Source organism: Pseudophryne corroboree, chromosome 1 (genome assembly GCF_028390025.1).
Source record: "Pseudophryne corroboree isolate aPseCor3 chromosome 1, aPseCor3.hap2, whole genome shotgun sequence".
Classification (NCBI taxonomy): Eukaryota; Metazoa; Chordata; class Amphibia; order Anura; family Myobatrachidae; genus Pseudophryne; species Pseudophryne corroboree.
In genome coordinates this window covers 730,192,120-730,264,208 of record NC_086444.1, presented here as the reverse complement: position 1 = coordinate 730,264,208, position 72,089 = coordinate 730,192,120, and the positions used below count along the sequence as shown (strand labels likewise).

The window sequence follows — 72,089 nt, the reverse complement described above, 5'->3', positions numbered from 1 at the left end:
GAAGGCCATCTTCCCGTTCTCTACTCCTAGCACCAGTGTTCCTCTTCTCCTTTCACCTACCAGCAACTCTGATCCTGTTCCCCCCACCCCCACTTGTTCAGTACAGGTCAATTGTGATTTATTTCCTACTCCTTCCCCAAGCAAATTTTCATTATTTTCTTTTACTAGCCATAAAGCAGGTCACGGACAATCCATCATTTTTAGACCCAAACATACCTACTGTACTGCCCCCCTCCATCGTACTCCAAAAACATACTGCCAACCTAATACTTCACATTGCATGTGTAGCAAGGTATCAACATACGTGCACTGGACGCTGCCTCAACCCACCCCAACAACAATGGAGTATGAAGTTCCATGCAGTCTAGACCCGGAAGTTCGCACATCCCACTGTACCCTTACCTGGTACCTGACGTTCAGGGTCCTTCCCATTTTTATTTCTCGCCTAGCCCTGGCCTCCCCCTTCTAATTCATCCCTTCTTTTCTTCCCTCCCAACTCCGCACTTAGGGGGTCATTCCGAGTTGATCGCTAGCTGCATTTGTTCGCAGCGCATCGATCTGGCTAAAAATCAACAATTCTGCACATGCGTAAGCAGCCCAATGCGCAGGCGCGACGTACTGGCACAACGAACGATGCAGTTTTGCACAGGCTCTAGCAATGCATTTCAGTCGCACTGGTTGCTGCAGAGTGATTGACATGAAGTGGGCGTTTCTGGATGGCAACTGACCGTTTTTAGGGAGTGTTTGAAAAAACACAGGCGTGCCATGGAAAACGCAGGCGTGGCTGGGCAGGTCTGTGACGTCAAATCTGGAACTGAATAGTCTATAGTGATCACAAGCGCTGAGTAGGTTTTGAGCTACTCTGAAACTACCCAAAAAAATTTTGCAGGCGATCTGCGATACAACCGTTCTCACTTCTGCTAAGCTAAAACACACTCCCAGTGGGCGGCGGAATAGCGTCTGCACAGCTGCTAAAAACTGCTAGTGAGCGATCAACTTGGAATGACCCCCTTAATCCTTTCCTTTGCCCTTTCCCCCCACCTTCTTTATCTTAACCATGCACTCTATACTAGATACACCTTATTCTTGTCAGTACCTAAAATTATTCTTTGGAGATGTGATTATTGAGCTTTATTACTACTGATGTTGAACACATTTTCCCTACCCTTTCTCCTTTTTATTGTAATACTTGATGCCCGTCTTGTCTATCTTATTTTGGGGGGAAAAAACAGATTAAAAAAAAAAAGTTTGGAAGCAGTTCTTTCTGTCAAATGAGGTGTTCTTAAATATTGATTGACAGGGTTTCCAACCTTTTGCATATGTCATATTTACTATTTTATTGAATTAGTAAATGTGACGGATGCAGCCATGCCAGCGTCACATTGCGTATACTTTTGCCAGCCTGTTCCTGCATTCAGAATGTAAGTCCAAAATACAGAATATAACTGAGTGTGACCCTCTACGGCCCACTGCCTGCATGCTCAATGGAGATGTGTATCCCCTACTATTAGGACATTAACAGGACAATATATGGTTTAATGCTGAACCTGTCATCTACTATATGTATTTAGGTAATTATCCCTCTTTTTATATGGATGTTCCTCTCAGGGAATACCTTTCTAACCCTGATTTACTCCCTACAAAATGCCTATGACATGTATATGTGCTATTGTATTGTATTGCACTAACGGGTCTAAGGGCTTGTTGTCAGGTGTGTGCCCAGCCAGGAAAGCTGTCTAGGACATCTGGCTGTGTGATAAACAGGAAGTGCAGGGCTGACCCCCCCCCCCCCACTCCCCCCTCTGTCGCAGCCCCCCTTCACAGGAAACAGCAGTCAGCTGAAGGGCTTGTGACACCACAAATGACTACAAGGGGTTAATCGTGTCTCATTTTATTATACCAATGTGAACTAACCCCTTATCAGCATAATTACCTGTCCTTTATTCTAACAGGGCTCTTCTAGACTTAGTGACTCCAAAGCCACAGGGGGTCCCCTGGTGTCCTGGACACTTTGAAATATTAGGATTGAAAACCCAACCAATACCACAGAGAGAATTGTCTCCTAACTCCACCAGCATCAGAGGTTTTAAAACAGGGGTGGGGAACCTCAGGCCCGCGGGCCGTATAAGGCCCGCAAAGCCACTTGATCCGGCCCGGCAAGGCTCACCTAACCGAGGGAGATGCCGGGCGCCCGCTGATATTATTTTACCAGCGGGCGCCCAACTCCTTCTCCTAAGCAGCAGCCGGAGGCAGGAACTCACTCCTGAGCTCCAGCTACCGGCTTTGGCAGTGTGCGGCACTATGGGAGAGACGTCATAACGTCTCTCCCATAGTTCTGAGGAGCGAGCAGGAAGCGGACAGCAGCGGTCAGGAAGCAGGAGCGGGGCTGGTGAGTGTTGTGGTTTTTTTTTTTTTAATGTGTGTGTAAGTGGCGCTACTAGGGGGCATATCTAATGGGGCATAGCTACAGGGGGCATATTTAATGAGGCATAACAACTGACTGGGGCATAACAACTGACTGGGAGCATATCTAATGGGGCATATCTACGGGGGGCATAACTACTTGGGGCAGGCTAATTTTTAAGTTGATAATTTTTGTATGGCCCCCGAATGATTTTAGAAATATCCAAATGGCCCTTGGTAGAAAAAAGGTTCCCCACCCCTGTTTTAAAAGGTCACGCGTAAGGGCTTTTGGAGTCAGTTGAGTGAAGCTCCTGGCTTGTGAGGAGTTTTGGAACGAGGTTGTTGCCAGGAGTCAAGAGATCCTGTCAGCCCGTTTGTCTGTAGACCTGGCTCTGCGGAGAGGGTTCAGTATACGCAGCTAAGCGTTTGCTCCATTGGGAGCTGTCCCAGGTGTGTGGCTTGTGTGCCGGATGACTAGTCAGCACGCCCTACCTTTCGTGGGTAGAGGACCATCTGGCCAAAAGCGGCCGGGATCAGCAAGACAGACATCATCACCCCTTCCAGCAACCAGCATCCGCCCGGAGTCGCCAGATGCAAGTATTCCCTGAGGTGGCTAGTGTCTGTGTAGGGACAGGAGTTTCTTCCTTTTGAGTCATTCTTTCTCTTATATATGATCTTAACTGTAATTGTTATTAATGCTACCTGCAAATAATGTATAAAGTGTGGTTACAGTTTCTCTTACGTCCTAGAGGATGCTGGGGTCCAGATTAGTTCCATGGGGGTATAGACGGGTCCACTAGGAGCCATTGGCACTTTAAGAGTTTGAAAATGTGGGCTGGCTCCTTCCTCTATGCCCCTCCTACCAGACCCAGTTTAGAAAATGTGCCCGGAGGAGCCGGTCACAGCTAGGGGAGCTCTACAGAGCTTCTTTAGTAAAAGTTTATTTTAAAGTTTATTATTTTACAGGGAGGCTGCTGGCAACAGCCTCCCTGCTTCGAGGGACTTAGGGGGGGGAGTAGTGTCCGCCCTGCATGGTCTGAGCCATTATCTCCGCTGACAGGATACTGAGCTCCTGAGGGGATCAAACATTCCCCGCCACAGGGGATCGCTCACCCCGGCAGCATGCCGGCACTCCCTTACAGAGCCAGAAGATGGCGACTCAAGGGTTGGAGGCTGCGATCCGGGAAGGCTCAGCGGCACACAATGTTGGTGCTAATGAGGAGCGTCCTGAGCCAGCAACTTAATACCCTACACTGGTCACAGAAGATAACCGGAGACTGAATCCCCAGGCTAGCGTCAGAATCCTCTGTACTCAGACGCTCACAGGGGACGGAATCCCCCGCCTTGTGACGGAGTCCTCAGGCCAGTATAAAGAATTTGGGCGGGAAGACGCGCCATCTTCATGGAGCGGAGCTTCTCCTCAGAGCAGAGCCAGCAGCATTAAGCGCCATTTTCCTGCCTGCAGTTCCTGTCCACAGACGCTGACATAGCTGTGCCTCCAAGCAACTCCAGCCCTGTGCTGTACCAGGGGGTTGTAGAAGGGGGGGGAAGGCGGTGAATTAGTTCTATGTAACTATTACATTACACGGTGGGTGCTGGTAAGGGGTGTCTCTTGTCTAAAGCAGCGCTGTGTGCGGGTTGGCTCCAATCTCTGTGTCTCTCTTGCCATTCTCAGGGGGTAAACTCTGTTTAGCCTCGTGTGTGTGTGTGTGTGGAGTGTTTGGGGTCTCCAGTTAGCTATGTCCAGGGACTCTGTGTCATATGCAGCAGAGGATATGTCCTCCCAGGATGATCTCATCCCATGTAATCAGAATTGCACTGTTGTAGCGCAGATACCCACAAGGGAGCCTGAGTGGTTATCCTCTATCAAATATATGATTTCTCAGATTTCTACTAGGGTTGCTCAGAATGAATCTGCAACTCAGGTTTTACAGAATTCTATGGCAGTTTGGTCCGGTTCTATTACCTCAGGACCTCCCTTTGTAGGTTCCCATAAACATGCTCTTGCCCTATGCAAGACGACACAGATACCGACTCTGACACGGCAGGTGGTGATGGGGATGTACTCAGGGGGGCCGCACCTGAACAGGTTGAGGAGGCTTACTTCACTGGCAATAAGAAAGCCTCGCTAACCTTCCCTGCGTCCAAAGAATGAAATGCTATTTTTGAAAAAGCATGGGAAAACCCAGAGAAAAAATGTCAGATTCCTAGAAAGGTTCTGGTTGCTTTCCCCTTCCCGGAGGATAGAAAGAAATGGAAAAACCCACCCATAGTGGACCCGTCTGTATCCAGACTCTCGAAAAAGGTGGTTTTACCAGTTCCAGGATCTACCGCCTTAAAGGAACCGGCTGATCGCAAAATTGATACTACGCTCATATCCATATACACGGCTTCAGGGACGATACTACGGCCTACTATTGCCTGTGCATGGATTTCCAAAGCTATAGTAAAGTGGTTAGGCACATTACTTGAGGACTTGGATACAATGGATAAAAGTGACGCTGAATTGTTTTTACGTAACATTCAGGATTCTGCAGGCTTTATGGTGGAATCCATGAAAGACCTGGGTTCAACGGCTGTTGGAATGTCTTTGATGTCTGTCTCAGCTCGTCGAGGACTGTGGCTGCGCCAGTGGTCTGCTGACGTGGAATCCAGGAGAGGTGTGGAGACCCTACCCTACACAGGTCAGGCTCTTTTTGGGGAAGCGTTGGACGCGTGGATCTCCACGGCTACAGCGGGTAAGTCCCCCTTTCTTCCCTCAGCTGCTCCTGCTACGAAGTAACCTTTTTCTTCAACTGCATCACAGTCCTTTCGGGTTACTAAATCGAGAAAGGCCAAACCATCCAACACCTTCTTTAGAGGTGGCCGACCAAAATCCAAGAAACCTGCTGCGGCGGGTTCCCAGGAACAGAAACCTGCTTCAGGTACGCCAATGTCCTCCACAGTGGACAGTGCGGCCTGGAGGTAGGGCCGGTGGAGGCGAGACTCAAACATTTCAGTCACGTCTGGGTGTCGTCCGGCCTGGACCCCTGTGTACTAGATATTGTGTCCCAGGGGTACCGGCTGGAATTTCAAGATCTCCCTCATTGGTTCTTAAAATCAGACTTGTCAGCTTTGCCGGCAGACAGGGCTACCCTACAGGGAGTCATCCAGAAGTCAGTGGAGCACAGGTCATTGTACCAGTCCCTCCACAAATGCAAAACACGGGTTACTATTCGAACCTTTTCGTTGTACCCGAAACCGGATGGTTCGGTCAGGCCCATTCTGAACTTAAAATCACTAAACCCCTTTCTGAGGGAGTTCAAAATGGAGTCTCTAAGGGTGGTGATATCAGGTCTGGAGGAGGGGGAATTCCTGGTATCCCTGGATATCAAGGATGCGTACCTCCACATTACGATTTGGCTGCCACATCAAGCTTATCTACGATTCACACTGTTGGACAGTCATTTTCAGTTCCAGGCCCTGTCATTCGGCCTCCACAGCACGGAGGGTTTTCATCAAGGTGGTGGCGGAAATTATGGTTCTCCGCAGACAGGGGGTGAACATAATTCCATATCTGGATGATCTGCAGATAAAAGGCATCGTCCAAGGAGAAGCTGTTACGATCCATAGCTCTCACGACCCAGCTTCTCAGGGAACATGGATGGATCCTGAATCTTCCAAAATCACATTTGGAACGAACCAGGAGGTTGTCCTTTCTGGGAATGATCCTCGACACGGAGGTGCAGAGGGTGTTCCTTCCAGAGGACAAAGCTTTGGTGATTCAAGCAATGGTCCGGGATGTCCTGAAGCCAGCCCGGATGTCGATTCATCAGTGCATTCGCCGTCTGTGGAAGATGTTGGCCTCTTACGAGGCGCTGCAGTACGGGAGGTTTCATGCTCGGTCCTTCCAACTGGATCTCCTGGGCAAGTGGTCGGGATCCCATCTTCACATGCACCAGAGAATACGTCTGTCGCCAAAGACCAGGATTTCGCTCCTCTGGTGGCTGCAATTACCTCACCTTCTGGAGGGCCGCAGGTTCAGGACTGGATCATTCTAACCATGGATGCAAGTCTCCGGGGCTGTGGTGCGGTCGCTCAAGGGGAAACCTTCCAAGGAAGGTGGTCAAGTCTGGAAGCCGGCCTGCCGATAAACATTCTGAGAAATCAGGCTAATCAAGTGCAGTCGGATAATGTAATGACAGTGGCCTACATAAACCGACAGGGCTTAACAAAGAGCAGAGCTGCAATGTCAGAGGTAACAAAAATCATCCTCTGGCGCTGTCAGCAATCTTCATTCCGGGGAGTAGACAACTGGGAAGCGGACTTTCTCAGCAGACACGACCTCCACCCAGGGGAGTGGGGGTCTCCATCCGGAGGTTTTCAAGGAGGTAACAGATCTTTGGGGAGTACCCCAGATTGACATGATGGCCTCTCGTCTCAACAAGAAGCTTCGGCTGTATTGTTCCAGGTCGAGCGACCCGCAAGCAGTGGCGGTGGACGTCCTAGTGACTCTGTGGGTGTTCCAGTCGGTGTACATGTTTCCTCCACTTCCACTCATTCCAAGAGTTCTCAAAATCATAAGAAGTACAGGAGTTCAGGCAATCCTCATTGCTCTGGACTGGCCAAGAAGGGCTTGGTACACGGATCTTCTGGATCTACTACTGGAAGAGCGGAGGCCTCTTCCTCTTCGGGAGGACCTGCTGCAGCAGGGGCCGTTCGCCTATCAAGACTTACCTCGGCTACGTTTGACGGCATGGAGGTTGAACGCCAGATACTAGCTCGGAAGGGCATTCTGAACAAGGTTATTCCTACCCTGATACAGGCTAGGAAAGGACAAACATCAAAACATTACCATCATATTTGGAGAAAATATGTATCTTGGTGCGAGTCCAAAAGGTTTCCTGCGGTGGAGTTTCAACTGGGACATTTTCTCCTCTTCCTGCAAGCAGGTGTGGATATGTGCCTGAGGTTAGGATCCATAAAAGGTCCAGATATTGGCCCTGTCCATTTTCTTCCAAAAACAGTTGGCTGCCCTCCCTGAGGTTCAGACTTTTTTGAAGGGAGTTCTGCACATCCAGCCTCCCTTTGTGCCACCTACGGCACCCTGGGATCTCAACATGGTGTTGCATTTTCTCCAGTCAGACTGGTTTGAACCTCTACATGAGGCTGAGATCAAGTTTCTCATGTGGAAGGCTGTCACTTTGTTGGCCTTAGCCTCTGCTAGACGTGTGTCGGAGTTGGGGGCTTTGTCATGTAAAAGCCCATACTTGATCTTCCATGAAGATAGAGGTGAACTTCAGACACAGCAGCAGTTTCTTCTGAAGGTTGTTTGTCTATTGTGGTGCCAGTTGCGAGTGACTCCTCAATTTCATCAAAGTACTTAGATGTTGCAAAGGCTCTAAAGATCTAAGTGAAGAGGACTGCTCGTCACAGAAAATCGGACTCTCTATTTGTCCTGTATGATTCCAAGAAAATTGGGTGTCCTGCTTCTAAGCAGACGTTTTCTCGCTGGATCACGTTCACTATCCAGCATGCGTATTCTAAGGCAGGCTTGCCGTATCCTACGTCTGTTAAGGCCCATTCTACTTGTAAGGTGGGTTCTTCTCGGGTGCTGCCCGGGGTGTCTCGGCTTTACAACTCTGCCGAGTGGCTACTTGGTCGGGGTCGAACACGTTCGCAAAGTTCTACAGATTCGATACTTTGGCCTCTGAGGACCTTAAGTTTGGTTAATCAGTTCTGCAGGAGCCTCCGTGCTCTCCGGTTCTGGGAGCTTTGGTACATCCCCATGGTACTAATGTGGACCCCAGCATCCTCTAGGACGTAAGAGAAAATAGGATTTTAATTACCTACTGGTAAATCCTTTTCTCGTAGTCCGTAGAGCAGTGGTCTCCAACCTTAATTGGGGTGTGAGCTACTTTCGGAAAATAAAACCTCTGAAGGAGCTTCCCCCTCCCGCCCAATGCACGTGTGTTCCTGCAAAAGTGGGTGTGGCCTCACAACTACAAGTAATGCACCCCTCCGCGTAGTGCCAGATACACAAATAATGCCCCCCACCAGTGCCAGATACACAAATAATGCCCCCCACCAGTGCCAGATACAATTCCCCCCAGTGCCATTTAAAATGCCCCCCACAGCACAAGATAAACTGCCCCTGCAGTGTCCGATAAAGTGACCCACACAGTGCTAACCCTTGCTGGCTTCTTCTACTGCCACCGGTGCTGCTCCTCCTGTATGAGGTACAGAAGGGGAGGAGAGCGCAGCGTGTGCCTCTCCTGTGAAGTCCGGAGAGCGACTGCGGTGAGAGTGACAGAGTCTCCGGCGGCGGCGGGCTTTTAAAATATGGTGCCGGTAAGTGAGCCAATCAAAACTCGCGGTATGGCAGTCATTCAGGTCCCGCCACTGCCGGTCCATGAGCTCTGATTGGCTGACGGCCGGCACCATATTAAAAATGAAGGGAGGAGGAGTGCCAGTGACTGCCCAAGTTTGTGTGCTCTGTGAGCTACCGGTAGCTCGTGAGCTACGGGTTGGAGATCACTGTCGTAGAGGATGCTTAGCGCCCGCCCAGCTCTTCGTGATCCTGCAGTGGTTATTTAGTTCAGTACTACTTAGTTGTTGGTAAGTACTGTTTTGTTACTTGGTAAGTAATCCTGTTCAGACATTGCTGATGTTTCAAGCTAGTTAGCTTTGATTGCCTTGTATGTGAGCTGGTGTGAATCTCGCCACTATCTGTGTAATCCTTCTCTCGAAGATGTCCGTCTCCTCTGGCACAATTTCTAGACTGGGTCTGGTAGGAGGGGCATAGAGGGAGGATCCAGCCCACACTCACAAACGTTTAAAATGCCAATGGCTCCTAGTGGACCAGTCTATATCCCCATGGTACTAATGGGGACCCCAGCATCCTCTACAGACTACGAGAAAAGGCTTTACCGGTAGGTAATTAAAATCCTATTTTTTCATGTATAATTAGTGTGTATGAAAATAAAGCTGCCATAGTACCTTGCTATTGTGTGCTTACTGGGTTTTCTCAGAACCTGGTAGTGAACCCCGGGGCGCCGTGCGGAGCTGTAAACGCTGACTTTCTCAAGGCGGAGATGAGCGATAGGCCAGAATAACGCACACATGAACCCGGGGTCCTCACAGTAAATACATAATTATTGTGCCTCAAAATGTGCAAATATGTCATGTTTTAGTTTATACTCTGAGAGATTGTATGAAGTATTTTTTACTTAAGGTTTGTACACACGGTGAGATATATCCTTTTGATTTTGACTATATAGTCAAAATCGCAAGGAAAGTTAGTGGAAATCGCAAGATGTTAGGCAGCTTGCACTACCGATTCGATCCCGATGCGTACTCCCGCGGGGTCGGTATCGCAAGGCTAGATAGTACACTAGATAGACAGTGCAATCTTGACTATCTAGTACAAAAAGTATAGTCAAAATTGTCACTTAGTCAAAATCGAAAGCACACAGTCAAAATCGGTGCTTCTGGGCTCTGAGGGAGTTCAAAGGAAATCGCATAGTCAAAATCGGCCAAAGCAAGGATCTCACTGTGTGTATACACCTTTAGAAGTTCAGTGAAACATGTGATTGCACAAAGTGTACACACAGCCTTAGTAATCAAACTGGGTGGTAGGGAAATAATGCACAATTACTGTATTGGTAATTGCTTTAGAATTGTTTTTTTTTGTTTACTTTTAATTAGTATTCATTAAATCACCAATTAAATAATATTTAGTGTAATATAGCTTTTGACATGCCATTTGTCTGGAAAGAACAACTAATGATGACACAATCATCAAAACATTTCAAATGATATGTATGTTTCTTTAAAACATATACAGTGTGTGTGTGTGTGTGTGTGTGTGTGTGTGTAACATGAAGAAGGTGAAACTTAAAAGTTGCCCTTGATAGTAAGCCCAGGTGCCTTCGGAAGGAAGACAGCATGTATGGAAGTCATGGCACTCAGAAATTGCTGCCTTACCCAGTAAAGGATACTGTACACCTGGTGTCCCGTGCATAAACTGTATATATATGTATAATTCAGCAAAAGTTGTTATTAGGAATGGCTATTGACCATCAATGATTCAAAATCATCGACAGAAGATACCAGACGATGAATACTTTTACCATCGATGGGGGAGAGAAGTTTACCGACATCGATGTTATAAAACCACCCGATTGTTTGGGGTTTTTTTTTCTAAAAGATGCTGGAACACGGAGCATAGGCCCGCCCCTAACACCTGTGAAGCCCCGTCCACAGGCTCTGATTGGCCTGCAGCCCAGTAAACAAAAAAGCAGGGATGACCATTGGTGGGTGAAACCATCAATAGTTCCCTTGCAGATAGTTTTACACCATCAAGGTTAACCATTGATGGTTAACCCACCGATGGCCATCCCTAGCTGTTATAGAGAAATAGATGGATGGCATTCACATAAAAGAAAGTTCCTTAGTTACACTGAAGGACAAACGCTGACTTTGTGTCCTGGAGACAGTACTGTACGATTCACCATACTTATTGATGTGAAAAGGTAAAAATACAAACTCAGCGCTAATTGCCAGTGGATTGATCTGATCTTACATACAGACACAGCAACCGTTTTCACAGCAGCTTAGCTGACATTTATCAACAGTAGCCCTACCATTAAAAACTTGCAGTGCAGTAGCCACATTATAAAATGTGGCTTTGGCTGTGAGCATTTACGTATGGGTAGGTCACTGAGTGGCTATCAGCAATACCCAGCTTGAATACACAGGTACACTATGCAGGAGAAGAGACAAATTACAGCAGGAACCAGTGTGGGGAACAGATAGTAAATAATTATGGTTGAAGGAGCATCATATTTAAATTAATGTATTTCATTTTAGGGCTAAGCCCAAAATGTATTAAGCTTTCAAAAGTGATGAAGTGGAGATGGATAAAGAGAGATAAAGTACCAGCCAATCAGCTCCTGTCATTTTTCAAACACAGCCTGTGACATGGCATTTAGGAAGCTGATTTGCTGGTACTTTATCACTCTTTATCCATCTCTACGCTAGCACTTTTTAAGGGGTGCGGTATGTGAGGTCGACCACACTTAGGTCGACAGTGTCTATGTCGACCATTATTGGTCGACAGTAAGTAGGTCGACATGGTTTCTAGGTTGACATGTACTAGGTCGACGTGACAAAAGGTCGACATGAGTTTTTCACTTTTTTATGTCGTTTTCTCCGTACAGTGACTGGGAACCCCAATTAGTGCATCGTTTCGCTCGCCATGCTTCAGGCAAGGTGCCTCGTTCCGTTACCACTGCATTCGGCACAGCTTACCGTTTCCAATTATAGTCCATGTGGATCGTAAAGTATGAAAAAGTTAAAAAAAATTAAAAAAAGAAAGAAAGTGAAAAACTCATGTCGACCTTGTCAAGTCGACCTAGAGTCCCTGTCGACCTAGAAACCATGTTGACCTACTTGCTGTCGACCGAAAGTGGTCGACCTAGACACTGTCGACCTAAGTGTGGTCGACCTAGAGACCGGATGCCCTTTTTAAGGCTTAATACATTTGGGTCTATATTAGGTATAAATCGTGGACAGGGTTCTATAATTTCAGGACATGGCAACATCTACAATAAATGCATTATCACAAACTTTATATGAGCTTAACAAGTCGGAGCCCCAAACCTCTGCTTTAGAAGACAGTCTGAGACACCTTAGTCTTTAACAACTTTTGTCCCAGTAAGTGATGTTATAACATTACAAAACTTAATATTGTACGTTAAAAGCAATCACAATATATTCTGTCCTAACACTTCAACATTGTGGAGCATTCATTCAAATGCACGGACACAAAGCACATATGTTAGTTTAATGTATTACTGGACTTCTTTCATTATGTGTTTTTCTGTGCATTAAAAGGCTCCAGTTATCTTTTAATATTTCTGGGCAGTCTGTGCAGACAAAAGACTTCTCTTCCATGTGAACCTTACTGTGCCTTACAACTGTAGATTTGTGTTTAAATGTTTTCCCACACTCAGCACAGGTATAAGGCCTCTCCACTGAATGGACACGTTGATGTCTAACCAGTGCGGAGTTGCCACTGAAACTTTTTCCACACTCTGAACATGTAAATAATTTCTCATCTGTGTGAATTTTCTTGTGCCTCCCGAGGCTGGCTTCATCTGTGTAACACTTTCCACACTCGGGGCACACACAGGGTCTTTCTTTGGCATGAGTTTTGAGATGCTGTAGAAGTGCGGAACTTTGGGTAAAGCGTTTGCTGCACTCTGTGCAGGCATACGGCCTTTCTCCTGTATGAACCCTCTGGTGAGTTACCAGGTTTGAACTGCTGCTAAAGCTTTTTCCACACATACTGCACATGTATGGCTTCTCTTTTGTGTGAACTCTAAAATGTGCTCGAAGCTGGGTGCTGCAGGAAAAACTCTTCCAGCACACAGTGCAGTGCCATGATTTTTCACCTGTGTGAACTTTCTGATGCTTTACCAGGTTTGAACTGCTGCTAAAACACTTGCCACATTCTCTACAGCAATAGGGCTTTTCACTTGTGTGGATCCTCGTGTGAGTGATAAGATGGGCATTCTGTGTAAAGGTTTTGCCACATTCTAAGCAAGTGTAGGGTTTCACTTCTGCGTGAACTCTCAGGTGCCTAAACAGACTGGAGCTTTGTGTAAAGCATTTTCCGCATTCACTACATATGTAAGGCCTTTCCCCAGTATGCGTTCTTTGATGCACAATGTAGTTTGGCTTTCTGTGAAATTGTTTCCCGCAATGCTCACAAGAAAACTTAGCTTGATCCTTAGTGCAGGTATTTGTTGTGTCAGAGTTCTCATTCACAGCCTTCCCTTTCTGAGAGGGCTTCCTGTGCGGGAACTCATTTGGTGAGTCATTTTCTGTTTTTCTGCACTGTCTTCTCGGTTTGGACTTTACGGTATTGCCTTCTTGGTCATTCTCATTTTCTTCACCACTGGAATTTTCCATGATTAAATTGGGAAGCTAGACATGCGAGAGGTTTAGGTACTGTACCATTCGCTGGGTGATCTGTTAAAAAGTTAATGACATGTTAGCTTAGGAGAAACTAACTGTACACATTATTTGTATCTGGATTGATATCCACATTGGGGGTCATTCCGAGTTGTTCGCTCGCAAGCTGCTTTTAGCAGCTTTGCACACGCTAAGCCGCCGCCTACTGGGAGTGAATCTTAGCTTATCAAAATTGCGAACGAAAGATTAGCAGAATTGCGAATAGACACTTCTTAGCAGTTTCTGAGTAGCTCCAAACTTACTCGGCATCTGCGATCAGTTCAGTGCTTGTCGTTCCTGGTTTGACGTCACAAACACACCCAGCGTTCGCCCAGACACTCCTCCGTTTCTCCAGCCACTCCCGCGTTTTTCCCAGAAACGGTAGCGTTTTTTCACACACTCCCATAAAACGGCCAGTTTCCGCCCAGAAACACCCACTTCCTGTCAATCACACTACGATCACCAGAACGAAGAAAAAAACCTCGTAATGCTGTGAGTAAAATTCCTAACTGCATAGCAAATTTACTTGGCGCAGTCGCAGTGTGGACATTGTGCATGCGCAGTAGCGACTAATCGCTCCGTTGCGAGAAAAAAATAACGAGCGAACAACTCGGAATGACCCCCATTGTCTTACTAGTTTTGCATTCTATAGAAGCTCATTGAAGATAGATGAAGATAGAACACTTGTAATGCAGTAGTAGTAGTAGTAAACAAATTATACCAATACAAATAAAATATACCAATATAAATGATGAATCTTTAGAAACATCAGAAAAAGTCTGAGCTCTGTGCTGTCCAGTGCAGCATCCCTTTTTTGTGTAAAGCAGACCAGTGTCCACCAGTGGCCCCTACAAAATGTTCACAGATGAAAGCTGTTTTAACACCCCCCTATCCAGTGGTAATTTTACTTAGGGGCTTCAACCCACCCAGTAAAAAACTGCCACTCCTTTGAGAACCCAGTAAGTGCAGTGGCTTTCCATTGGATTCGCTATCTGCAAATCACACAACAGACAGGCAGTCCCAGGGGGAATTATTTTCTCCCCATGGGGCTACCAGTCTGGATTGTGATTAGCAGAGAGCACTTCCAATGGGAAGTCACTCTTCTGCCTTTATGCCAGTCTTAATATGCTTGAAGCAGCCCCCAGATGCTATGCAAGTTTAATTTTTTTTATTCTGCATGCCACACTTACAGTGCTACCTAGCCGCCAGGCAGATCCAGTTAAGTCTAGAAGTAGGACGTGCCACTGCCCCTAATCTAAAACACCTTCTGTGATAGCAAGCAGATTGATACAGTGATCTGGCTGTGATCTATTAGTGAAGAGAGGGGCAGAAAGAAACGGCTCTGAGTGATTTGACCTGTCAAAGAAGGGTGGGATACACAGTTGTGTCAGGAACGGCTCTTAATGGATTAACCACTGATGGTCAAAATTGTTGATGACATTTATGCTTAACATCGCAACATGAAACACCCATCGACGGACTTCTCTGCTTTGGGGAATGACAGGTAGTCGACCATTTAAGCAACAGGGCGACCTAGCTGTGTGACCATGGGTGGAGCTAAGTTACTTTTTTTCCCCCCTAAGCGAGGGAGAAAAAAAAAAAAAGATCTCTGACTACATTTTAAAGAATTGTCAGATATCCGCCATTGATGGTAAAACTATCGATCATCATTGGCAAGCTATCGATGGTTATTAACACTCAATGGTAGAAGGCCATCAATAAGCTGTGGTTATTCCAGTCAGTGAAAACAGGTGGGGATATCTCAGCACGGACTCATTCCTGTGGTCCCGTTACCCTAACTAGTTAGCGAAGGATCAATATTTGTGAGGGGATAAAGAGCACATACTGTATATAAAGAGTGAAGAATCGTACATAACGGGACATGATGCCAGTTATGGAGAGAAGGAGTAAGAGACCCACACTATGACGAAAGAAAGAGTCCACACATACATAAGACCCCAGCAGCCAGTAAAGCAGTTGGAAGCTCCATAATAGGGGATGAGGTCAAGGGAGGATGGGGCAGCAGAAGAGCACCAGAGTCAGAGATGCAGAGCTGCTATACAGAGAAACAGAGCTGTGTTAAAGAGATGCACTAAAGACTTACTAATTACCCACACCCACAATAGAGGAATGTGTCAGAGGAAAGATGAGCTGTCTACTTAAGGAGCTCATGCCAGCCAAGCAGTGACAAGGTGTTACACTATTATTAGTAGTAATTATTTATAATATATAATAATTATTTACAATGGGGAGAAGGCAGACACTAGCAAATTAGGCAGATATATTAGACTAGTGTCAAGGATGGGTGAAAGCGGAAGCAAAACAATTCCTTTAATATCAAACTAAATGAGAGCAGTGCATCTGGAATTCTAGTACAGGTTGAGTATCCCATAACCAAATATTCCGAAATACGGAATATTCCGAAATACGGACTTTTTTGAGTGAGAGTGAGATAGTGAAACCTTTGTTTTTTGATGGCTCAATGTACACAAACTTTGTTTAATATACAAAGTTATTAATAATATTGTATTAAATGACCTTCAGGCTGTGTATATAAGGTGTATATGAAACATAAATGAATTGTGTGAATGTAGACACACTTTGTTTCATGCAAAAAGTTCTAAAAAATATTGGCTAAAATTACCTTCAGGCTGTGTGTATAAGGTGTATATGAAACATAAATGCATTCTGTGCTTAGACTTAGGTCCCATCACCATGATATCTCATTATGGTATCTAATTATTCCAAAATACGGAAAAATCCGATATCCAAAATACCTCTGGTCCCAAGCATTTTGGATAAGGGATACTCAACCTGTATTGTAAAATGGAAAGCGGCCTCAGGTAATTCTCATTATCATATCCTGCTGCTAAAACAGGGAAGTTCTTAGAAGATGGCTAAAATTTTTCTGTCTGCAGTCTAAGCCGCCATCATTACTACCAGCGCTTACACCTACCCAATGCTGGGTACAAGAAATCTGTGTGAAATAGGCATCTCCCTGGCGTATAAATGACTCAAGATAAAATGGAATTCTGGCTACATGCCCACAGCACTCCAATTGGACTGTGCCTCCACACTGTTACTCGTTGCCACTCAGAAACTACAATTCCATGCAGAGAGAAATGGCCTTTAATCCGTCCAACTCAGAATCACCCGGAGAATCGCAAAGATGTGTATATTCACTACTGTTTCCAAATGTGCAGTGCATAGGTAGAGAATACATAATCTGACTGTCTAATTGTTAACTGTAATCTCTGACTAAAGTTCTTGTGAAATGTCAAGGCACAGGACCGTATAAGCAGCACTGCACACCGCAGAAGTCACTTCCTTCACAAAACTTGTTATGGAGCTCAACAGAGAGCCATGATCTTCTACAAGAGTGGTCTGCGACAGCAGGAGTATTTTGACTGACGGCAAGCTGCTTTTGGGAAGGAAGCACTGTCCCGAACCACTGGTTTGAGTGGTATGTAGAGTGGTTGGAGACAGTCCCTGGAAGATGAGGAGCATTGCGGCTGACCTGTGTCTGCCATCACCGAGGACAACGTTGCTGCCATGTGGGCTATAGTTGAGGTTAACGCCAGGGTGATCGTAACCCAGTTAGAGGAGACAGACACCTGATTGGGATCCATCCGCTTGATACGTCACAAAAAGCTTGGCCCAAGCAAGGTTTCTGCATGCTTGGTGCCCCATCAACTGACTCGAGAGAAGGAGCAGGCTTGGGTGACTTGCTCAAACTATGTCTGGGAAATCATCGGTGGTGATGAATCCTGGACATACAGTTTAATCTATGGTAACAAAAACATAGTCGGCCCCGTGTTATAATAATAATAATTTTATTTATATAGCGCTCTCTTTCTCCAAACAGGACTGAAGGCGCTTTGTTCCATTGCACTTGTTCACAACAGTCCCACAGATGGTTTAAACCATTAAATGGTTCACAAACTATGGTCACATACAATCAAAAGTAATTGTCTGATAGTAGAAATACTTCAAATATTCACTCAACCTAAAACTGCATATTATTAGATACTCCAAGCATAATGTATTTACATGTATTCTAATGTATTTAATGTAATCTACATGTATTTACTTTTATCTCCACAAAGCTCTCTCATTGAACACCAAAAGCCTTAATTCCTTCATTATACATTTTACAATTTGCCAGTTAGAACCTTTTGGATAATTTACTTAAAGCTACTGTACTTAACAACCTTTTCTTATATTCAATTCTATATGTTTTGCTTTATATATGCTGGGAGAACAGTGTTAATGGTCTGCCAGGGTATACCCATGAGACGTACTGACTTATGTAAATGTATTTTGTTTATCTTAATTATACATGCACAAATGGTGTGGATTGGATTGATACTGGCATGATAAAGGACTAAAGGAACAAAATGAAGCTGAACTTGTAGGTAAAAGGAGATTTATGGTAGACTTACCATGGTTAAATCTCTTTCTGCGAGGTACATTGTTTTCACAAGGAAACATCGGGCTGTAGAGTGGATCTTGATCCAGGCGCCAAAAGCTTTAGACTGTCCCAGGATGGATTGGGGCCTCCTCTATAACCCCGCCTCCAGGCACTGGAGCTTAGTTTCGTTAACCAGTCCAATACAGGAGCAGGTAAAAGAGAAGGTTGATGTTAGTCACATAGAACCACGTTCTCACGACAAGAGAAGGGACTAGCGGCTAATGCCATACAAACCCACAGAAGCTAGGTGCGTCAGGGTGGACGCCCTATGGAACCAATGTACCTCGCAGAAAGAGATTTAACCATTGTAAGTCTACCATAAATCTCCTTTTCTGCAGCGGGGTACATTGGTTTCCACAGGGAAACATCTGGGATGTCCTAAGACAGTTCCTCATGGCAGGGGACGCGCCGTAGCGGGTATGAGAACCCAGCATCCAAAGGAAGCATCCCGGGAGGTGGAAGTATTGAAGGCATAGAACCTAATGAACGTGTTCACTGAGGACCACGTAGCCGCCTTGCACAATTGTTCAGCGGACACGCCCCAGCGGGTCACCCAATAAGGTTCAACAGGCCAAGTATAATGGCTTTGATAGCAGCAGGAGCTGAAAGTCCAGCCTGCGCATAAGCTTGTGGACTCACCATTCTAATCCATCTGGCCATGGTTTGCTTATTCGCAGGCCAGCCATGTTTGTGAAAACCAAGAAGTATAAAAAGGGAATCTGACCTCCTGATAGAGGCAGTCCTTTCCACATAAATATGGAGAGCCCATACCACATCCAAAGACCACTCTTTGGAGGACAAATTAGAAGATATAAAGGCCGGAACCACAATCTCTTGGTTAAAGGTGGAAAGATAACACCACCTTAGGCTAATAACCAGGGTGACTACTAAGAACCGTTCGGTCATGGTGAAATATCAGAAAGGGTGGACGACAGGACAGAGCGCCTAGGTCGGACACCCTCCTAGCAGAGGCAATAGCCAGTAGGAACAGGACCTTGACCGTGAGCCATTTAAGGTCCACTGATTCAAGAGGTTCAAATGGAGACTCTTGCAGGGCATTCAGGACAACAGACAGATCCCATGGAGCCACAGGAGGGACATAGGGAGGCTGAATCCGTAAAACACACTGAGTGAAAGTATCAACGTCAGGAATAGATATAATTTTTCTCTGAAACCACACCGACAAGGCAGAGATATTAACCTTGAGGGAGGCCAGATGAAGGCCTAAGTCCAGGCCTTGTTGCAGAAAAGCCAGAAGTCTGGAATTTCTATATTTGTATGCGTCGTAATTCTTAGCAGCACACCAGGTGAAGTAAGAATTCCAGAACCCGTAATAAATCCATGCAGAAGCCGGTTTGCGGGCCTTCAGCATAGTTTGGATAATCGCCTCTGAGAATCCCTTGGCCTTCAAGAGTGATGCTTCAAGAGCCACGCCATCAAAGCCAGTCTGGCCAGGTCTGGGTAGACACAAGGGCCCTGAACGAGGAGGTCTGGGCGTTGAGGAAGAAGAAGAGGACACTCTATCGATAGACCCTGCAGGTCTGAGAACCAATGCCGTCTGGGCCACGCTGGAATGACCAGAAGTAGTATTCCTCCTCCTTGTTTGAACTTCCGTAACACCCTGGGCAGGAGACCACACTGGAGAGAACACGTAGGGCAGCCGAAAGTTCCATGGAAGTGCCAGTGCGTCCATGAACGTTGCTCGAGGATCCCTGGTCCTTGATCTGAAGACCGGAACTTTGTGATTGTGTCGAGATGCCATCAGGTCTACATCTGGTAGACCCCACTTGTCCACTAGGAGTTGAAAGACTTCCTGATGAAGACTCCACTCTCCGGCATGCACGTCCTGACGACCGAGGAAATCCGCTTCCCAGTTGAGGACTCCCGGAATGAACACTGCCAATATTGCAGGCAGATGGCGTTCCGCCCAACGAAGGATTTTTGATACTTCCATCATTGCCATGCGACTTCGAGTGCCTCCTTGATGGTTCATGTATACCACCGTGGTGGCGTTGTCTGACCGTACTTGAACAGGCTTGTTCTTTAACAGAGGCAGGGCGAGAGACAAAGCATTGAACACTGCCCGCAATTCCAGAATGTTTATCGGGAGGAGTTATTCCTCTTTGGTACACCGACCCTGGAAGGAGTGTTGGTCCAACACCGCGCCCCAACCCCTCAGACTGGCATCCGTAGTCACTAGGACCCAGTTGGGGATCCAGAAGGGTCGGACCCTGCTTAACCGCTGGTCCAGTAGCCACCAAGTCAGCGACAGACGAATCTTCGGAGTCAAGGAGATCATGTGAGACCTGATCTGATGAGGCAGGCCGTCCCACTTGGAAAGGATTAACCTCTGCAGAGGGCGAGAATGAAATTGAGCGTACTCTACCATGTCGAAAGCGGACACCATGAGACTTAGTACTTGCATCGCCGAGTGTATCGACACTCTTGGACGAGAGAGGAAGTATCTGATCTTGTCCTGAAGTTTCAGGACCTTCTCTGGAGACAGAAACAGGCGTTGGCTGTGTGTGTCCAGTAGTGCCCCCAGGTGCACCAACCTCCGAGCAGGGACCAGCGAGGACTTCTTCCAATTGATGAGCCACCCGTGGGCTTGTAGGAAGTTTACCGTCAGTTGTAGATGACTGAGAAGGACATTGTGGGAATTTGCCAGAATCAGCAAGTTGTCCAGATACGGCAGGATCCTGACTCCCTGGCAACGGAGATGAGCCGTCATCACGGCCACAACCTTGGTGAAGATCTGAGGGGCCGTGGCCAGTCCAAACGGCAGAGCCTGGAATTAATAGTGAAGGTTGCCAATAGCAAACTGCGGATATTGCTGATGCAATATGGCAATAGGTATATGCAGGTAAGCATCCTGTATTTCCAGGAATACCCTATAGTCTCCAGGTTCCATGGCCAGTACAATTAAGCACAGGGTTTCCATACGGAACTTGGACACTCTCACAAACTTGTTCAGTGATTTGAGGTTGAGTATATGACGGAAAGACCCACTGGGTTTCGGGACTAGAAACAGGGTCGAGTAGAATCCTCTGCCTTTCTGGGACAGAGGTACCGGCACCACCACTGCTTTATCCAGGAGGGAATGCACAACCAGTTGTAGAGCTTGCGCCTTAACGGATCCGAAGGGATAACCGTTGTGCAGAATTGGCGAGGGGGACGTCTCTTAAAAGAGACCGTACCCGTGAGAGACAACTTCTCGCACCCATGCATCTGAAGTGGTCTTCAACCAGACCTGGGTGAATCGCAGAAGTTGGCCTCCCACCCTGGGGTCCCCCAGGGGGGGGGGGGGGGGGGAGTCCTCCCCGTCATGCGGCAGGCTTGTCATGTTTAGAAGCAGGCTGACGGGTAGCCCAGGATTGTTTTGCCTTGGGCTTAGTGGTATTGGAAGCACAAGATTGTCTCGAGTATGCCTGACCTTTTACTTTCCCTTCAGGTCAAAAGGAGCGAAAAGTGGTACCTTTTGCCTTTGTGCAGAAGGATTAGTATTTGGGAGAAAAGCAGTCTTAGCAGCCGCTAAGTCGGGCACAATTTTATTGAGGTCTTCCCCAAATAGGCAGTCCCCCTTGAAAAGGAGTACCTCCAAAGTCCACCTTCCATGACCTCAACCAGAGAATACGGCGAGCCAGGATGGACGTAGTCGATGCCATGGCCGTCAACACACCTGCCTCAGAGAATGCCTCCTGAATGTAATAGGCGGCGGTGGTAATGTGAGATAGGTATTGTCTGGTAGTGTCAGATATGTCCTGAGGCAGCTCTTCCTCTAATGCCTGAACCCATACTTCAATGCCTTTGAAGCCCAGGAGGCTGCTATAGTGGGTCTATGTACAGCACCTGTAAGGGAGTAAATAGACTTCAGGCATCCCTCAACACGCTTATCTGTCGGTTCTTTCTGTAAGGTGACAGTCAGAGTAGATGACACCATGAGACGGGTGACATGGGAATCCACCGGCGGTGAATTTTCCCACTTGTTACATAACTCTGAAGGGAGAGGATAGCGAGCTATCCTTTTAGATAGGGAGAATTTCTTTCCTGGAGAAGACCAGGGTTCTTGACGTATGTCTACTAAATGGTCTGAATGCGGTAATAAAGTTTTAATTACCTTCTGACGTTTAAACTTACCAGGTTTCTTAGACACCATAGTGGAATCCTGATCATCATCAGTGATCTGTAGGATCTGCTTAATAGCAACCACTAAGTCAGGGACATCAACCTGAGTAGTAGATTCCTCGTCAGAAGCAACTGTGTCAGTGTCTGACGGGGCAGTATACTCCCCATCCTCATCAGAAGAATCCTCTGAGAGATTAGTGGATTGTGAGGAGGAAGTAACCCGCTTAGATGACCCCGTGACATGAGAGGGACTTGGGGCAGTTTTATGCCTAACCAAGGATTGGTTCAATTGCTGCAACTGGGTAGACAGATTATCCGCCCAAGGCGGATTTATCATGGAGACAATAATAAGAATTTACTCACCGGTAATTCTATTTCTCGTAGTCCGTAGTGGATGCTGGGGTTTCTGTAAGGACCATGGGGAATAGACGGGCTCCGCAGGAGACTGGGCACTCTAAAGAAAGATTCAGTACTATCGGGTGTGCACTGGCTCCTCCCTCTATGCCCCTCCTCCAGACCTCAGTTAAGGAAACTGTGCCCGGAAGAGCTGACATTACAAGGAAAGGATTTTGGAATCCAGGGTAAGACTCATACCAGCCACACCAATCACACTGTACAACTTGTGATAAACTTACCCAGTTAACAGTATGAACAACAACTGAGCATCACTCAACCGATGCTACATAACCATAACCCTTTGTTAAGCAATAACTATATACACGTATTGCAGAAAGTCCGCACTTGGGACGGGCGCCCAGCATCCACTACGGACTACGAGAAATAGAATTACCGGTGAGTAAATTCTTATTTTTTCTAACGTCCTAGTGGATGCTGGGGACTCCGTAAGGACCATGGGGATTATACCAAAGCTCCCAAACGGGCGGTAGAGTGCAGATGACTCTGCAGCACCGAATGGGCAAACACAAGGTCCTCCTCAGCCGGGGTATCAAACCTGTAGAATTTTGCAAAAGTGTTTGAACCCGACCAAGTAGCAGCTCGGCAAAGCTGTAATGCCGAGACCCCTCGGGCAGCCGCCCAAGAAGAGCCCACTTTCCTTGTGGAATGGGCTTTCACTGATTTCGGCTGCGGCAATCCCGCCGCAGAATGAGCCTGCTGAATCGGGTTACAGATCCAGCGAGCAATAGTTTGCTTTGAAGCAGGAGCACCCAGCTTGTTGGATGCATACAGGATAAACAGCGAGTCAGTCTTCCTGACTCCAGCCGTTCTGGTTACATAAATCTTCAAAGCCCGGACTACGTCCAGCAACTTGGAGTCCTCCAACTCACGAGTAGCCGCAGGCACCACAATAGGTTGGTTCAAATGAAAAGAGGACACCACCTTTGGCAGAAACTGCGGACGAGTCCGCAATTCTGCCCTGTCCATATGGAAAACCAGATAGGGGCTTTTACATGACAAAGCCGCCAATTCTGACACACGCCTAGCTGAAGCTAAAGCCAACAGCATGACCACTTTCCACGTGAGATACTTTAGTTCCACGGTCTTAAGTGGCTCAAACCAGTGGGATTTCAGGAAATCCAACACCACGTTAAGATCCCAAGGTGCCACTGGTGGCACAAAAGGGGCTGAATATGCAGCACTCCCTTAACAAACGTCTGAACCTCAGGCAGTGAAGCCAGTTCTTTTTGAAAGAAGATGGATAGGGCCGAAATCTGGACCTTTATGGACCCTAATTTTAGGCCCATAGTCACACCTGACTGTAGGAAGTATTGGAATCGACCCAGCTGGAATTCCTCTGTAGGGGCCTTCCTGGCCTCACACCAAGCAACATATTTTCGCCATATACGGTGATAATGCTTTGCTGTCACGTCCTCCTAGCCTTTATCAGCGTAGGAATAACTTCATCCGGAATGCCCTTTTCTGCTAGGATTCGGCGTTCAACCGCCATACCGTCAAACGCAGCCGCGGTAAGTCTTGGAACAGACAGGGCCCCTGTTGCAACAGGTCCTGTCTGAGAAGCAGAGGTCATGGTTCCTCTGTGAGCATTTCTTGCAGTTCCGGGTACCAAGTCCTTCTTGGCCAGTCCGGAACAATGAGTATTGTTTTCACTCTTCTTTTCCTTACGATTCTCAGTACCTTGGGTATGAGAGGAAGAGGAGGAAACACATAGACCGACTGGAACACCCACGGTGTTACCAGCGCGTCCACAGCTATCGCCTGAGGGTCCCTTGACCTGGCGCAATACCTTTTTAGCTTTTTGTTGAGGCGGGACGCCATCATGTCCACCTGTGGCAGTTCCCACCGACTTGCAATCTGCGTGAAGACTTCTTGATGAAGTCCCCACTCTCCCGGGTGGAGGTCGTGCCTGCTGAGGAAGTCTGCTTCCCAGTTGTCCACTCCCGGAATGAACACTGCTGACAGTGCTTGCACGTGATTCTCCGCCCAACGAAGAATCCTGGTGGCTTCCGCCATCGCCATCCTGCTTCTTGTGCCGCCCTGGCGGTTTACATGAGCCACTGCGGTGATGTTGTCTGACTGAATCAGCACCGGTAGGTTGCGAAGCAGAGGCTCCGCTTGACTTAGAGCGTTGTATATGGCCCTTAGTTCCAGGATATTTATGTACAGACAAGCCTCCTGACTTGACCACAACCCTTGGAAGTTTCTTCCCTGAGTGACTGCCCCCCATCCTCGGAGGCTCGCATCCGTGGTCACCAGGACCCAGTCCTGTATGCCGAACCTGCGGCCCTCGAGAAGGTGAGCACTCTGCAGCCACCACAGAAGAGACACCCTTTCCCTGGGGGACAGGTTGATCAGCCGATGCATCTGAAGATGCGATCCGGACCACTTGTCCAACAGATCCCACTGAAAGATCCTCGCATGGAACCTGCCGAAGGGAATGGCTTCGTATGATGCCACCATCTTTCCCATGACTCGCGTGCAGTGATGCACCGACACCTGTTTCGGTTTTAAGAGATCTCTGACTAGAGTCACGAGCTCCTGAGCCTTCTCCGCCGGGAGAAACACCTTCTTCTGGTCTGTGTCCAGAATCATGCCCAGAAAGGGCAGACGCGTCGTATGAATCAGCTGCGATTTTGGGATATTCAGAATCCAGCCGTGCTGTTGCAATACTTCCTGAGAGTGTGCTACGCTGATCAGCAACTGCTCTCTGGACCTCGCCTTTATGAGGAAATCGTCCAAGTATGGGATAATTGTGACTCCTTGCTTTCTCAGGAGCACCATCATTTCCGCCACTACCTTGGTAAATATTCTCGGTGCCGTGGAGAGCCCAAACGGCAACGTCTGGAATTGGTAATGACAGTCCTGTACCACAAATCTGAGGTACTCCTGATGAGGTGGATAAATGGGGACATGCAAGTAAGCATCCTTGATGTCCAGAGACACCATAAAATCCCCCTCTTCCAGGCTTGCAATGACCGCTCTGAGCGATTCCATTTTGAACTTGAATTTCTTCAGATAAATGTTCAGGGATTTTAAATTCAAGATGGGTCTGACCGAACCGTCCGGTTTCGGTACTACAAACATAGTGGAATAGTAACCCCTTCCCTGTTGAAGGAGAGGAACCTTTACAACCACCTGCTGGAGGTATAACTTGTGAATTGCTGCCAGCACTACCTCCCTTTGCACCTCTGACTTTTTTGCTCTTTTGCGAACGAAAGGACTGCATTTGGTAATACGGTGCTTTCTTAGGCTGTGGCGGGACATAAGGCAAGAAATTTGACTTCCCAGCCGTAGCTGTGGAAACTAGGTCTGAGAGACCGTCCCCAAACAATTCCTCACCCTTATAAGGTAAAACCTCCATGTGTTTTTTAGAGTCGGTATCCCCTGTCTATTGCCGAGTCCATAAGACCCTTCTGGCAGAAATGGACATTGCGTTTACTCTAGAGCCCAGCAGGCAAATGTCCCTCTGGGCATCCCGCATATATAGGACCGCGTCCTTGATATGTGCAAGGGTCATTAGAACAGAGTCCCTGTCCAGGGTATCTAACTCCTCAGACAGAGTATCCGTCCATGCTGCTACCGCACTACACATCCAGGCCGAAGCAATTGCTGGCCTCAGCAGCGTACCAGAATGTGTGTAAACAGACTTCAGGATAGCTTCCTGCTTTCTATCCGCAGGATCCTTTAGGGCGGCTGTATCCTGAGACGGCAGGGCCAGCTTCTTAGATAAGCGTGTCAACGCCTTGTCTACCCTGGGGGAGGATTCCCAGCGTAACCTGTCCGTTGGCGGGAAAGGATACGCCATCAGCAATCTCTTGGAAATTACTACCTTCCTATCAGGGGAATCCCACGCTTTTTCACATAATTCATTCAATTCATGTGACGGGGAAAAAGCCACTTCTTGCTTTTTCTCCCCATACATATAAATCCTCTTGTCAGGGACAGGATTTTCCTCAGAAATGTGTAATACATCCTTCATAGCTACAATCATGTAGCGGATGGCTTTAGTCATTTTAGGCTGTAACTTTGCCTCATCATCATCGACACTGGAATCAGATTCCGTCTCGACGTCTGTGTCAACTAACTGGGATATTGGGCGCTTTTGAGACCCTGACGGCCTCTGCGCTGTGGGAGCAGGCATGGGTTAAGACCCCGACTGTCCCAAGGCTACAGCTTTATCCAATCTGTTATGTAAGGAGCTTACATTATCATTTAACACCTTCCACATATCCATCCAATCAGGTGTCGGCCCCGTCGGGGGCGACACCACATCTATTTGCACTTGTTCTGCCTCCACGTATCCTTCCTCATCAAACATTTCGACACAGGCGTACCGACACACCGCACACATACAGGGAACGCTCTGACTGAGGACAGGACCCCACAAAGGCTTTTGGGGAGACAGAGAGAGAGTATGCCAGCACACACCCCAGCGCTATATAACCCAGGGATTACACTGTACCTTAGTGTTTACCCAGTAGCTGCTGTTTTATATATATATATATATATATATATATATCTGCGCCTAAATTTATGTGCCCCCCCCCCTTTTTTTTTACCCTCTATTGCACCTGTATACTGCAGGGGAGAGCTTGGGGAGCGTCCTTCCAGCGGAGCTGTGAAGAGAAAATGGCGCTGGTGTGCTGAGGAAGAAGGCCCCGCCCCCTCAGCGGCGGGCTTCTGTCCCGCTTCTCATATGTAAAAATGGCGGGGCTCGCACATATATACAGTGCCTGACTGTATATATGTATACTTTTGCCATCAGGTATCTTAATTGCTGCCCTGCGCCCTGCACCCTACAGTGACCGGAGTGTGTGGGTGTGCTGCGGGAGCAATGGCACACAGCTGCAGTGCTGTGCGCTACCTTAAGTGAAGACAGGAGTCTTCTGCCGCCGATTTCGATGTCTTCTTGCTTCTGCTGCTTCTGTACTTCTGGCTCTGCGAGGGGGACGGCGGCGCGGCTCCGGGAACGGACGATCAAGGTTAGGTACCTGTGTTCGATCCCTCTGGAGCTAATGGTGTCCAGTAGCCTAAGAAGCGCAACTTAGCTGCAGTGAGTAGGTTTGCTTCTCTCCCCTCAGTCCCACGTAGCAGAGAGTCTGTTGCCAGCAGAAGCTCTCTGAAAATAAAAAACCTGACAAAATACTTTCTTTTCTAGCAAGCTCAGGAGAGCCCACTAGGAGCACCCAGCTCTGGCCGGGCACAGATTCTAACTGAGGTCTGGAGGAGCGGCATAGAGGGAGGAGCCAGTGCACACCAGATAGTACTGAATCTTTCTTTAGAGTGCCCAGTCTCCTGCGGAGCCCGTCTATTCACCATGGTCCTTACGGAGTCCCCAGCATCCACTAGGACGTTAGAGAAATGTGGCTGCAATGGAACAGTAGGTCCCATAGGGGGCGTAAGGCGTGTCACAAGCATATTGAGCATAGTGGAGAACGCCGCCCAAGGTGGCTCTTGATTGGTTACAGGAGCTGCGGTCTGACTGGGAGATGTATGGCACATAGTACACAGACCTTCATACAAAATTTTCCCCTTGGCGCATGGTCTGCATGATACAGGAGCTTCCGCGGATTTCAGTGAATGTAACCGCAGAGCGTATGAGTACGATACAGCCAGAGTACAATACTTGCAAATAAATCCCCTAGTATGTGACAGCATACACAGTACACAACACCAGCGAATAAATCCGGCAGTATGTACACAGTAGAATAAACAACGGTAAATACTGTGAAGCACTATATATGTGACCCAGCCGCACCTAGGGCCAAATGTAATAGAGTGAGAGTTTCAGAAAGTGAGAGATTTGGTAAATGTTTTGCAGTTATTTTTAAAGTGGCAATCAATTACACAGCAAGATCAACCTGGTCCTCACCACCTGGTACTACGGAGTCTTAGTAAAGTGGGCATTAGTACACCCGATCTGTACTCCTATGCCCTGGTGGATATAGTGGGGTCCCTGCGAACCAGGAAGCGCTGCGACTGTGTGCCCAATGCCGGGGAGTCCCCGCCGCAAGTACCCAGGAACAGAGCCAGCGGGAGTTTGCAACGCCGCTGGGGAAGTGATGGAGCCGCAGCACAGAATGTCACCCTGACATGTAAGTGCTGCAGCTCTTGAAGTCTTCTAAAAGCTTTTTCAGGGCTGTCCAGTGCAGCCCCCCCCATGTTAAGTTACCTGCTCCACAGGGCACCAACTCGAAACTGAGCTCACATTGCCTGGAGGCGGGGTTATAGAGGAGGCCCCAGTGCATCCTGGGACAGTCTAAAGCTTTAGCCTGTTGGTACCTGGATCAAGATCCATCTCTACACCCCGATGTTTCCCTGTGGAAACCAATGTACCCCGCTGCAGAAATAATAATAAAGTCATATTGGTAGATTTCGCAGTTCTGTTTCCTTTGTGAATTGTTATGGACCTTTAAGTTGTTTACTCGTCCAATTCTAATTCAATCTAACCTTAGACCAACCAGTTAGTCAGACATTGGTAGAATGTGTAGGCTCATAAGACTACTGGTGTCATCCAATCTTGGGTGTCTGGTCTTGTCAAAAGTTTTTTTAAACCCGATAAAAAAAAAATCAGGAGACCAGAGGCCAATCACCAGACCAAGGAGTGTGTACGCTACTGAGACTGGTTTGTCCAAATCTTCTCCCAATTCATCCGTCTGAGTGGCAGCTGGTACACCAAATAGAAGAAGGGTGTGTACAGTGATACAATCCATTCAGTACATTGTTTCAGCAGATGCAGATTGGAGACCTACAGAAAAAGTTGTGTATGTACAGACCGGATGTAAAATCTGCGACCAGGTCTCTAATAGGATTGTATAAACAGTCTGATATGGAGTTGGATCCCCAAATGATTTGACAAGTATGTACCCATTATCTGTTGCAGCAAGTATCCTTGAATTTGCTATATGGTCATGACACATTAAAATCCGGTAGGTGTCAGCCAAACGCATGCAGGCATGCAGCAGAGCATTCCAACACATACTTGCCTACCTGACCCTCTCCATGAGGGAGAAAATATACGTTATGGTAAGAATTTACCGTTGATAACGGTATTTCTCCTATGTCCACAGGATAACATTGGGATATGCTTGAGCGTCAGCGGATTGGCACCAAATCGATCACGAGCTTTGTGGCCTCCCAGGATGCACCGGGCTCGTCCATATAATCCCGCCCACCAACTCAGTCAAATCAGTTGTTTCCAAAGCAATTAGGCAGGAGCATTATGTTGAACCAGGCGAGAAGAACACACATGCACATCCTTCCATGCAAAAGGGAAGAGGTTAGCGAGTATAAAGATTCTCAAATCAGGTGCGTCAGGGTGGGATCCCTGTGGAAACCTGTGGACATAGGAGAAAGACCGTTATCAACGGTAAGTTCTTACCATAACGTATATTTCTCCGGCTGGGTCCACAGGTTATCCACAGGATAACATTGGGATTTCCCAAAGCAAATTTTTAGTGGTGGGGACGCTCCTGATTGGACAAGAGAAACTTTCGCCCGAATTCAGCGTCATGAGAGGCAAAGGTATCCAAGGCATAATGTCTAATGAATGTGTTAATGGAAGACCATGTGGCTGCCTTACATATCTGTTCTGCTGAAGCACCATGTTGTGCTGCCCATGAAGGACCTACCTTACGTGTAGAGTGAGCAGAGACATTAGCCGGAACAGGGAGATCAGCTCGAGAATATGCTTCTGAAATCGTCATTCGAAGCAATCTTGCCAGCGTCTGTTTAGTAGCAGGCCATCCTCTCTTGTGAAATCCGTAGAGAATGAAGAGAGAATTTGTCTTTCTGATGGCACTGGTACAATCTACATAGATTCTTAATGCACGGACTACGTCCAGCGACGCTTCTCCCGTAGACAGTCCCCTGGTTCCATGGCCAAAATTATGGAACGTAATGTTTTCATATGGAACTTTGGTACCCAAATGTATTTGTTCAACATTTTGAGATTGAGGATGGGTCGAAACGACCCATTTGATTTCTGGACCAAGAATAGGTTGGAGTAAAACCCCTTTCCCCGTTGTTCCGAAGGTACTGGGACGATTACTCCTGACTGAAGCAATTTGTGAACTGCTTCTTGCAGTGCCATGGCCCTCGTCTCTACGTGAGATGGGCTGGTACAAAAAAACCTCAGAGGAGGCTGTTTTTTGAATGGGAAAACATAACCCCGAGACACCACTTCTTGCACCCAAGCGTCTGTTGTCGACCGCTGCCACATGTCTGCAAACTGAAGAAGACGGCCCCCTACCTTTGAGGCCCCCAAGTGGAAGCCCGCACCCTCAGGCTAAAGGTTTCTGTTCTGGTTTGGAAGATGGCCCTCTAGTGGCCCACTGCTTCCTTGTTTTACCAGACTTATTGTACTGGATTTGCTTTGGTTCATTTTTCCCTTTTGTTTTACCATGCCACCGAAATGGCCTAAAACCTGAACCCTTAGGCATAGGAGTATAACTGGCAGGAAATGTAACCTTCTTGGATTCAGCTTCTGACTCCAGAATCTCTGTCAAATCCTTACCAAAAAGAACGTTCCCAACAAAAGGCAAAGCTTCCAGAACCTTTTTGGATTCTGAATCAGCATTCCATGTACGTAGCCAAATTGCTCTGCGAGCGGCTACCGTTAAGGCTGATGCTTTGGAAGCAATCGTACCCATATCCATTGCTGCTTCTTCTAGAAATAGCGCAGCCTGTTTCATATGGGCTATATGAGACTCCTGCTCCCTAGTAGGTACTAAAAGCCCATTCTCTAATTCTTCAGCCTATTCAACTACCGCTTTGCCAACCAGGCTGAGGCCATAACAGGCTAAGGACTGCCCCTGACAGGGAAATTTTTTTTTTTTTTCAAAAAACCATCCACTCTTCTGTCTGTGACATCATTTAATGATGTTGAAGGAAAGGGTAAAACGGATTTTTCGCACAAGTCGAATGACGTGCGTATCTACTTTAGGAGGCACTTCTCTTTTTAAACAGTCCCCAGTTGGAAAAGGGTAGTACGAATCCCATTCCCTTGTGATTTTATATTTCTTATTGGGCGTAGCCCAAGGTTCCTCCATAATTTCCGTCAGTTCTTCTGACCTTGGAAACTCCACCCTAACTGTCTTGGGACGTTTAAACACAGGTGCTTTAGTTTCTCTTACATCCTAGAGGATGCTGGGGACTCCGTAAGGACCATGAGTATAGACGGGCTCCGCAGGAGATATGGGCACTTTAAGAAAGACTTTAGGTATGGGTGTGCACTGGCTCCTCCCTCTATGCCCCTCCTCCAGACCTCAGTTTTCTACTGTGCCCAGAGGAGACTGGGTGCATTACAGGGAGCTCTCCTGAGTTTCCTGTCAGAAAGTATTTTGTTAGGTTTTTTTATTTTCAGGGAGCTTGCTGGCAACAGACTCCCTGCATCGAGGGACTGAGGGGAGAGAAGCAGACCTACTTCTGTGAGTTTCAAGGCTCTGCTTCTTAGGCTACTGGACACCATTAGCTCCAGAGGGATCGGTACACAGGTCTCACCCTCGCCGTCCGTCCCAGAGCCGCGCCGCCGTCCTCCTCACAGAGCCGGAAGATAGAAGCCGGGTGAGTATGAGAAGAAAAGAAGACTTCAAAGGCGGCAGAAGACTTCATGATTTTCACTGAGGTAACGCACAGCGGTGAAGCTGTGCGCCATTGCTCCCATACACCTCACACACGGCAGTCACTGTAAGGGTGCAGGGCGCAGGGGGGGCGTCCTGGGCAGCATATAAACCTCTTTCTGGCAAAAATAGACATATATACAGTTGGGCACTGTATATATAATGAGCCCCCGCCAGTTTCAGTATATTTGAGCGGGACAGAAGCCCGCCACCGAGGGGGCGGGGCTTCTCCCTCAGCACTCACCAGTGCCATTTTCTCCACAGCACAGCGCTGAGAGGAAGCTTCCCGGACTCTCCCCTGCTTAACCACGGTGAAAGAGGGTTTTGAAGAAGATGGGGGAGGGGCACATAATTTGGCGCATTTATACATGTACAAACAGCACTACTGGGTAAACATATATTTATATAGTGTTTTTTCCTGGGTCATATAGCGCTGGGTGTGTGCTGGCATACTCTCTCTCTCTCTCTCTCTGTCTCTCCAAAGGGCCTTGTGGGGGAACTATTTTCAGATAAGAGGATTCCTTGAGTGTGTGGTGTGTCGGTACGCGTGTGTCGACATGTCTGAGGTAGAAGGCTTTCAGGGGGAGGAGGAGGAGAGAATGAGTGTGGTGTCTCCGTCAACAACGCCGACACCTGACTGGATGGATATGTGGAAGGTTTTAAGTGCTAATATAAATTTATTGCACAAAAGATTAGACAAAGCTGAAGCTAGGGAACAGCCAGCGAGTCAACCCATGTCTGTTCCTATGTCGCAGGGACCATCGGGGTCTCAAAAGCGCCCGCTATCCCAAATTGTAGACACAGATACCGACGCAGATTCTGACTCCAGTGTCGACTACGATGATGCAAAATTACAGCCAAAAGTGGCTAAATGTATTCGATATATGATCATTGCAATAAAAGATGTTTTGCATATCACAGAGGAACCCCCTGTCCCTGACACGAGGGTACACATGTATAAGGGGAAGAAACCTCAGGTAACCTTTCCCCCCTCACATGAGTTGAATGAATTATGTGAAAAAGCTTGGGAATCTCCAGACAAAAAACTGCAGATTCCCAAAAGGATTCTTATGGCGTATCCTTTCCCGCCAACGGACAGGATACGGTGGGAATCCTCCCCTAAGGTGGATAAGGCATTAACACGCTTATCCAAAAAGGTAGCGCTGCCATCCCAAGATACGGCTACCCTCAGGGACCCTGCTGACCGCAAGCAGGAGGTTATCTTGAAGTCCATTTACACACATTCTGGTACCTTACTCAGACCGGCGATTGCGTCGGCCTGGGTTTGTAGCGCGGTAGCAGCATGGACAGATACCTTATCAGCGGATATTGAGACCCTAGATAAGGATATAATTTTATTGACCCTGGGGCATATAAGGGATGCGGTCTTATATATGAGAGATGCTCAAAGAGACATTAGTCTACTGGGTTCTAGAATCAACGCGATGTCCATTTCTGCTAGACGAGTCCTATGGACCCGGCAATGGACAGGTGATGCCAACTCAAAGAGGCATATGGAGGTTTTACCTTACAGGGGAAAGGAATTGTTTGGGGAAGGTCTCTCGGACCTGGTCTCCACAGCTACAGCTGGTAAATCAAATTTTCTACCATATATTCCCTCACAGCCTAAGAAAGCGCCACATTATCAAATGCAGTCCTTTCGATCACAAAAGAAACAAGAAAGTACGAGGGGCGTCCTTTCTTGCCAGAGGTAAGGGCAGAGGAAAAAAGCTGCACAACACAGCTAGTTCCCAGGAACAGAAGTCCTCCCCGGCCTCTACAAAATCCACTGCATGACGCTGGGGCTCCGCTACAGGAGTCCGCCCCAGTGGGGGCACGTCTTCGAGTTTTCAGCCACATCTGGGTTCACTCACAGGTGGATCCCTGGGCAATAGAAATTGTTTCCCAGGGTTACAAGCTGGAATTCGAAGAGGTGCCTCCTCGCCGGTTTTTCAAATCGGCCCTACCAGCTTCTCCCCCGGAAAGGGAGATAGTGTTAAATGCAATTCACAAATTGTATCTTCAACAGGTGGTGGTCAAGGTTCCCCTGCTTCAACAAGGGAGGGGATATTACTCAACCCTATTTGTGGTCCCGAAACCGGACGGTTCGGTCAGACCCATTTTAAATTTAAAATCCCTGAACCTATACTTGAAGAGGTTCAAGTTCAAGATGGAATCGCTCAGAGCGGTCATCGCCAGCCTGGAAGGGGGGGATTTTAATGGTATCTCTGGACATAAAGGATGCATACCTTCATGTTCCCATTTATCCACCTCATCAGGCGTACCTGAGATTTGCGGTACAGGATTGTCATTACCAATTTCAGACGTTGCCGTTTGGGCTTTCCACGGCCTCGAGAATTTTCACCAAGGTAATGGCGGAAATTATGGTGCTCCTGCGCAAGCAAGGTGTCACAATTATCCCGTACTTGGACGATCTCCTCATAAAAGCGAGATCAAGAGAGCAGTTACTGAACAGCGTGTCACTTTCACTGAAGGTGTTACAGCAACACGGCTGGATTCTCAATATCCCGAAGTCGCAGTTGGTTCCTACGACTCGCCTGACTTTCTTGGGCTTGATTCTGGATACAGACCAGAAAAAGGTTTAATCTTCCGATAGAAAAAGCTCAGGAACTCTTGACTCTATTGAAGCCAAAACAGGTGTCAGTGCACCACTGCACTCGAGTCCTAGGAAAGATGGTGGCATCATACGAAGCCATTCCCTTTGGCAGGTTCCATGCGAGGACTTTCCAATGGGACCTATTGGACAAGTGGTCCGGGTCACATCTACAAATGCATCGGTTGATCACCCTGTCCCCCAGAGCCAGGGTATCTCTCCTGTGGTGGCTGCAGAGTGCTCACCTTCTAGAGGGCCGCAGGTTCGGCATTCAGGACTGGATCCTGGTGACCACGGACGCGAGCCTCCGAGGTTGGGGAGCAGTCACGCAGGGAAGAAACTTCCAAGGTCTTTGGTCAAGTCAAGAGACTTGTCTTCACATCAACATCCTGGAACTGAGGGCCATATACAACGCCCTACGTCAAGCGGAGACCTTACTGCGCGACCGACCAGTTCTAATCCAGTCAGACAACATCACCGCAGTGGCTCATGTAAACCGCCAGGGCGGCACAAGGAGCAGAGTGGCAATGGCAGAAGCCGCCAGGAGTCTTCGCTGGGCGGAAAATCATGTAAGCGCACTGTCAGCAGTGTTCATTCCGGGAGTGGACAACTGGGAAGCAGACTTCCTCAGCAGACACGACCTGCATCCAGGAGAGTGGGGACTTCATCAGGAAGTCTTCGCATAGATTGCAAGTCAGTGGGGACTGCCCCAGATAGACATGATGGCATCCCGCCTCAACAAAAAGCTGCAGAGGTATTGCGCCAGATCAAAAGACCCTCAGGCGGTAGCTGTAGACGCCCTAGTGACACTGTGGGTGTTCCAGTCGGTCTATTTGTTTCCTCCTCTTCCTCTCATCCCAAAGGTGTTGAGAATAATAAGGAAAAGAGGAGTACAGACAATTCTCATTGTTCCAGATTGGCCACGAAGGACCTGGTATCCGGATCTACTGGAAATGCTCACAGAAGATCCATGGCCTCTTCCTCTACGACAGGACCTGTTGCAACAGGGGCCCTGTCTGTTCCAAGACTTACCGCGACTGCGTTTGATGGCATGGCGGTTGAACGCCAGATCCTAGCGGAAAAGGGCATTCCGGATGAGGTCATTCCTACTCTGATAAAGGCTAGGAAGGACGTGACAGCTAAACATTATCACCGTATATGGCGAAAATATGTTGCTTGGTGTGAGGCCAGGAATGCTCCTCCGGAAGAATTCCATCTGGGCCGTTTCCTTCACTTCCTACAAACTGGGCCTAAAATTAGGCTTCATTAAGGTTCAGATTTCGGCCTTATCCATTTACTTTCAAAAGGAATTGGCTTCTCTCCCAGAAGTACAGACTTTTGTAAAGGGAGTGCTGCATATTCAGCCTCCTTTTGTACCTCCGGTGGCACCTTGGGACCTTAAGTTTAGTTTAAGTTTAGTTTCCTTAAGTCACACTGGTTTGAACCACTTAAAACGGTGGAGTTGAAATATCTCACTTGGAAAGTGGTCATGTTGTTAGCCTTGGCTTCGGCTAGGCGAGTATCGGAATTGGCGGCTTTGTCTCATAAAAGCCCCTATCTAGTTTTCCATATGGATAGAGCGGAATTGCGGACCCACCCTCAATTCTTGCCTAAGATGGTGTCATCTTTTCATATGAACCAACCTATTGTGGTGCCTGTGGCTACGTGCGACTTGGAGGATTCCGAGTCCCTTGATGTAGTCAGGGCTTTGAAAATTTACGTGGCCAGAACGGCTAGAGTCAGGAAAACAGAAGCACTGTTTGTCCTATATGCGGCCAACAAGGTTGGCGCCCCTGCTTCAAAGCAGACTATTGCTCGCTGGATCTGTAACACGATTCAGCAGGCTCATTCCACGGCTGGATTGCAGTTACCAAATTCGGTCAAGGCCCATTCCACAAGGAAGGTGAGCTCTTCTTGGGCGGCTGCCCGAGGGGTCTCGGTACTACAGCTGTGCCGAGCTGCTACTTGGTCGGGTTCAAACACCTTTGCAAAGTTCTACAAGTTTGATACCCTGGCTGAGGAGGACCTCCTGTTTGCTCAATCGGTGCTGCAGAGTCATCCGCACTCTCCCGCCCGTTTGGGAGCTTTGGTATAATCCCCATGGTCCTTACGGAGTCCCCAGCATCCTCTAGGACATAAGAGAAAATAAGAATTTACTCACCGGTAATTCTATTTCTCGTAGTCCGTAGTGGATGCTGGGAACTCCGTAAGGACCATGGGTAATAGACGGGCTCCGCAGGAGACTGGGCACTCTAAAAGAAAGATTAGGTACTATCTGGTGTGCACTGGCTCCTCCCTCTATGCCCCTCCTCCAGACCTCAGTTAAGGAAACTGTGCCCGGAAGAGCTGACACAACAAGGAAAGGATGTGGAATCCAGGGTAAGACTCATACCAGCCACACCAATCACACCGTACAACTTGTGATAACCATACCCAGTTAACAGTATGAACAACAACTGAGCCTCAGTAACAGATGGCTCATAACAATAACCCTTTAGTTAAGCAATAACTATATACATGTATTGCAGAGAGTCCGCACTTGGGACGGGCGCCCAGCATCCACTACGGACTACGAGAAATAGAATTACCGGTGAGTAAATTCTTATTTTCTCTGACGTCCCAGTGGATGCTGGGAACTCCGTAAGGACCATGGGGATTATACCAAAGCTCCCAAACGGGCGGGAGAGTGCGGATGACCCTGCAGCACCGAATGAGCAAAGGCAAGGTCTTCATCAGCCAGGGTATCAAACTTGTAGAACTTACAAGAAAATAGATAGGGCCGAAATCTGGACCTTTATGGATCCTAATTTTAGGCCCATAGTCACTCCTGACTGTAGGAAGTGCAGGAATCGACCCAGCTGGAATTCCTCTGTAGGGGCCTTCCCGGCCTCACACCAAGCAACATATTTTCGCCATATACGGTGATAATGTTGTGCTGTCACGTCTTTCCTAGCCTTTATCAGCGTAGGAATCACTTCATCTGGAATGCCCTTTTACGTTAGGATCCGGCGTTCAACCGCCATGCCATCAAACGCAGCCGCGGTAAGTCTTGGAACAGACAGGGCCCCTGCTGTAACAGGTCCTGTCTGAGAGGCAGAGGCCATGGGTCCGCTGAGATCATTTCTTGTAGTTCTGGGTACCAAGGTCTTCTTGGCCAATCCGGAACGATGAGTATAGTTCTTACTCCTCTCTTTCTTACTATCCTCAGTACCTTGGGTATGAGAGGAAGAGGAGGGAACACATAAACCGACTGGTACACCCACGGTGTCACTAGTGCATCCACAGCTATCGCCTGAGGGTCCCTTGACCTGGCGCAATATTTTTTTAGCTTTTTGTTGAGGCGGGACGCCACCATGTCCACCTGTGGCCGTTCCCAACGGTTTACAATCTGCGTGAAGACTTCTGGATGAAGTCCCCACTCTCCCGGGTGGAGGTCGTGCCAGCTGAGGAAGTCTGCTTCCCAGTTGTCCACTCCCGGAATGAACACTGCTGACAGTGCTAGCACGTGATTTTCCGCCCATCGGAGAATCCTTGTGGCTTCTACCATCGCCATCCTGCTTCTTGTGCCGCCCTGGCGGATTACATGGGCTACCGCCGTGATGTTGTCTGATTGTTAGGTTCCTGGTGCTCAGAACAAGGGAGATGTTATGAAGTGAGTCCAGAGCACCAGGACGTAACGCTGGGAAAGGGGAATGGAAAGGGAATAGCCCCTGGCGCCCTATCTCCGTTGTCTCGCCCGTGCTGTCAGTACACTCTTGCGAGACTATGGTTGCTTGAGCCCATGGCAGCCGCGTTTGAAGGGCGGATTACGTCTGCCCAACTTCGATGCCCCCTCAGGTCTTAATGAGAGATAAAGAGTGTACCGAGACAGGGTGATAACAAGGGGCCCTCTTACTGAAACAACCAAAGCCAGGGGCTACTAACTAGCCTAAAACTAAATGTATGTGCGGCTTGCCGCCAAAGGAAAAGAACAACAAAGGAAATGCTGACCACACGCCGACACAATACTTTTGTGTACCGGCGGTGACAGCATAAGCAAAACCCTCTGCAAAACACCAGTGACAGAAATAATAACAGAATACAGCGGCCTAGGCCGACGGACACGGCAGAGCCGCCACTCACGGAACCGGTACGAATACTGGCAAACGGACAGGAATCCTCAATGCTGCCGACACAGACTCTCAGAACTGGAGGACAGGCAGAATCCCAAACAACAGACCGGTGGACACCAAGAAGCCAGAAACTCGACCAGGCATAGGCAAAGCCACTGGACTTCTGTACAGGAACACTTCACGGCAGGACACGGGATCAGACACAGGAATCAACACAGGGACTGACACAGGACTCGACACAGGAAGCAGTTCGACAGACACTGCTACACAGGAGCTCAGGAATTGGCAGGAACAAGCTCAGAACTCAAGCAGACTGAAAACCAAGAAATATCACCAGCGTCTGTGAATAGCACTGAGCCAGCATATAACAGAGAGGCCTAAATAATAATCTCATGCAGCTGCCCTGTTGCATGACTCCAAACTGACAAGATGCAATTAGCAGCCAGGTGAGGCTGAACACATGGGAACAAGCTGCAATTACACAGACTTACCAGCGGCAGCAACCAAGAGTACTCTTAAACAGAGCAACGGGAAATCCTGGCCTGCGAAACAACTTATAAACATAAAATACCTAACTGACATGCAAAACAGGAATGAGCCACAGCCGTGGCTCATAACACTGATTGAATCAGCACTGGTTGGTTTTGAAGCAGGGGCTCTGCTTGACTCAGGGCGTTGTAAATGGCGCTTAGTTCCAGTATATTTATGTGTAGTGAAGTCTCCTGACTTGACCACTGTCCTTGGAAGTTCCTTTCCTGAGTGACTGCCCCCCATCCTCGGAGGCTTGCGTCCGTGGTCACCAGGACCCAGTCCTGTATGCCGAATCTGCGGCCCTCGAGAAGATGAGCACTCTGCAGCCGCCACAGCAGAGACACCCTGACCCTTGGGGACAGGGTGATCAACCGATGCATCTGAAGATGCGATCCGGACCATTTGTCTAACAGATCCCACTGAAAGATCCTTGCATGGAACCTGCCGAAGGGAATTGCTTCGTAAGAAGCCACCATCTTTCCCAGGACTCGCGTGCAGTGATGCACCGACACCTGTTTTGGTTTCAGGAGGTCTCTGACCAGAGATGACAATTCCTGGGCCTTCTCCACCGGGAGAAACACCTTCTTCTGTTCTGTGTCCAGAATCATGCCCAGGAAGAGCAGACGCGTCGCAGGAATCAGCTGCGACTTTGGGATATTCAGAATCCAACCGTGCTGTTGCAACACTTTCCGAGAGAGTGCTACGCTGACTAACAACTGCTCTCTGTACCTCGCCTTTATAAGGAGATCGTCCAAGTACGGGATAATTATAACTCCCTTTTTTCGAAGGAGTATCATCATTTCGGCCATTACCTTGGTAAATACTCTCGGTGCCGTCGACAGACCAAACGGCAACGTCTGGAATTGGTAATGACAATCCTGTACCACAAACCTGAGGTACTCCTGGTGAGGTGGGTAAACAGGGACATGCAAGTAAGCATCCTTGATGTCCAGCGACACCATAAAATCCCCCTCTTCCAGGCTTGCAATAACCGCCCTGAGCAATTCCATTTTGAACTTGAACTTCCTTATATAAGTGTTCAAGGATTTTAAATTCAGAATGGGTCTCACCGAACCGTCTGGTTTCGGTACCACAAACATTGTGGAATAGTAACCCCGTCCCTATTGAAGGAGGGGAACCTTGATTATCACATGCTGGAGGCACAGCTTGTGAATTGCCGCCAGTACTACCTCCCTTTCCCTGGGAGCAGCTGGCAAGGCTGATTTGAGGTAACGGCGAGGTAGAGTCGCCTCGAACTCCAGCTTGTATCCCAGAGACACAATTTGTACAGCCCAGAGATCCACTTGTGAGCGAACCCACTGGTTGCTGAAGTTTCGGAGACGCGCTCCCACTGCACCCGGCTCCGCCTGTGGAGCCCCAGCGTCATGCGGTGGACTTAGAGGAAGCGGGGGAGGATTTTTGTTCCTGGGAACTGGCTGTCTGGTGCAGCTTCTTTCCTCTACCCCTGCCTCTGGGCAGAAAGGATGCGCCTCTGATCCGCTTGCCTTTCTGAGGCCGAAAGGACTATACATGATAATATGGTGCTTTCTTAGGCTGTGAGGGAACCTGAGGTAAAAAAGTTGACTTCCCGGCTGTTGCCGTGGATACGAGGTCCGAGAGACCGTCCCCAAACAATTCCTCACCCTTATAAGGCAAAACCTCCATGTGTCTTTTAGAATCAGCATCACCTGTCCACTGCCGAGTCCATAATACTCTCCTGGCAGAAATGGACATTGCATTAATTCTAGATGCAAGCAGGCAAATGTCCCTCTGTGCATCCCGCATATATAAGACGACGTCTTTTATATGTTCTATGGTTAGCAAAATAGTATCCCTGTCGAGGGAATCAATGTTGTCTGACAGGGTATCAGACCATGCGGCTGCAGCACTACACATCCATGCTGAAGCAATAGCAGGTCTCAGTATAGTACCTGAGTGTGTATACACAGACTTCAGGATAGCTTCCTGCTTTCTATCTGCAGGTTCCTTTAAGGCGGCCGTATCCTGAGACGGCAGTGCCACCTTTTTTGATAAGCGTGTGAGCGCCTTGTCCACCCTAGGGGATGTTTCCCAACGTAACCTGTCCGTTGGCGGGAAAGGGTACGCCATCAGTAACCTCTTAGAAGTCACTAGTTTCTTATCGGGGGAACTCCACGCTTCCTCACACAATCCATTTAATTCATCAGATGGGGGAAAAGTCACTGGCTGCTTTTTCTCCCCAAACATAATACCCTTCTTGATAGTAACCGGGTTAATATCAGAAATGTGCAATACATTTTTCATTGAAGTAATCATGCAACGGATGGCTTTTGTAGACTGTGCATTTGTCTCATCCTCATCTACACTGGAGTCAGACTCCGTGTCGACATCTGTGTCTACCATCTGAGCTAGCGGGCGTTTATGAGCCCCTGATGGCCTCTGAGACGCCTGGGCAGGCGCGGGCTGAGATCCCGGCTGTCCCAAGGCTGCTGCGTCATCGAACCTTTTATGTAAGGAGTTGACACTGTCTGTTAAAACCTACCACATATCCATCCAATCCGGTGTCGGCCCCGTCGGGGGCGACACCACACTTATCTGCCCTTGCTCCGCCTCCACGTAACCCACCTCATCAAACATGTCGACACAGCCATACCGACACACCGCACACACACAGGGAATGCTCTGACTAAGGACAGGACCCCACAAAGTCCTTTGGGGAGACAGAGAGAGAGTATGCCAGCACACACCACAGCGCTATATAACACAGGGATTCACACTATAATGAGTGATTTTTCCCAATAGCTGCTTATTATCTTATTTGCGCCTAAATTTATGTGCCCCTCTCTTTTTTACCCTTCTTGTACAGGATACTGCAGGGGAGAGCCTGGGGAGCGTCCTTCCAGCGGAGCTGTGAAGAGAAAATGGCGCTGGTGTGCTGAGGAAGAAGGCCCCGCCCCCTCAGCGGCGGGCTTCTCCCGCGTTTTGTATATCTTAATGGCGGGGGTTTTTGCACATATACAGTTTTCCAGACTGTATTATGTGCATAATGTGCCAAAAGGTATTCTTATTGCTGCCCAGGGCGCCCCCCCCCCCCCCCCCCCAGCGCCCTGCACCCTACAGTGACCGGAGTGTGTGGTGTGTAGTGGTAGCAATGGCGCACAGCTGCAGTGCTGTGCGCTACCTTAATGAAGACCGGAGTCTTCTGCCGCCGATTTCATCTCCTTCTTCTGTCTTCTGGCTCTGCAAGGGGGACGGCGGCGCAGCTCCGGGAACGGACGATCGAGGTCAGGCCCTGTGTTCGAACCCTCTGGAGCTAATGGTGTCCAGTAGCATAAGAAGCACAAGCTAGCTGCACGCAGGTAGGTTTGCTTCTCTCCCCTCAGTCCCACGTAGCAGTGAGTCTGTTGCCAGCAGATCTGAAAATAAAAAACCTAACAAATACTTTCTTTCTAGCAAGCTCAGGAGAGCCCACTAGGAGCACCCAGCTCTGGCCGGGCACAGATTCTAACTGAGGTCTGGAGCAGGGGCATAGAGGGAGGAGCCAGTGCACACCAGATAGTACCTAATCTTTCTTTTAGAGTGCCCAGTCTCCTGCAGAGCCCGTCTATTCCCCATGGTCCTTACAGAGTTCCCAGCATCCACTAGGACGTCAGAGAAAATAATAAAAATTTACTCACCAGTAATTCTATTTCTCGTAGTCCGTAGTGGATGCTGGGAACTCCATAAGGACCATGGGGAATAGCGGGCTCCGAAGGAGACTGGGCACTCTAAGAAAGAATTAGGACTACCTGGTGTGCACTGGCTCCTCCCACTATGCCCCTCCTCCAGACCTCAGTTAGGGAAACTGTGCCCGGAAGAGCTGACACAATAAGGAAGGGATTTGGAATCCCGGGTAAGACTCATACCAGCCACACCAATCACACCGTACAACTCGTGATACTATATCCAGTTAACAGTATGAACAACAACTGAGCCTCACGAACAGATGGCTCATAACAATAACCCTTTAGTTAGGCAATAACTATATACAAGTATTGCAGACAATCCGCACTTGGGATGGGCGCCCAGCATCCACTACGGACTACGAGAAATAGAATTACCGGTGAGTAAATTCTTATTTTCTCTGACGTCCTAGTGGATGCTGGGAACTCCGTAAGGACCATGGGGATTATACCAAAGCTCCCAAACGGGCGGGAGAGTGCGGATGACTCTGCAGCACCGAATGAGCAAACACAAGGTCCTCCTCAGCCAGGGTATCAAACTTGTAGAATTTTGCAAATGTGTTTGAACCCGACCAAGTAGTAGCTCGGCAAAGTTGTAAAGCCGAGACCCCTCGGGCAGCCGCCCAAGAAGAGCCCACTTTCCTCGTGGAATGGGCTTTTACAGATTTAGGATGCGGCAGTCCAGCCGCAGAATGTGCAAGTTGAATCGTGCTACAGATCCAGCGAGCAATAGTCTGCTTAGAAGCCGGAGCACCCAGCTTGTTGGGTGCATACAGGATAAATAGCGAGTCAGTTTTCCTGACTCCAGCCGTCCTGGAAACATATATTTTCAGGGACCGGACTACGTCCAGTAACTTGGAATCCTCCAAGTCCCGAGTAGCCGCAGGCACCACAATAGGTTGGTTCACATGAAAAGCTGAAACCACCTTAGGAAGGAATTGGGAACGAGTCCTCAATTCCGCCCTATCCATATGAAAAATCAGATAAGGGCTTTTACATGACAAAGCCGCCAACAGCATGACCACTTTCCACGTGAGGTATTTTAGCTCCATGGTTTTAAGTGGCTCAAACCAATGCGACTTTAGGAAATCCAACACCACGTTGAGATCCCACGGTGCCACTGGAGGCACAAAAGGGGGCTGAATATGCAGCACTCCTTTAACAAAAGTCTGAACTTCAGGCAGTGAAGCCAGTTCTTTTTGGAAGAAAATCGACAGAGCCGAGATCTGGACCTTAATGGAACCCAATTTTAGGCCCATAGTCACTCCTGACTGTAGGAAGTGCAGAAATCGACCGAGCTGAAATTCCTCCGTTGGGGCCTTCCTGGCCTCACACCAAGCAACATATTTTCGCCATATGCGGTGATAATGTCTTACGGTCACATCTTTCCTAGCTTTAATCAGCGTAGGAATGACTTCCTCCGGAATGCCCTTTTCTTTTAGGATCCGGTGTTCAACCGCCATGCCGTCAAACGCAGCCGCGGTAAGTCTTGGAACAAACAGGGCCCCTGCTGCAGCAGGTCCTGTCTGAGCGTCAGAGGCCATGGGTCCTCTGAGATCATTTCTTGAAGTTCTGGGTACCAAGCTCTTCTTGGCCAATCCGGAACCACAAGTATAGTTCTTACTCCTCTCCTTCTTATTATTCTCAGTACCTTGGGTATGAGAGGCAGAGGAGGGAACACATAAACCGACTGGTACACCCACGATGTCACTAGAGCGTCCACAGCTATCGCCTGAGGGTCCCTTGACCTGGCGCAATATCTTTTTAGCTTTTTGTTGAGGCGGGACGCCATCATGTCCACCTGTGGCCTTTCCCAACGGTGTACAATCATTTGGAAGACTTCTGGATGAAGTCCCCACTCTCCCGGGTGGAGGTCGTGCCTGCTGAGGAAGTCTGCTTCCCTGTTGTCCACTCCCGGAATGAACACTGCTGACAGTGCTAACACATGATTTTCCGCCCATCGGAGAATCCTTGTGGCTTCTGCCATCGCCATCCTGCTTCTTGTGCCGCCCTGACGGTTTACATGGGCGACCGCCGTGATGTTGTCTGACTGGATCAGCACCGGCTGGTGTTGAAGCAGGGGTCTTGCCTGACTTAGGGCATTGTAAATGGCCCTTAGTTCCAGAATATTTATGTGTAGGGAAGTCTCCTGACTCGTCCATAGTCCTTGGAAGTTTTATTCCCTGTGTGACTGCCCCCCAACCTCGAAGGCTGGCATCCGTGGTCACCAGGACCCAGTCCTATATGCCGAATCTGCGGCCCTCTAGAAGATGAGCACTCTGCAGCCACCACAACAGCGACACCCTGGTCCTTGGAGACAGGGTTATCAGCCGATGCATCTGAAGATGTGATCCGGACCACTTGTCCAACAGATCCCACTGAAAGATCCTTGCATGGAACCTTCCGAATGGAATTGCTTCGTAAGAAGCTACCATCTTTCCCAGGACTCGCGTGCAGTGGTGCACCGACACCTGTTTTGGTTTTAGGAGGTCTCTGACTAGAGATGACAACTCCTTGGCCTTCTGCTCCGGGAGAAACACTTTTTTCTGTTCTGTGTCCAGAACCATCCCCAGGAACAGTAGACGCGTTGTAGGAACCAGCTGCGACTTTGGAATATTCAGGATCCAGCCGTGCTGTTGTAGCACTTCCCGAGCTAGTGCTGCTCCGATCAACAACTGTTCCCTGGACCTCGCCTTTATAAGGAGATCGTCCAAGTACGGGATAATTATAACTCCCTTTTTTCGAAGGAGTATTATAATTTCGGCCATTACCTTGGTAAATACCCTCGGTGCCGTGGACAGACCAAACGGCAACGTCTGGAATTGGTAATGGCAGTCCTGTACCACAAACCTGAGGTACTCCTGGTGAGGTGGGTAAATGGGGACATGTAGGTAAGCATCCTTGATGTCCAGTGACACCATAAAATCCCCTTCTTCCAGGCTTGCAATAACCGCCCTGAGCGATTCCATTTTGAACTTGAACTTCCTTATATAAGTGTTCAAGGATTTTAAATTCAGAATGGGTCTCACCGAACCGTCTGGTTTCGGTACCACAAACATTGTGGAATAGTAACCCCGTCCCTGTTGAAGGAGGAGAACTTTGATTATCACCTGCTGAAGGTACAGCTTGTGAATTGCTGCCAGTACTACCTCCCTTTCCTTGGGAGTAGCTGGCAAGGCTGATTTGAGGTAACGGCGAGGGGGAGACGTCTCGAACTCCAGCTTGTATCCCTGAGATACCACTTGTAGAACCCAGAGATCCACCTGTGAGCGAACCCACTGGTCGCTGAAGTTCCGGAGACGGGCCCCCACTGCACCTGGCTCCACCTGTGGAGCCCCAGCGTCATGCGGTGGACTTAGTGGAAGCAGGGGAGGATTTTTGTTCCTGGGAACTGGCTGTCTGGTGCAGCATTTTCCCTCTACCCATGCCTCTGGGCAGAAAGGACGCGCCTCTGACCCGCTTGCCTTTCTGAGGCCGAAAGGACTGTACTTGATAATACGGTGCTTTCTTAGGCTGTGAGGGAACCTGAGGTAAAAAAGTCGACTTCCCAGCTGTTGCTGTGGATACGAGGTCCGAGAGACCGTCCCCAAACAATTCCTCACCTTTATAAGGCAAAACTTCCATGTGCCTTTTAGAATCAGCATCACCTGTCCACTGCCGAGTCCATAATACTCTCCTGGCAGAAATGGACATTGCATTAATTCTAGATGCCAGCCGGCAAATGTCCCTCTGTGCATCCCTCATATATAAGACTACGTCTTTAATATGCTCTATGGTTAGCAAAATAGTATACCTGTCAAGGGAATTAATGTTATCTGACAGGGTATCAGACCATGCTGCTGCAGCACTACACATCCATGCTGAAGCAATAGCAGGTCTCAGTATAGTACCTGAGTGTGTTTACACAGACTTCAGGATAGCCTCCTGCTTTCTATCTGCAGGCTCATTTAAGGCGGCCGTATCCTGAGACGGCAGTGCCACCTTTTTTGATAAGCGTGTGAGCGCCTTGTCCACCCTAGGGGATGTTTCCCAACGCAACCTGTCCGTTGGCGGGAAAGGGTACGCCATTAGTAACCTCTTAGAAATCACTAATTTCTTATCTGGGGAACACCACGCTTCTTCACACAATTCATTTAACTCATCAGATGGGGGAAAAGTCACTGGCTGCTTTTTCTCCCCAAACATAATACCCTTTTTAGTGGTAACCGGGTTAATGTCAGAAATGTGCAACACATTTTTCATTGCCGTAATCATGCATCGGATGGCCCTTGTGGATTGTACATTTGTCTCATCCTCGTCTACACTGGAGTCAGACTCCGTGTCGACATCTGAGTCTGCCATCTGAGGTAGCGGGCGTTTTTGAGCCCCTGATGGCCTCTGAGACGCCTGGGCAGGCGCGGGCTGAGATGCCGGCTGTCCCAAAGCTGTTACGTCATCGAACCTTTTATGCAAGGAGTTGACACTGTCGGTTAATACCTTCCACATATCCATCCACTCTGGTGTCGGCCCCGCAGGGGGCGACATCACACTTATCGGCTCCTGCTCCGCCTCCACGTAAGCGTCCTCATCAAACATGTCGACACAGCCGTACCGACACACCGCACACACACACAGGGGATGCTCTGACTGAGGACAGGACCCCACAAAGTCCTTTGGGGAGACAGAGAGAGAGTATGCCAGCACACACCAGAGCGCTATATAACAGAGGGATTTACACTAACACAAAGTGAATTTTCCCCCAATAGCTGCTTATATCACCTTTTGCGCCTAAATTTATGTGCCCCCCCCCCTCTTTTTTACCCTTCTCGTAGTATATACTGCAGGGGAGAGCCTGGGGAGCGTCCTTCCAGCGGAGCTGTGAAGAGAAAATGGCGCTGGCTGTGCTGAGGAAGAAGGCCCCGCCCCTTCAGCGGCGGGCTTCTCCCGCTTTTTTAATAATATTTATGGAGGGGGATTAGGCACATATAGAGTTTATAACTGTATTATGTGCATTTTGCCAAAAAAGGTATACATATTGCAGCCCAGGGCGCGCCCAGGGCGCCCCCCCAGCGCCTGCACCCTACAGTGACCGGAGCGTGTGGTGTGCTGTGGGAGCAATGGCGCACAGCTGCAGTGCTGTGCGCTACCTTATTGAAGACCGGAGTCTTCAGCCGCCGATTTTCTCCTGCGTCTTCTGGCTCTGCAAGGGGGACGGCGGCGCGGCTCCGGGAACGGACGATCGAGGTCGGGCCCTGTGTTCGATCCCTCTTGAGCTAATGGTGTCCAGTAGCCTTAGAAGCACAAGCTAGCTGCAAGCAGGTAGGTTTGCTTCTCTCCCCTCAGTCCCTCGTAGCAGTGAGTCTGTTGCCAGCAGATCTCACTGAAAATAAAAAACCTAACAAATACTTTCTTTTCTAGTAAGCTCAGGAGAGCCCACTAGGTGCATCCAGCTCTGGCCGGGCACAGATTCTAACTGGGTCTGAAGGAGGGGCATAGAGGGAGGAGCCAGTGCACACCAGATATAGTACCTAATCTTTCTTTTAAGAGTGCCCAGTCTCCTGCGGAGCCCGTCTATTCCCCATGGTCCTTACGGAGTACCCAGCATCCACTAGGACGTCAGAGAAAATAAGATTTTAAACCTACCGGTAAATCTTTTTCTCGTAGTCCGTAGAGGATGCTGGGCGCCCGTCCCAAGTGCGGACTACTTCTGCAAGACTTGTTTATAGTTTTGCTTACATAAGGGTTATGTTATAGTTTTCATCAGTCTTGGACTGATGCTATGTTGTTTTCATACTGTTAACTGGTTAGTATATCACAAGTTATACGGTGTGATTGGTGTGGCTGGTATGAATCTTGCCCTTGGATTAACAAAATCCTTTCCTCATACTGTCCGTTTCCTCTAGGCACAGTTTCTCTAACTGAGGTCTGGAGGAGGGGCATAGAGGGAGGAGCCAGTGCACACCCATACCTAAAGTTTTTCTTAAAGTGCCCATGTCTCCTGCGGAGCCCGTCAATCCCCATGGTCCTTACGGAGTCCCCAGCATCCTCTACGGACTACGAGAAAAAGATTTACCGGTAGGTTTAAAATCTTATTTTTTTACTATTGGCTCAACTGAATCTTCTAGAGCACAGGTTCTCAAACTCGGTCCTCAGGACCCCACACACTGCATGTTTTGCAGGTCTCCTCACAGAATCGCAAGTGAAATAATTAGCTCCACCTGTGGACCTTTTAAAATGTGTCAGTGAGTAATTAATTCACCTGTGCACCTGCAAAACATGCACTGTGTGGGGTCCTGAGGACCGAGTTTGAGAACCTATGTTCTAGAGACAGAATAGCCTTCATTGCTCCAATTAACTCAGCTATATCGTCTGAGCTGAATGCCTCTATTTGTTCTTCATGAGGCGAAGTAGAGTATAAGGAGTCATCATCTGTTGTATCCTCCTGTGTAGCCTGTGAATTAGATGATATATTTACCCTCGGTTTATCAGCTTGTTGACTTATAGACCCTACAGCTTCTACACCAGGCATGTCCAAACTGCGGCCCTCCAGCTGTTGTGAAACTACATATCCCAGCATGCCCTGACACAGTTTTCCTGTCAGAGAATGCCAAAGCTGTGTCAGGGCATGCTGGGATGTGTAGTTTCACAACAGCTGGAGGGCCACAGTTTGGACATGCCTGGTCTATACCATAAGATGGGAGCTGCATGTAAGGGTTAATCGTGTAACCTATTCCTGCGGTTGGAGCTGCAGGGGCCAACCTGTCAGCTATACTGGATAGAGTCTGTGCAAATATGGCCCAAGGTGCATCTATGCTGAAATGAAAAGCAATTTGCACAAAACCCATTATTTCCCAAGGATTGAGTTATTAACCCCACCTTGCAGGATAAACATGTTTTAAGTGTTGGTGTTACTGTAGTAACCTCGTCACCTTTGCCGCTCTTAGACATGATAAATAATCAACTCTTCCACAGCATACCTCCCAACATGACCCTCTCCAGGAAGGACACAATGCTATGCTTCTGGACTTTTCTCTTAATTTATGATTGACGACACCTGTTTTGGACAGGTTGATGGATAAGAAAGGTGTTTCAGCACAGGTGATAGCAATCATACATTAAGAGGGAAGTCCAGGAGCAGAGCATTCTGTCCCTCCTGGAGAGGGTCATGTTGGGAGGTATGCCACAGTACTACACAATCTGTGACTGAACACACTTTATATTGCATAAAAAGTTATATCAATCTGACCCCAACCCAAGCACCAGCATTGAGGTTCAGAAAAAAGAACACTGACTAACATATATAAAGTCAGCACAGCAATCACACTAGCAGTCAGCCACATGATATTATTAATCATATGAGCATATTAACAACTACAAACACATTTCAAGTATGTAGGCATACAACTACTGCTCTCTGTATTATACAGTTATTTTAATGTATTCAGACGCAATTGCGGAGAAAACTTTAGCATTGAACAAAAACCTCATATGCAATAGGCACTAAACTTAACTATTCATACTATTATAGTAGATAGAATTTTAGTGCTATATAACCCTTACTCTGTAGAGTGGGATACAGGGAAACTCACCCCACTTCCAGGATCGATCAATACGTTAGCAAACCGCTGAGTGGATCCAAACGCTACTAGTGTACACTGCCGCTCCGGTATTTTCATTAGACACAGACGCCCAGTGAACGTTAGTGTATGCAGACGCTCCTGTCTGCGACCCAGTCTCTTAGCGGTCAAACTTTAGTGTATACAGATGCAGCACCATGCTGCGACCGAGTTCCCTCGTGGTAGCGTCCGAGACGGAAGTGAGGCTATCAGTTCATGGCGGGAGACGCTCGGTAACTGGTCATGAACTGGGGGGAGGGGAGACCAGGAGAGCGTCTGACTCCCCACTGCTGGCATCAACCCTAGGGATTGCAGCCTCAAACTAATCCTGGCGCCTTCTGATCCCTAAAGCCTAGTGCTAGAGCACCCGTGGTGATGGCGCGCCAGCTACTGTTTGGTAGTCTCCTCCCAAATCAGTGCGACTGTGTTCGTATGCCCCCTCTAAGCGGAATCGATGCCTTACCTTCTCCCCGTGCTCCGGCCACAGCCTAGTAACGTCTGCTGGACCTGCTAGTAATATCCGACACAGACGCCCGTTGAGACAGCACTTGTACCGTGGGTAAGCGTTGTTGCGACCCGGCGGAGAGTTGTTGAAGCGACTCTTTCCAATATGCGTGTAAGACGCTGTTAGGAAAGTTCACTCAAAAAAAAGGTAAGACTATAAAAATAAATCAAAAGCTCTTAGGGCTGCCAAACACAGCAGCCCTGTGACCATGGTCCGACTCCTGCCGCACCAAACAAACAACTGATTTGACTGAGTCGGTGGGCAGGATATATGAACGAGCCCGATGCATCCTGGGAGGCCGCAAAGCTTGTGATCGATTTGGTGCCAATCCGCTGACGCTCAAGCATATCCCAATGTTATCCTGTGGACCCAGCCGGAGAAATGCTCTGTTCCTGGACTTTCCTGGTAATGTATGATTGCCATCACCTGTGGTGAGCTAGTTAATTGATAAGAAAGGTGTTTCACCACAGGTGATGGCAATCATACATTACCAGGAAAGTCCAGGAACACAGCATTTTCTCTGACGTCCTAGTGGATGCTGGGAACTCCGTAAGGACCATGGGGAATAGCGGCTCCGCAGGAGACTGGGCACAACTAAAGAAAGCTTTAGGACTACCTGGTGTGCACTGGCTCCTCCCTCTATGACCCTCCTCCAGACCTCAGTTAGAATTTTGTGCCCGGCTGAGCTGGATGCACACTAGGGGCTCTCCTGAGCTCTTAGAAAAAGAAAGTTTATTTTAGGTTTTTTATTTTCAGTGAGATCTGCTGGCAACAGACTCACTGCTACGAGGGACTAAGGGGAGAGAAGCGAACCTACCTGCTTGCAGCTAGCTTGGGCTTCTAGGCTACTGGACACCATTAGCTCCAGAGGGATCGAACACAGGCCCAGCCTCGGTTGTCCGGTCCCGGACCCCGCCGCCGTCCCCCTTACAGAGCCAGAAGCAAGAAGAGGGTCCTAGAAATCAGCGGCAGAAGACTTCGGTCTTCATCAAGGTAGCGCACAGCACTGCAGCTGTGCGCCATTGCTTCCCATGCACACCTCACACTCCGGTCACTGATGGGTGCAGGGCGCTGGGGGGGGGGGGGGGCGCCCTGGGCTGCAATATTGAGTACCTTGGCTGGCAAATAACACATAATATAGTCATAGAGACTATATATGTGTAAACTACCCCTGCCAGATATACATAGAAAAAAGCGGGAGAAGTCCGCCGAAAAAGGGGCGGGGCTATCTCCCTCAGCACACTGGCGCCATTTTCCCTCACAGCTCCGCTGGAAGGATCGCTCCCAGGCTCTCCCCTGCAGTTTCCAGACTACATAGGGTAAAAAAGAGAGGGGGGGCACTAAATTCAGGCGCAATATTGTGTATACAAGCAGCTATTGGGAAAAATCACTCAGTTATAGTGTTAATCCCTGTGTTATATAGCGCTGTTGGTGTGTGCTGGCATACTCTCTCTCTGTCTCCCCAAAGGGCTTTGTGGGGTCCTGTCCTCAGTCAGAGCATTCCCTGTGTGTGTGCGGTGTGTCGGTACGGCTGTGTCGACATGTTTGACGAGGAGGCTTATGTGGAGGCGGAGCAGGTGCCAATAAATGTGATGTCACCCCCTGCGGGGTCGACACCTGAGTGGATGGTTATGTGGAAGGAATTACGCGAGAGTATCGACTCCTTACATAAAAGGTTTGACGACATAACAGATGTGGGACAGCCGGCTTCTCAGCCTGTGCCTGCCCAGACGTCTCTAAAGCCATCAGGGGTTCTAAAACGCCCGCTACCTCAGATGGCAGACACAGATGTCGACACGGATACTGACTCCAGTGTCGACGATGATGAGACTAGTGTACATTCCAATAGAGCCACCCGTTACATGATTACAGCAATGAAAAATGTGTTGCATATTTCTGATATTACCCCAGGTACCACAAAAAAGGGTATCATGTTTGGGGAGAAAAAACTACCAGTGGTTTTTCCCCCATCTGATGAATTAAATGAAGTGTGTGAAGAAGCGTGGGCTTCCCCCGATAAGAAACTGTTAATTTCTAAAAAGTTACTAATGGCGTACCCTTTCCCGCCACAGGACAGGTCACGTTGGGAGACATCCCCTAGGGTGGATAAAGCGCTCACACGTCTGTCAAAAAAGGTGGCACTACCGTCTCCGGACACGGCCGCCCTAAAGGAGCCTGCAATAGAAAGCAGGAGGCTATCCTGAAGTCTGTATATACACACTCAGGTATTATACTGAGACCGGCTAGGGCTTCAGCATGGATGTGCAGTGCTGCAGCTGCGTGGTCAGATTCCCTGTCGGAAAACATTGATACCCTAGACAGGGACACTATATTGCTAACCGTAGAGCATATTAAAGACGCTGTCTTGTACATGAGAGATGCACAGAGGGATATTTGCCGGCTGGCATCTAAAATAAACGCAATGTCCATTTCTGCCAGGAGAGGATTGTGGACTCGGCAGTGGACAGGAGATGCAGATTCTAAAAGGCACATGGAAGTATTGCCTTACAAAGGTGAGGAGTTGTTTGGGGATGGTCTCTCGGACCTCGTTTCCACAGCGACAGCTGGGAAGTCAGCATTTTTACCCCATGTTCCCTCACAGCCAAAGAAAGCACCGTATTATCAGGTACAGTCCTTTCGGCCCCAGAAAGGCAAGCGGGTTAGAGGCGCGTCCTTTCTGCCCAGAGGCAGAGGTAGAGGGAAAAAGCTGCAACATACAGCCAGTTCCCAGGAACAAAAGTCCTTCCCCGCTTCCTCTAAGTCCACCGCATGACGCTGGGGCTCCACAGGCGGAGCCAGGTACGGTGGGGGCCCGTCTCAAGAACTTCAGCGACCAGTGGGCTCGCTCACGGGTGGATCCCTGGATTCTACAAGTAGTATCTCAGGGGTACAAGCTGGAATTCGAGACGTCTCCCCCTCGCCGTTTCCTCAAATCTGCCTTGCCGACAGCTCCCCCGGACAGGGAGGCAGTGCTGGAGGCGATTCACAAGCTGTATTCTCAGCAGGTGATAATCAAGGTACCCCTCCTTCAACAAGGACGGGGTTACTATTCCACAATGTTTGTGGTACCGAAACCGGACGGTTCGGTGAGACTCATTTTAAATTTAAAATCCTTGAACACTTATATAAGAAGGTTCAAGTTCAAGATGGAATCGCTCAGGGCGGTGATTGCAAGCCTGGACGAGGGGGATTCCATGGTATCACTGGACATCAAGGATGCTTACCTGCATGTCCCCATTTACCCTCCTCACCAGGAGTACCTCAGATTTGTGGTACAGGACTGTCATTACCAATTCCAGACGTTGCCGTTTGGTCTGTCCACGGCACCGAGGGTATTTACCAAGGTAATGGCCGAAATGATGATACTCCTTCGGAGAAAGGGAGTTTTAATTATCCCGTACTTGGACGATCTCCTTATAAAGACGAGGTCCAGGGAACAGTTGTTGATCGGTGTAGCACTAGCTCGGGAAGTGCTACAACAGCACGGCTGGATCCTGAATATTCCAAAGTCGCAGCTGGTTCCTACAACGCGTCTACTGTTCCTGGGGATGGTTCTGGACACAGAACAGAAAAAAGTATTTCTCCCGGAGGAGAAGGCCAAGGAGTTGTCATCTCCAGTCAGAGACCTCCTAAAACCAAAACAGGTGTCGGTGCACCACTGCACGCGAGTCCTGGGAAAGATGGTGGCTTCTTACGAAGCAATTCCATTCGGAAGGTTCCATGCAAGGATCTTTCAGTGGGATCTGTTGGACAAGTGGTCCGGAACGCATCTTCAGATGCATCGGCTGATAACCCTGTCTCCAAGGACCAGGGTGTCGCTGTTGTGGTGGCTGCAGAGTGCTCATCTTCTAGAGGGCCGCAGATTTGGCATACAGGACTGGGTCCTGGTGACCACGGATGCCAGCCTTCGAGGTTGGGGGGCAGTCACACAGGGAAGAAACTTCCAGGGACTATGGACAAGTCAGGAGACTTCCCTACACATAAATATTCTGGAACTAAGGGCCATTTACAATGCCCTAAGTCAGGCAAGACCCCTGCTTCAACACCAGCCGGTGCTGATCCAGTCAGACAACATCACGGCGGTCGCCCATGTAAACCGACAGGGCGGCACAAGAAGCAGGATAGCAATGGCAAAAGCCACTAGGATTCTCCGATGGGCGGAAAATCATGTGTTAGCACTGTCTGCAGTGTTCATTCCCGGAGTGGACAACTGGGAAGCAGACTTTCTCAGCAGACACGACCTCCACCCGGGAGAGTGGGGACTTCATCCAGAAGTCTTCCAAATGATTGTACACCGGTGGGAGAGGCCACAGGTGGACATGATGGCGTCCCGCCTCAACAAAAAGCTAAAAAGATATTGCGCCAGGTCAAGGGACCCTCAGGCGATAGCTGTGGACGCTCTGGTAACACCGTGGGTGTACCGGTCGGTGTATGTGTTCCCTCCTCTGCCTCTCATACCCACGGTACTGAGACTAATAAGAAGGAGAGGAGTAAGAACTATACTCATTGTTCCGGATTGGCCAAGAAGAGCTTGGTACCCAGAACTTCAAGAAATGATCTCAGAGGACCCATGGCCTCTGCCGCTCAGACAGGACCTGCTGCAGCAGGGGCCCTGTCTGTTCCAAGACTTACCGCGGCTGCGTTTGACGGCATGGCGGTTGAACGCCGGATCCTGAAGGAAAAGGGCATTCCGGAGGAAGTTATCCCTACGCTTATTAAAGCTAGGAAAGAAGTGACCGCAAACCATTATCACCGCATATGGCGGAAATATGTTGCGTGGTGTGAGGCCAGGAAGGCCCCAACGGAGGAATTTCAGCTAGGTCGATTTCTGCACTTCCTACAGTCAGGGGTGACTATGGGCCTAAAATTGGGTTCCATTAAGGTCCAGATTTCGGCTCTATCGATTTTCTTCCAAAAATAACTGGCTTCACTACCTGAAGTTCAGACATTTGTTAAGGGAGTGCTGCATATTCAGCCCCCTTTTGTGCCCCCAGTGGCACCTTGGGATCTCAACGTGGTGTTGGATTTCCTAAAGTCGCATTGGTTTGAACCACTTAAAACCGTGGAACTAAAATATCTCACGTGGAAAGTGGTCATGCTGTTGGCCTTGGCTTCGGCCAGGCGTGTGTCAGAATTGGCGGCTTTGTCTTGTAAAAGCCCTTATCTGATTTTCCATATGGATAGGGCGGAATTGAGGACTCGTCCCCAATTTCTCCCAAAGGTGGTTTCAGCGTTTCATTTGAACCAGCCTATTGCGGTGCCTGCGGCTACTCGTGACTTGGAGGACTCCAAGTTGCTGGATGTAGTCCGGGCCCTAAAAATCTATGTTTCCAGGATAGCTGGAGTCAGAAAGACTGACTCGCTATTTATCCTGCATGCGCCCAACAAGTTGGGTGCGCCTGCTTCAAAGCAGACTATTGCTCGCTGGATCTGTAGCACGATTCAACTTGCACATTCTGCGGCTGGACTGCTGCATCCTAAATCTGTAAAAGCCCATTCCACGAGGAAGGTGGGCTCTTCTTGGGCGCCTGCCCGAGGGGTCTCGGCTTTACAACTTTGCCGAGCAGCTACTTGGTCGGGGTCAAACACATTTGCTAAATTCTACAAGTTTGATACCCTGGCTGAGGAGGACCTAGAGTTCGCTCATTCGGTGCTTCAGAGTCATCCGCACTCTCCCGCGCGTTTGGGAGCTTTGGTATAATCCCCATGGTCCTTACGGAGTTCCCAGCATCCACTAGGACGTCAGAGAAAATAAGATTTTACTCACCGGTAAATCTATTTCTCGTAGTCCGTAGTGGATGCTGGGCGCCCGTCCCAAGTGCGGATTGTCTGCAATACTTGTATATAGTTATTGTTTAACTAAAGGGTTATTGTTGGGCCATCTGTTGAGAGGCTCAGTTATATTTCATACTGTTAACTGGGTATAGTATCACGAGTTATACGGTGTGATTGGTGTGGCTGGTATGAGTCTTACCCGGGATTCAAAATCCTTTCCTTATTGTGTCATCTCTTCCGGGCACAGTATCCTAACTGAGGTCTGGAGGAGGGTCATAGAGGGAGGAGCCAGTGCACACCAGGTAGTCCTAAAGCTTTCTTTAGTTGTGCCCAGTCTCCTGCGGAGCCACTATTCCCCATGGTCCTTACGGAGTTCCCAGCATCCACTACGGACTATGAGAAATAGATTTACCGGTGAGTAAAATCTTATTTTCTCCCTCATGGAGAGGGGCAGGTAGGCAAGTATGTTCCAACATAACACAGTTGGGATTAGGGTTCAAATTCAGAACCACTACCATTGGCGCCACTACTGGGTCTTCTGCATACTGTTAGCATTACCATTGGAGCCATTTTTGTGGTCAGGGTCTTCTGCCGCTTCCTGCACCGTACCTGCTAGAGAAGAGACAGGCAAAGGGATCATACTGCATACATGACTCCCATGGTAATGCAAACTGCCAGTTGCGCCAATGGTAGTGTTCTGAATTTGACTCGGGCGCAGGAAGAGGGCTATTACACCATGACAAGAGGACTTCCACAATAAAACCGAAAACCAGACTATTTTAAGATATAAGGCCAAGGGAGGTATAATATTAATACTTTCTGGCAGTTTCACATTGATCACTATTAATGCTATATCGATACAAGGTTTTTAAATTTGTCACATAAAATTTTCCACAGCTAAACCGGTGTCAGAGTATGTCACTGCGGTGTCTATGGAGCTATAGGTACTAAAAGAGATCACTGCCATGGCACGTAGTGCACGGTGGAGGATCCCGACATATGTTTTACTACAAGTCCCAGCATTCCCTGCGATCAGGAGACTTGCAGGGGAAGCTGGGACTAATTCCACAACAGCACAGCAGCTTAGCCGCCAGGTATCTTCCCGAGCACGATGCCCAGCAGCGCAGTATAATTAACAATCGCTAACCACACACAGTTTACAGCGCTCAGCAGCACCCGCTCCTACCTTGCTGGGCGGAAATCCGTCCGGGGGCGCCTGTGATTTGGTGAACACATCAGCCAATGGTAGTAATGGGTGCACAGCATTATGGTCTTAGTAGCGATTCTCTTACAATGTATACCTAGTTGATGAACAGAATGACTACAGCTTCCATGATGCTGAGGGGCAAGGGGAAAAAAATAAAAATGTGATACAGTAGGTATCAAAGCTGTGATTTTTCTGTTGAGATGAGAGAGATTCATGTATGCCGCGTTCTCCGAGTCCACAGTCACATACCCTCCAACTGTACCTTTTTAATAGGTACAGTACCTTTTTGTTATGGTCTGTACCTATTTTTGGCTCTCCAAACTTCCATTGAAAGTATAGGAAAGGGACGTGGCCACGCCCCCTTTACCCGTGACCACGCCCCCTTTTCGCTTTTGTACCGCTTTTTGGCCCTCGTTCCGAGTTGTTCGCTCGCAAGCTGTTTTTAGCAGATTTACTCACGCTAAGCCGCCGCCTACTGGGAGTGAATCTTAGCTTCTTAAAATTGCGAACGACGTATTCGCAATATTGCGAATACACCTCTCTTAGCAGTTTCTGAGTAGCTCCAGACTTACTCGGCATCTGCGATCAGTTCAGTGCTTGTCGTTCCTGGTTTGACGTCACAAACACACCCAGCGTTCGCCCAGACACTCCTCCGTTTCTCCAGCCACTCCCGCGTTTTTCCCAGAAACGGTAGCGTTTTTCCGCACACACCTATAAAACGGCCAGTTTCCGCCCAGTAACACCCACTTCCTGTCAATCACACTACGATCACCAGAACGATGAAAAAGCCGTGAGTAAAATTCCAAACTACATAGCAAATTTACTTGGCGCAGTCGCACTGCGGACATTGCGCATGCGCACTAAGCGGAAAATCGCTGCGATGCGAAAAAAATTACCGAGCGAACAACTCGGAATGACCACCTTTGTGTGTAAATTGTTGGAGGGTATGCAGTCACTGTCACCGTGTGATGTGATCTAAGTTTAGGGCACAGGTCCGAGAGGTGGGCTCAGCTGTAATGCTACTATAGGCGCCTCGGATACACTATACTGGCTCTATGGCAAATCATGCTCACGAACAGCTTCCGCTCTCTTAATAACCATGCTCAATAAATTAAGTTATTGTTCATTAACTACTTCAGACAAGTTAATGTTTTGTTAAATGGATCGTATTGGCCAACATTTAAAAGGATTTTTCAGGGAAACTATCTATTGAGGCTGTCATGTTTTTTTACGTTTTTGCGTGGTAGATATTCATAATTAAGAAATATCAATGTACAAGCCGGAGAACAGTAGGCGGGAAGGTGTTTTGGCAACAAAAGGGCTGTCCGGGTCGCAACGAAGCTAGTGGCCCTACTTTCTACAACCCCCCCCCCCCCCCCCGCTAAACTGATTTCATAATTTGGCAATCAAATTTCATAATTTCCCCATCAATTTTATTTAGAATGTACAGTATAAAATCCACATGCAGACATAATCCAGTTAAATAGTATATTACCTGTTCTGTATAATCAGACATATCAGTATGTTTCATATTCAGACTAAAACTTTGAAAATTTGCACCAAAGAATATATATCCCAATTAATCTATAATGTATTCTTAATTGTTAATATTATCTTTATTTGGGTGATTCAAGTCAAAGTGTTATCTGCCAATGTTTTTATTGTCATGATATTAGGGCATCTGTTGGTTATTTATCTGCAGTAAGCGCAATGGTATCAGGAACCCTGGCTCATGGGATGTTGGCTGTCAGAATACCGACAGCAGCATCCTGACACCTACTAATTATGTTTACCCTAAACTCCTACCCCCCCTAATCCTAACCCCCCCTTCACGCAGCCTGAACCTAAAACTCCCCCCTGAAGCCTAACCCTCCCTGGTGGTGCCTAAATCTAACCCCCCCTCCCTACACCATAAACCTAACCCTTCCACCCCTGCAGCCTAAATTTAATCTTCCCTGATGGTGCCTGCCTAAGTCTACACCGTCTTCCCCGCAGCCTAACTCTAACCTTAACCATGCTGCCTAACCCTAACCCCTCCCTGGTGGTGCCTAAACCTACACCCCTTCCCCCTTCATGTGGCCTAACACTAAGCAGCCCCAGTTTACATTAGAGATGAGCGGGTTTGGTTCGTTGAGATCCGAACCCCCCCCCCCCGAACTTCACCTATTTAACACGGGTCCGAGGCAGCCTCGGATCTTCCCGCCTTTCTCGGTTAACCCGAAAGCGGCCGAACGTCATCATCCCGCTGTCGGATTCTCGCGAGATTCGTATTCTATATAAAGAGCCGCGCGTTGCCGCCATTTTCACTCGTGCATTGGAGATTGAACGGAGAGGACGTGGCTACGTTCTCTGCCTGAAAAGCTCCATATCTGTGCTCAGTGTGCTGCAAATATCTACGTTCTCTGCCTGAAAAGCTCCATATCTGTGCTCAGTGTGCTGCATTTTGGTGACCAACAGTATGTAGTTGTACAGTACAGTAGGCCATTGCTGTATCTTGCAGCTCCGTGTCACTGCAAGTATCCATTCCATATCTGTGCAGCATTTTTGTGAGCAGTATATATAGTATTACAGTGCAGCATTTTGGTGACCAACAGTATATAGTTGTACAGTACAGTAGTCCATTGCTGTATCTTGCAGCTCCGTGTCACTGCAAGTCTCCATATCTGTGCTGCATTGTTGTGAGCAGTATATAGTAGTACAGTGCAGCATTGTGGTGACCACCAGTATATAGTAGTACAGTACAGTAGGCCATTGCTGTTTCTTGCTGCTCTGTGTCACTTCTAGTATCCATATCTGTGCTGCATTGTTGTGACCAGTATATAGTAGTACAGTGCAGCATTGTGGTGACCACCAGTATATAGTAGTATAGTACAGTAGGCCATTGCTGTATCTTGCAGCTCCGTGTCAGACTCAGTTCTATTCTCTGGATCAGTGCTCAATATCTTTGCTGCATTGTGGGGACCAGTATACTACAGTACAATAGTCCAGTGCTGTTCTCGCTGCTCAGTGTCAGTTCTCCGTAGTATCATCAGTGATCAGTATAATCAGTTCTCAGTATAATCAGTGCGCTGTTAGACGTGCGCTCGTTTTCCGCCATTAGTGCATTGGAATTTAGACAATTGATGAAGTTATTGTGTCCCCGGTACAAAATCCCATATAGATTCCACTTCACTAGGCAGGTGATGGCGAGATTTTACCAATTAATATCAGTGATTTATAATTATTAATTACAGTGATCTTGCCAGATAATTCCAGTGATTTTGTCATTTTCTTCCAGTGATTTGGACCAATAATATCATTGATTAGAACAAATAATTCCTGTGATATTGAGGTGTTTGTGTCGCTTAGCTTAGCCATCCAGCGACCACAGTTCACCTCTTTTTCTCTTTTCTTTGCATCATGTGCTGTTTGGGGACTATTTTTTTAAGTGCCATCCTGTCTGACACTTCCGTATATGTCCAGTGGTACTGCCATTTGATATAATTCCCGATATTACTGCCATTTAATTCCAGTGATTTTGTCATTTTCCTCCAGTGATTTGGACCAATAATACCAATGATTAGGATGAATAATTCCAGTGATTTTGTCATTTTCTTCCAGTGATTTGGACCAATCGAATAATTCCTGTGATATTGAGGTGTTTGTGTCGCTTAGCTTAGCCATCCAGCGACCACAGTGGACGTCTTTTTCTCTTTTCTTTTCATGTGTTGTTTGGGGCCAATTTTTTTAAGTGCCATCCTGTCTGACACTGCAGTGCCACTCCTTGATGGGCCAGGTGTTTGTGTCGGCCACTTGGTTCGCTTAGCTTAGTCATCCAGCAACCTCGGTGCAAATTTTAGGACTAAAAATAATATTGTGAGGTGTGAGGTGTTCAGAATAGACTGGAAATGAGTGGAAATTATGGTTATTGAGGTTAATAATACTATAGGATCAAAATGACCCCCAAATTCTATAATTTAAGCTGTTTTTGAGGGTTTTTTGAAAAAAAAAACACCTGAATCCAAAACACACCCGAATTTGACAAAAAATTTTAAGGGAGGTTTTGCCAAAACACTTCCGAATCCAAAACACGGCCCCGGAACCGAATCCAAAACCAAAACCCGAAAAATTTCCGGTGCACATCACTAGTTTACATACATACAGTGGGTGACAGTCGGGATGCTGGTGCCGGCTTTGTGATAGATGTCAGGATCTCAGTGCCAGTTTTCTGACTGGTGTCAGTAGTCAGACTGCCGGCATCCCGAACACCGACATCCTGAACGCCAGTATGCTGACAGGATCCCCAGTAAGCAGCAGAAAGTGTAACTAAAGTCAACTGAGCAATCAGTGGAAGAAACAAAGGGGATGTCCACCTTCAGGGGTACCCTAGCAGCAGGACGGGAGGTGTGAGTCTTTGGGAGAGGTTATTTGGGTGAGTGGTAGGAAACCCAGTGACAAGTCCATGAGAGATCCCGTTTAGATAGACTTCAGAGAGCCCCCACCGAATAGGGGGAGAACGCACCACAAATAATCTCAGTTTGCGGCCGTCGCACTACAGATTCCCAGAGACTGCGCGGGTATGTAATGTAATGCTGTCCCATCATTGTTTTCTCATACGTCCTAGAGAATGCTGGGGTCCACTTCAGTACCATGGGGTATAGACGGTTTCGCAGGAGCCATGGGCACTTTAAGACTTTTCAAGGGTGTGAACTGGCTCCTCCCTCTATGCCCCTCCTCCAGACCTCAGTTTAGAAAATGTGCCCAGGCAGACTGGATGCACTCCAGGGGAGCTCTACTGAGTTTCTCTGAAAAGACTTATGTTAGGTTTTTTATTTTCAGGGAGAACTGCTGGCAACAGTCTCACTGCTTCGTGGGACTTAGGGGGCAGAAGTAGGAAAGAAACTTCCTGAATAGTTTCATGGCTCTGCTTCTGGCAGACAGGACACCATTAGCTCCTGAAGGGTACTGAACGCTAGCTGCGGTTATGTGCTCACTCCCACAAACACGCCGTCACCCCCCTTGCAGAGACAGGTGAGTGTTAGAAGAAAGGATCTTCAATCAAAGTGATGGCTAAAGGTACAGCGCGGCTGGCGGGAGCGCAGTGTGCCATGTTGCCCACACATACACAGGCACCTATTGAAACTGGCATAATAAGGGGCATAAGTTGCTGAGGCACAGTCCTACCGCCGCCAGTATAAAAAATTACCTCATAAATGCTGAGGAGAAACGTGCCATTGAAGGGGCGGGGCTTCCTCCTCAGTCAGCCAGCACACTGCTCAGTGCCATTTTCTCTCCTTCCAGGCTGCAGAGAAGAACGCTAGTCCTCCTCCACTGCTGAACAAGTATCAGGGTGCAAAATAGGGGGGGCCACAGTGACTTTGGTGCTATATAATTGTGTGATTAACATTATAAAAGCGCTGCATGTCAGTGGGCATTTTGTGTTTACGGACATTGTATTACTGGCACTGGGTTGTGAACTGGCAAATCCTATCTGTGTCCTTCTGACAGATTTTACTGTGGGTCTGTCCCCTATAAATCCCGGAGTGTCTTTGGTGTGGTTGTGCACGTGTGTGACATGTCTGAGGCAGGGAGCTCTTCCCCTGAGGGAGCCATTTTAGGGACACAGAGTTGTAATGTGGTGGCGCTGCCGGCACACCATGAGCCTGAATGGGTGAAAGAATTACGTGATAGTGTGAATCATATCAGTAAGAGATTGGATAAGTCTGAGTCTCATGCAGAAAGCTGGAGAAAATCAGTGGAAGATGTGATTTTTCATAGTCCTGCTTTTTCATCCATAGGCGACCCCTCTGGGTCACATAAAAGACCATTTGCACAAATAGGACAAACTGATACCGACACAGACTCTGTGTTATGAGCCACGGCTGTGGCTCATTCCTGTTTTGCATGTCAGTTAGGTATTTTATGTTTATAAGTTGTTTCGCAGGCCAGGATTTCCCATTGCTCTGTTTAAGAGTACTCTTGGTTGCTGCCGCTGGTGAGTCTGTGTAATTGCGGCTTGTTCCCATGTGTTCAGCCTCACCTGGCTGCTAATTGCATCTTGTCAGTTTGGAGTCATGCAACAGGGCAGCTGCATGAGATTATTAATTAGGCCTCTCTGTTATATGCTGGCTCAGTGCTATTCACAGACGCTGGTGATATTTCTAGGTTTCCAGTCTGCATGAGTTCTGAGCTTGGTTCCTGATAGTTCCTGAGTTCCTGTGTCGATTCCTGTGTCAGTCCCTGTGTCGATTCCTGTGTCTGACCCCGTGTCCTGCCGTTAGGCGTTCCTGTCCTGAGGTCCAGTGGCTTTGCCTGTGCCTGGTCAAGTTTCTGGCTTCTTGGTGTCCACCGGTCTGTCGTTTGGGATTCTGCCTGTCATCCAGTTCTGAGAGTCTGTGTCAGCAGCATTGGGAGTTCCTGTCCGTTTGCCAGTATTCGTACCGGTTCCATGAGTAGCGGCTCTGCCGCGTCCGTCGGCCTAGGCCGCTGTATTCCATTATTATTTCTGTCACTGGTGTTTTGCAGAGGGTTCTGCTTATGCTGTCACCGCCGGAACACAAAAGTATTGTGTCGGCGTGTGGTCAGCATTTCCTTTGTTGTTCTTTTCCTTTGGCGGCAAGCCGCACATACATTTAGTTTTAGGCTAGTTAGTAGCCCCTGGCTTTGGTTGTTTCAGTAAGAGGGCCCCTTGTTATCACCCTGTCTCGGTACACTCTTTATCTCTCATTAAGACCTGAGGGGGCATCGAAGTTGGGCAGACGTAATCCGCCCTTCAAACGCGGCTGCCATGGGCTCAAGCAACCATAGTCTCGCAAGAGTGTACTGACAGCACGGGCGAGACAACGGATATAGGGCGCCAGGGGCTATTCCCTTTCCATTCCCCTTTCCCAGCATTACGTCCTGGTGCTCTGGACTCACTTCATAACATCTCCCTTGTTCTGAGCACCAGGAACCTAACACTCTGATTCCTGTGTCGACGATAGTGATGCCAGGGGGATAGATCCTAAATTGGCAAAAAGCATTCAATACATGATTGTTGCTATAAAGGAAGTTTTGGAAGTTACGACGGAAGCCCCTCCTGTACCTCAGGAGAAGGCTTATTTTTATAAAGAAAGGAAAATTAATGTAACTTTCCCTCCTTCTCATGAGCTAAATACCTTATTTGAGGGAGTTTGGGTAAACCCTGAAAAGAAATTTTAAGTTCCCAAAAGGATTCAGGTTGCTTATCCTTTCCGGGCAGAGTAGCACCTCACTACCTAATTAAGGTGTGCAAATTAGGGCCCTTTTCCCTCTGTAACTGATGTATTCATACATTTTTGAAGGTAGGAGACACCTTCACCCTAATTTAGCACCCTGCCCCACCCACCCCTCTGATTTTAAATAGTCCAACACTCTAGCCTTTACATTTGGAATGAGCACACTGAGGTAAGACTCCTACATTTTGTTTAATATGGCAGTCCATAATAGGGGGAATTCTCTGGGGTGCGGGGCTCCCTGTGCCTGCCGTGGCTGGGTGTCCCTGGGGCATCGCAATTTAACACTATTTCATCACTCCATGGCACTTATAGTTTGTTTTATATATATGTAACACCTTCACATAATTTTCTTTTACTCCTCACATTATTCACACATGCAGCAGCAGCTGCTCCTACCTCTTTAACCCTATATTTTTATCACTCCTGCGATGCCCTGGGGTTGTCTGGCTGGGTGGCTCTGGGGTGTCCTGCCCCCCGGACCTGAACCCCTATAGTTAGTGTTAGGGACTTACCCAATGAGAGGCTACCTTGATGCGGTGGGTAAGCTCATAGCCCTGGCCAGGAATATGCTAAGTGTCTCTGGTTACTACAGGTTGAGCTAGTGTGAGATAGTGCACCTGCTACCTTTTCCCTCTGTACCCTTTCCCGGCAGAGGACAAGAAAAGGTGGGAGTATTAGACAGTGCCCTGTCAAGGTTAACTAAAAAGGTGATTCTCCCTGCACCTGGGACGGCTTCACTGAAGGAGCCGGCATACTGCAAGTTGGAGACTACGTTAAAATCTATTTATGTGGCCAATGGTACATTGCTCAGGCCCACCATTGCTTGCGCATGGGTGAGTAGGGCTATCGAAAAATGGTCAGATAACCTGTCATCGGAAATTGACACTATAGATAGAGACGAGATACTCCTAACGTTAGGTCATATCAAAGACGCTGCTGCATACATGCTAGAAGGCATGAAAGATATTTATCTCCTGATAAAAGCGAGATCCAGGGAACGGTTGGTGCAGAACATTGCACTCTCCCTGTCAGTACTCCAACAACACGGTTGGATCATGAATTCTCCAAAGTCACAATTGGAACCAACGACAGGATTGTCCTTTCTGGGAATGATACTGGACACAGAAGTACAGAGAGTATTTCTCCCAGTAGAAAAGGCTCTGGAAATACAAAGAATGGTCAGATTTTGAAACCAACAAGAGTGTCAATACATCAATGTATTCAGTTGTTGGGGAAGATGGTGGCGGCCTACGAGGCCATACAGTTTGGCCGATTCCATGCCAGAGTTTTACAGTGGGACCTGTTGGACAAGTGGTCCGGATCCCACCTACACATGCACCGGAAGATAATCCTGTCCTCCAAAGCCAGGATTTCGCTCCTGTGGTGGCTAGACAGTTCTCACCTACTAGAGGGACGCAGGTTCGGGATTCAGGACGGGTCCTAGTAACCACGGATGCAAGTCTCCGAGGCTGGAGAGCAGTCACACAGGGGAAAATCTTCCAAGGAAAATGGTCAAGTCAGGACACCTGCCTTCACATAAACGTTCTGGAGTTGAGAGCCATTTACAACGGCTTTCTACAAGCGGTACATCTTCTTCAAGGTCAACCCGTGCAGATCCAGTCCGACAATGTAACAGCAGTCGCGTACATAAACCGTCAAGACGGAACGAAAAGCAGAGCGGCAATGGCAGAGGTGACAAAGATCCTCCTCTGGGCAGAAAGGCATGCAAGAGCTCTGTCAGCAATTTTCATTTCGGGAGTGGACAACTGGGAAGCAGACTTCCTCAGCAGACACGATCTCCATCCAGGAGAATGGGTCCTCCACCAAGAAGTCTTCGCAGAGGTGACAGGTCTTTGGGGAGTTCCTCAAGTAGACATGATGGCATCTCGTCTCAACAAGAAGCTTCAGAGATATTGTTCCAGGTCGAGAGACCCTCAAGCAATAGCAGTGGATGCACTGGTGATTCAGTGGGTGTTTCGGTCGGTGTATGTCTTCCCTCCACTTCCACTGATTCCAAAAGTTCTGAAAATCACAAGAAGAACAAGAGTTCGAGCAATCCTCATTGCCCCAGACTAGCCAAGGAGGGCCTGGTATCCAGATCTTCAGGAGTTGCTCATAGAAGATCCTCGGCCTCTTCCTCCTCGCGAGGACCTGCTGCAGCAGGGGCCGTGTGTGTATCAGGACTTACCGCGGCTACGTTTGACGGCATGGCTGTTGAGCGCCGGATCCTAGCCCGAAAGGGTATTCCCAAAGAAGTCATTCCCACTCTTATTCAGGCCAGGAAAGGCGTAACGTCTAAACATTACCACCATATTTGGAGAAAATATGTGTCTTGGTGTGAATCCAAGAAGGCTCCTACGGAAGAGTTTCAGTTGGGACATTTTCTCCATTTTCTGCAGGCTGGTGTGGATGCGGGCCTAAGATTGGGTCCAATCAAGGTCCAGATTTTGGCCTTGTCAGTTTTCTTTCAAAAACAATTGGCCTCCCTTCCAGAAGTTCAGACATTCGTGAAAGGGGTGCTGCACATCCAGCCTCCATTTGTGCCTCCAGTGGCACCATGGGACCTTAATGTGGTGTTGCAGTTCCTTCAATCGGATTGGTTTGAACCTCTACAGGAGATAGAATTGAAGTTTCTCACTTGGAAAGTGGTGATGCTTTTGGCCTTGGCATCCGCTAGGCGGGTGTCTGAGTTGGGTGCCTTGTCTCACAAGAGCCCTTACCTGATCTTCCATGAAGATAGGGCAGAGTTGAGAACTTGCCAACAATTTCTTCCAAAGGTGGTTTCGTCTTTCCATATGAACCAACCTATTGTGGTGCTAGTGGCTACTGACACTTTCACTGAGTCAAAGTCTCTTGATGTGGTCAGAGCTTTGAAAATTTATGTCACAAGAACAGCTCGGATAAGGAAAACAGAAGCTGTTTGTCCTGTATGCTCCCAACTAGATTGGGTGTCCTGCTTCTAAGCAGACTATTGCGCGTTGGATCAGAGGGACGATTCAGCACGCTCATTCCACGGCAGGATTGCCGATACCGAAGTCGGTAAATGCCCATTCTACTAGAAAGGTAGGCTCATCCTGGGCGGCTGCCCGGGGGGGTCTCGGCATTACAACTTTGCCGAGCAGCTACTTGGTCAGGGTCAAATACGTTTGCAAAGTTCTACAAGTTTAACACCTTGGCCGATGAGGACCTCAAGTTTGGTCAATCGGTACTGCAGGGTCATCCGCACTCTCCCGCCCGTACTGGAGCTTTGGTATAACCCCATGGTACTGAAGTGGACCCCAGCATCCTCTAGGACGTATGAGAAAACAGGATTTTAATACCTACCGGTAAATCCTTTTCTCCTAGTCCGTAGAGGATGCTGGGCACCCGACCCAATGCGTACTTTACCTGCAGTAGTTACTTTGTTATAGTTACACAAGTGTTGTGTTACAATTATTTTCAGCATGTTGCTGCAAATGGTTCATGTCTGTTGGCGTGTGTTATGTTGAATGCCATGTTGTGCGGCATGGTTGAGGTGTGAGCTGGTATGAATCTCACCGTTAAATTAAAAGTAAATCCTTTCCTCGAAATGTCCGTCTCCCTGGGCACAGTTCCTATACTGAGGTCTGGAGGAGGGGCATAGAGGGAGGAGCCAGTTCACACCCTTGAAAAGTCTTAAAGTGCCCATGGCTCCTGCGGAACCGTCTATACCCCATGGTACTGAAGTGGACCCCAGCATCCTCTACGGACTAGGAGAAAAGCATTTACATGTAGGTATTAAAATCCTGTTTATGCTGTTATTGCCATTGAAGCGAATGTAAGGCAATGCTGAACTGCTGTAATCTTCCTGGTGAACCCTATGGCCAATCTGCCCCTGGGTGGGTCCAGATATTTCTGCCAAGCCATGTTCAAAATCTGCAATTGATTAAGGGGCTGATTCAGACGTTTTCACACAGCAGCGATCAGGTCTGAAGTGCGCATGTGCCAGCATTGCAGTGTGCCGGCGTATGCCAAACAGCTGACGGCTGTCATAGCCCAGCCATCGCCTCTGCCTGATTGACAGGCAGAGGCGGTCGCTGGGCAGGCCAGCGGCGTTTAGCTGCCATTTAGGGGGCGTGGTCAGGGCAATGCAGGCAAGCCCGGACCATTGGGGGGGGGGGGCCGTGGCTGCTGTGTGATGTCACATGCAGCCGCTGTGACCAGGGCAGTGACGAGTAGCTCCCTTCCAGCGCGCAGGAGCTGCGCTGGCTGGAAGCTACTCCTGAAGTACAAAAGCATTGCCGCTGTGTGATGCTTTTGTACTTGTGCGCGGGGCAGGGACTGACATGAGGGGCGGGCTAGCCCTGTGCTGGGCGTCCCCCCGCATGTCAGTGTGACTGATCGTAGCTGTGCTAAATTTAGCACATCTACGATCAGGTCTGTATTACCCCCAAAGTTGTGATGGCACACTAATTTCCTCCCTGGGGTCTGATTCATGTGTGAAGCAAAGCAAAAAGCAAGCAACTGGGTAAAACCATTTTGCACTACAGGTATGGCAAATGTAATGTGCAGAAAGATTTAGATTTGGGTCGAGTGTGTTCAAACTGAAATCTCAATTGCAGTGTAAAAATACTGCTGTCTAACATTTGTGGACTGCAATACTAGCCAGTATTAACCACAGAAAGAAAAAGAAAAATCTTCAGGGTCCATAGGCATCCACAGGAATTACATTGGGGTATGATGGTGGAGACTAGAAAGAGGAGAGGAGAGAAGGAAGAATGCTACATACAGGAAACACACTCTCACCACCAGAAGGTGGGAACTGGTGAATGAGAAGAGTAACCCATTGAAGCTAGATGTGGTACGGTGGGTGCCTGTAGATCCTATGGACCTCAAAGAAAAAGAGTTAACAAGGGTAATTTTTACCATCGCCCTTTTTTTCTTCAGGGTCCATAGGCTTCCACGGGGGATGTTCCAAAGCAGTTTTTTGCTCCCAAGATGCACTGGTCCCCCCTCATACCCCGCCCACAGCTCAGGCTCCTCAGTGGGCTGCTTTTAAGCAGCTCAAGCTTTTCTTTTTTTTATTTAAACTTTTTTTTCCTTTTACTACTGATGAGGCAGCACTAGGCAGTCCTCTGGATGTCAGCAACTTCTGCTCCTCCAACACCCCTGTCGGCACCACAATTCCAACTACAGCGAGGTACTTTCGGCGGGCGCCATGAGCCCTACACAGTCCATACCCTGTTCCTGGATGATGGACCAGAGGTGCTGATGTACACCCAGTCCACGGCCTGTACTAGATCACCAGGGCTAATTATACTGGCGCTGGGGACCCATTCTACAGGCCAGGCAACCTGGTGGCTTAAGTCAGCAAGGGGAGGTCAGCGATACCTCAGTGGCCCCTCCACCATCCCTGGGGACAATTCAACAGCGGTCTTCCCACCTCCAAGTTGCTCCTACTCCACGCTCCTCCCTCTGTGAGACAAACGGCAGCCATTTTCAGCACTTCATAGGTCTCCAGGAATGCTGGGTCCAGTCTTCCTGTATACCTCTCCCAGGAGTCAGGTTATACCGTGCTGTTTCCTTCCAGGTACTGCAGTTGAGTCGTTGATTTTAGTGCCCATTGCAGTTTTATTACATGTTCTGCGTTGTATGTGACTTATGCCAGCTCTGCTGTCTGTTTTTCCTTCCTGTCCCACTGTAACCATTTGATACCGGTATGTACAGGGTTCACTGTCCTCCACATTTTCCTGAAATTGTGGAGCTGTATTGTCATACATACATATATAAATACTGTTTTGTGTTACACACTGCTTATTGCCATATTGTGTGGGTATTTTTAAGGAATTTATAATGATTAGATTAATGTGTAAAAGAGGGTATGCTGTTGGCAGAGTGTTGCTGTCTCGGATAGGGATGTTAGTCAACACAACGGCACTTAACCAGGATGATTGGTTTATTCAGATAACATAGATAACAGCTTGTAGTATATAGAAGATGTTCTGCAGCAGCAGGAACTCACAGTATACATGTGAAGCAGTACAGCGGTAACACAGCGCCTCAGTACACACAGGATGCAGCTGCATACACACAGGGTGCGGCTGCGAGGTAGACAAGGACACACAATCAGGAGAGCAGAAGATGCACATCAGGAAGAACTCGCAGACTGTGCACTAAGCACCTCCTCCTGCACTGAGCTGGCATTAGGAGGGAAAACACTAGAGCAGGGAAGCTGCCTCTAGTGCTGGGAATGGAGACAGACAGCATAGTGATCCACTGTCTAACACATGCTGGGGTGTGTGGTTTCACAACAGGTGGACAGCCACAGGTTGGTCAGGCCTGATCAATGGCAATCTCCTTCTTCGGATCTGCTCAGAAGTCAGGCTGGCACTGTAGCTTACATAACTGGAACTTAACCACACCTCTTCATGGGGGTAATTCTGAGTTGATCGCAGCAGGAATTTTGTTAGCAATTGGGCAAAACCATGTGCACTGCAGGGGAGGCAGATATAACATGTGCAGAGAGACTTAGATTTGGGTGGGGTGAGTTCAATCTGCAATCTAAATTGCAGTGTCAAAATAAAGCAGCCAATATTTACCCTGCACAGAAACAATATAACCCACCCAAATCTAACTCTCTCTGCACATGTTACATCTGCCTCCCCTGCAGTGCACATGGTTTTGCCCAATTGCTAACAAAATTCCTGCTGCGATCAACTCAGAATTACCCCCCATGTTTCCATTTAGCATATGGGAAAATATTGGGTGTCTCATTTATAATTAGCTGTTTGACACTTGAGTGCTGCTGGTGGCATGATTTTG

At 48.2% G+C, this 72,089-nt stretch overlaps 1 protein-coding gene across 2 annotated transcripts; it reads right to left on the bottom strand.

The window, feature by feature from the left end:
• Nucleotides 1-11,531: 11,531 nt before the first annotated feature.
• Nucleotides 11,532-58,192, bottom strand: LOC134939453 (gastrula zinc finger protein XlCGF8.2DB-like). 2 transcript variants are annotated; one of them, XM_063932135.1, is made up of 2 exons: nucleotides 58,054-58,192; nucleotides 11,532-13,419 (listed from the first exon to the last, which is right to left on the bottom strand). In XM_063932135.1, exon 2 carries the CDS (start codon nucleotides 13,357-13,359, stop codon nucleotides 12,229-12,231), a length of 1,131 nt encoding a protein of 376 aa, XP_063788205.1. In that variant the 5' UTR covers nucleotides 13,360-13,419; nucleotides 58,054-58,192; the 3' UTR covers nucleotides 11,532-12,228. The 2 variants fall into 2 exon arrangements, with proteins under 2 accessions (XP_063788205.1, XP_063788206.1); XM_063932136.1 differs by lacking the exon at nucleotides 58,054-58,192 and adding an exon at nucleotides 51,051-51,310.
• Between the last annotated feature and the right edge of the window lie 13,897 nt (nucleotides 58,193-72,089).

Excerpts from the sequence above, each read along its gene's own strand:
- LOC134939453 (XM_063932135.1), bottom strand. The coding sequence starts at position 13,359 with ATGGAAAATTCCAGTGGTGAAGAAAATGAGAATGACCAAGAAGGCAAT.